Genomic DNA, 60,352 nt, shown 5'->3' with positions numbered 1-60,352 from the left:
AGGGTCTACTCTCTAGTTGAGGTGCACTTGAGGTGCCTGGGCTTTTCATTGCAATGGCTTCTCTTGTTGCAGAGCCCAGGCTCTAGGTGCACAGCTTCAGTAGTTGTGGCACACGGGCTTAGTTGCCCAGTGGCATGTGGAAGCTTCCTGGACCAAGTATCGACCTTATGTTCCCTACATTGCTTGGCGAATTCCCATCCACTGCGCCACCAGGGAAGTGAAAGTGAAAGTCCTCAGTTGTGTCTCAGTCCCCTTTGCAAACTCACGGACTGTAGCCCATCAAGCTCCTCTGTCTACGGAATTCTCCAGGCAAGAATACTGGAGTGGGTTGCCATTCCCTTCTCCAGGGGATCTTCCCAACCCAGGGATCCAACCTGGGTCTCTTGCACTGCAGGCAGATTCTTTACTGCCTGAGTCACCAGGGAAGTCCCACTTAAGCTTTTTAAAAACAGACACTCTAAGAGGTAAATTGACTTGCCCAATTTACATGCAAATTAGAAGGGTCTGACCAGTCCATTCTAAAGGAGATCAATCCTGGGTGTTCATTGGAAGGACTGATGCTAAAGCTGAAACTGCAATACTTTGGCCACCTCATGCGAAGAGTTGACTCACTGGAAAAGACTCTGATGCTGGGAGGGCTTGGGGGCCGGAGGAGACGGGGACGACAGAGAATGAGATGGCTGGATGGCATCACCGACTCGATGGACATGAGTTTGAGTGAACTCCGGGAGTTGGTGATGGACAGGGAGGCCTGGCGTGCTGTGATTCATGGGGTCACGCAGAGTTGGACATGACTGAGCGACTGAACTGACTGACTGACTAGGTCCTAATAGCATTAGTTCAATAACATTTACTGTAAACCTAATATTGATAATACAGTTGAACCCTTATATGCCAGGCACTAAAAGTGCTTTACATGCATTATGCCATTTAATGCTCAAAACAACCTGACGAGGGTTATTACTATCATTCCCATTTTATAGATGATGACACCAAGCCTTGGCGAGGTTGGATAAGTGAACAAGGTCACACCACCAGCAAGTAGCAGCAAGTGATTTGGACGGAGACACAGATCATGCTCTTGAAAACCACCCACAGCCAACTCCTGTGCCAGGTTTTGGGGATACAAAGCTGGATGAGACTGTCCCTTCCCTGAAGGTGCTCTCAGTTGAGCAGGAGAAACAGATCAGCTGCGCAGCTTGGTTCCCAAAGAAGCCATGGCCCCAGTTAGTGAGATATCTCACCAGTGTTAGAGGAGTTCAATAACATTTATTTATTGAATTGTCAGAAAGGAGGGGAGGAAGGGGAGGAAGGAAGGAAAGAAGGAATGCAGGCATTAATCTGTTTGGGGGGGCCGAACTAATGTGAATCATATTTTATGTAGAAGGTAATTTGATGGCACAATGGTAAAGAATTCGCCTACCAATGCAGGAGACACAAGAGATGCTAGTTTGATTCCTGGGTCAGGAAGATCCCGTGTAGTAGGAAAGGGCAACTCGCTCCCATATTCTTGCCTGGGAAATCCCATGTAGAGAAGAGCCTGGCGGGCTCTGTCCAAAAGAGATGGATGTGACTGAGCACAACTCTTTCTAGCAGAAAATACTTTCTACTTTATAGAAGTAGAAGGAATTCCTTAAACCAAAAACTACCTGCCTCTACCCATCCTGGTCAGTTTGCATAATTGTGCTGGGCAACACACTGAAAACTATCAAATATAAAGAAAAGGGACTGAAACATCATGGAAATAACAGGACCAAAAAGTAGTAGGAGCTGGCCATCCAGAAAGAACAGCAAATCCTTCCCGCCTGGCTCTATGGAATAGCCAGACTCAGCCACAACTGCAGCCCAGGGAAGGCTTTGCTTTCCAAGTAACTTTGACTTGACTGTTCCAAAACTCCCACCGTCTCACAAGACCTCCAACACCAAGCCTGCCTCTGCTTGTGCACAGAGTCTCACCTACAGGTAAGGTTTCCTGCAGGGCAGAGACTCCAAGAGACATTGTGGGGGACCCTCTCCTCTTTGTACAGTATCCTTTCTCCTCTCCCATCCCCTAGCTATCCCCTCTTTTACATACTCCTCTTCCTGTTTTCCCTCTGCGCTATTCTATGACCATAGGGAATTATTCATTCCCAGAGAGAAGAAACGGGAATCCAAGTTAACACTGGTTGAGCGTAGACTGGGCAACAACTTCTGTTCTAAGCGTTTTATTTTATAATGTTTACATTTCAACAACCTTATGAGTTATTATTACATAATCCTTTTCCCTCCAGACACACACACACACACACACACACACACCTTGGTTCACACACACACACAGACACCCCTTGGTTCAAGCCCACCATCTCTCACCTGGTTCACTCTAGTCACCTTCTTCAATGGCTGCCCAGGCTCCAGTTCTCAACCACTTGAAATCCATTGTTCATCCTGCCCTCAGGATGGTTTTGATAAAACACAAATTGTCTGACCATGGTTTTCCCTTAATTAAAGTCTTTCGGTGGCTCTCCCTGACCTTTAAGAGTAGGCACACATCCCATGGCAGACATTGGGACTGTCATGATCTTGTCGCCGTCTCCCGACCCATGCTCCCGTCTCCCCTCGAACTCTTCCTGCAATCACACCCTCTCTGTGGGGAGTCAGAGAGCCCTCATCTGAGGTCTCTGAACTTCCTAACATACTCTGTGTGCCCCTGGTGGTAGTGGTGATTTAGTCACTAAGTCATGTCTGACTCTTGCGACCCCATGGACTGTAGTCCACCAGGCTCCACTGTCCATGGGATTTCCAAGGTAAGAATACTGGAGTGGGTTGCCACTTCCTTCTCAAGGAGATCATCCCCAACCCAGGGATCAAACCCTGGTCTCCTGCATTGCAGGCAGATTCTTTACTGACTGAGCTAACAGGGAAGCTCTGTGTGCCTCTACTGTGCTGCAGAAACTTCGTATTCAGTGCTCACTTATTTCCTAGTCCATCTCCCCCTCTAATCTGGTAACAGAGGGTAAAATCGTGTCTTAATCATCTCTAGATCCTTATTGCCTGGCAGAATAGTGTTCCTATATAGCAGTACATTTCCAGTAAGTATTTGCACAATAGAATGGAAAGAAGAGAATGAAATGGTCATTGGCCAAATTCTCTAACTTTTGAAGTGAATTCATGTAAAGCCCATGAGCCCCAGATCCTTAGCTATAACCAATGAGTGCTGGAACCAACATCTTCTGTCCAATACATCCTGATAAAAAAAACCTGGCAAAAAGTGTTCTAGGACCCACTTTTTAAAATACTGGTTGGGAGAATGTTGGGAGAGCAACTTGGGGGGTCCACAGAACTTAGGAGCCTCCTCTTACAGATCAAAACACAGAAAAACCCCCAGCTGAGCCGATGAGGAACAACTTCATCAAGAACAGACAACTATTTAGCCCCACAAAAGAAAATCTTCCTACCGGTAGTAAGGCCATTAACATGTCAGCAGCTTTTCCATTATGAATCTGACATTTCTTTCTTCTTCAAAGCTCCATTTGAGTGCTTTTTTAAATGAAATAATAAAGCCATCAACACACAATAAAAGCTCTAAAGTATTTATAATCAGGTGTCTCTAGAGTATCCTATATGTTGAAGAAAAGATTGAGTTACGAGGCCTTCCCTTTCAAATCCCTTAAAACCTCAGCTTTAGAATGAGTGACTCAAACTCTTCTTTTAATTTTTATGTGGCTTCTTATTACTTTTTTAATCCCCTCTAAAACTCTTAAATCTCCTCAACACAGCTTTGGCTCCTTCCATGGCTGAACTGGCAGCCAGCTGATCTTTTTATTGGTGGGTAATGGATTTAGTTTGATTGCTGACACGGGAACAATGAGAGGATAAACAATTCCATTTGTGGCCATGAAACTCCCCATCTGTTGAGTGCGTTCAGGCCTAGAGAGTGGTGGGCAGAGACAGAGCTATGCCTGATGTTAACAGCCTCTGTCACACAGGCTGAACATGTGGCTTCATAAATCAAGAGCTAACAGCAACTCTAGCTGCCCTTGTCATTAACTCTCTGGCCATTTAAATACCCAAGAATTTACCATCAGGGTGAGCCTAAAGACCTGATTTGCAATTCTGATCTCATCAAGAGACTGGAGGTAGCAAAGGAAGCCAGAAATCATTTTCCTAAGTTTAAAAAAAAAGTTTCAGATGCACATTCAAATATTTACAAATGAAATAGATGATATTGGAATGGGTTTCAAAATAAAATGGGTTAGGGGAGTGGGGCAAGGTATAAGTGAAAAAACACTGGCCGTGAGCTGACCATTAGTAAAGCTGACTGATGGGAACCTGAGGGTTCGTTATACTATATTCTTCACTTTTATATTTGTTTAAGATTATTCATAATTTAAATCATTCAAAAGTTAAGGTTAGAAAAACACTTGAAGATAACAGGAATACGGAAGTTTTCGTTGTTTAGCATAAGCATTTTGGCCTAATTCTATCTTTTCTTAAAAAGGAAAAAAATTGTGCTCACACAATGTTTCAAGCATCTAACAAGGCAAACCAGCCATGACCACCAAACAGGAAGGGAACACAGCCCAGAGGGAGACAACACCTCTGGGTTGTCAGGCAACACCTACTGTGGCTTTTCAGCAACCAACACCTCCTACTGCCCAAGCACTACGGCTTCCACTGGGGAGGACCTCCTGGCCCAAGATCGCACCCCTTCCCCAGGCAGCCTCCATCCACTGCTAGTTGAGTAGGAGGCCTGACCAAGCACCCTGCCCCAGTCTGAATAACTCTGGAGGACCCTTCATGGGCTGGCTGAGTTCCCTGTCAGGACTACTTGGCAGATTAGCACTCCCCCTGCCCTGTCTCACCTCCTTCACTTCTACCCCAGGGGCTGATCCTGTGAGCACTGCAGTCAACTAGTTGTTTAGTCTGATTCTTTGCAATCCTGTGGAATGTACCATGCCAGGCCTCCTGCATGCAAACTTCAGCTGAACCAGCTTCCTGGAAACTTGACCTGCCACAGGGCCCCCTTTCCCCCACAAATATCTTCCTCTTTCACTCTTCCCCAGTGCCATCGTTAACTCCTCTCTTTATCTCACACCCACAGCCTATTGGTCAGAAATCCTATTAGAAAGTGAAAGTGAAAGTCACTCAGTCATGTCTGACTCTTTTCTGCCCCATGAACTGTATAGCCCATGGAATTCTCTAAGCCAGAGCATTAGAGTGGGTAGCCTTTCCCTTCTCCAGGGGATCTTCCCCACCCAGGGATCAAACCCAGCTCTCCCGTATTGCAGGTAGATTATCAGCTGAGCCACAAGAAATCCTATTGGTTTTACCTTAAATTACACCCAGAATTTGACCAGTTCTCACCGCCCCTTCTACCGCTGCCCTCATCCAAGCTCCTGTTATCTCTCACCTGTGGTCCTTCAATGCCTTCCTGACTCCATTCCTGCTCCTGCCCTGGCCACCCTTCAGCGCCTCTCAACAGAATGAAGCTCTCAAGTCAGGCCATGGGGCAGCTCTGCTCCAAACCCACTGGTGACTTCCCATCCCACTCAGAGGAAAAGCTAAATCCGTGCTGTGACTCAGCATGCCTAGGACAATCCTAGTTTATACCTACTGTCCCAGCTTTTCACTTTCAAAAGTAGCCTAGTCTGGATCATCAATTACATTGAACCCACCTACCAGGCCCTCCATGAAGGAGCTTCCTGTTACCTCTGGGACCTTATGTCCTACTACCCACCACTTGTTCACTGTTTTGGGACTCTATAATATTCTGCAAACAAGCAGACAAACTCCTACTGCAGAGTATTTCCACTTGCTGTTCCCTGGCCCGCGACTTTTTTTTTTAACTTTATTTGTCTGCACTGGGTCTTAGTTGCAGCATGTGGGATCTAGTTCCCTGAAAAGGGATTGAACCCCAGGCCCGGTGGATTGGGAGCGTGGGTCTTGGCCACTGGACCACCAGGAAAGTCCCTGGCCACCCCATTTAAAATTTCAAATCTCTAACCCAACCCTTCCTGTCATTCTTCCTTATTACATATTTTTCTCCTTTTTAATCTTACCACTATCTAATATGTTATGTATTTTACTTATGCTGGTGTCTTAATCCATTCAGGCTGCTACATACCACACACCGAGGAGCTTGTAAACATTAGAATTTTACCTCTCTCAGTTCTGGAGATGGGAAAGGCTGAGATCAAGGTACCAGCATGGCCATGTTCCGGCGAAAGCCCCCTTCCTGCTCTGTAGCTGGGGCCTTCCTCCTGTGTCCTCCCTTGGTGGAATGGGCTAAGGAGTTCTGTAGGGGTCTCTTTTACAAAGGCAGTATTTCAAATAATTTTTAAAATATTTATTTGGCTGTGCCAGGTCTCAGTTGCAGCACAAGGGATCTTCGATCTTCCCTGCAGCATGTGCGATTTTTAGTCACAGCACATAGGCACTAGTTCCCTGACCAGGGATTGAACCCAGGCCCCTGCACTGGGAATGGAGTCTTAGTTACTGGATCACCAGGGAAGTCCCTCAAGTAGTTTTTAATTTCAATAAAAACAAATAATATAAGTATGCCCCATGCAATATTTGGGACATACTTATACTAGAAAAACTATTTGCTATTTCTCTTCAATTAAAACAACAAGATAACCTGTATTTTATCTGACTACCTATACCCACAAGCACGTGCCCTCCAATAAGGAGAGTCTTCACACATGAAGGGCCTCACTTTGCATAAGTTAGAGATTGAAACCACCTCTCTCTCTCTCTCTGAGGAACTGAAAGGAGAATTTCTACACCTGCTAAAATTACAAATATATCCCCAATTTCACAAAACAAGCCACTGAAGAGGAAACAGAGGTTTCTCAGAGGCCCAGAGCCTGGCGTACCCCTCCCCACCCATCTGCAAAGATTGACCTGGGCATGGTAATTGAGAGCCCAGGTTTTGGAGTCCTGACTGACCCCCAGTTAGAGACTCTCTTCTGTAAAACAGCAGGAGGCCCACCTTGCCGGGCTGTAGGAAGACTAACGTATAAAATGCCTGGTACACAACAGGTGACCAACAGTGATGTCATTTGCATGGTGTCTGGCTCATGCTAGGGTTTGGTAAATGTGAATGAATGAACTCTGTAGGGAGTGAGCCAGGAGGCCACAGGCCATCACTCATTTTGAGGGGCTGCCCCTGCCCTGTTCAGCCACTAAATCTGCAAACCTCAGGTGTTTTTAAAGCCACATACTCACAGGCAACTCTCCAGACCTCTGGAAGAAGAAAGAATGGATGTGTAGCTCGGGCATGAAGGTGTTTATCAAACTGCTTAGGCAAGTCTGGGTTATCAACAGCCAGGATTAAAAACCATGGATCCAAGTCTCAGAGGAGTGCTCAGTCAAGAACCCTCATCTTTTTTCTCTTCATCAGAGATTCTCAGACTTTATCACAACCAGAAGCCCTGGAAGAGCTTGTACAACATAGACTGCTGTGCTGCAGCCCAGAGTTTCTGACTTAGCAGGCAGGAGGGACATGAGAATTTGCATGTCTAACAAGGGTGATGCTACAGTCTGGGGACAACTTGAGAGCCACCTTGCTCCATCCAAACCCCAGCTGCATGGCATCATCAGCAGGGGGTGTTTATTGTACCTATGTCTGGGCCCTAGAGGATCGTGTTTAAACAGTCTGTGGGTTGAGGTGGGGCAGGAGGGAGAAACCTGAGCTCCTCTTAATTCTAATGCCTCCTGGTCAGGAACATCCACTCTCCTTGAGCGAACTCTCTGCTCAAATCCCAAAGTGTACCCTAAAACCAGCGAGGAGGGCCTCTCAGGAGTGCCTCAGAAAGCCTGTCACTCAGGCCACATCCTCAATACACTGGAATCAGAATCTGCATTTTAACAAGAATCCCTGGCAAACACATCATAGTATAGTCTGAGAAGCACTGCTTAGGCTCCAGCCTAAATGGCACATCTCAGAGAGGGCCTCTTCTAGCACCTCTGCCAGGGCAGGTCTCCAGAGCCCTCATGATGGAGACAGAAATACAGAGGTAACACCACTCAGTTCCTTCCATTAGCCAGTCAAGAGGGTAGCCAAGTAAGAAAGTTTCACTCACATTGACTGATTGCCAGCTGAGTCAGTGCCCGGGCAACATTTGAAAACAGATGTGAGCATCTACATCTGTGTGTCTATTTATGTTTTGCAAATTGGTTCATCTGTACCGTTTTTCTAGACTCTACATATATGTGTTGATACATTTGTTTTTCTCTCTCTGACTTAACTTCACTCTGTATGACAGACTAGGTTCATCCACATCTCAGCAAGTGGCACAATTTTATTCCTTGTTATGGCTGGGTAATAGTTCATTGTATATATGTGCCACATCTTTTTTCTCCACTCCTTTGCTGATAGACGTTTAGGCTGCTTCTGTGTCCTGGCTATTGTAAATAGTGCTGCTATGAACATTGGGGTGCATGTATCTTTTGGCAGAAATAGAGGCACAGATGTAGAGAACAAACTTATGGATACCAAGGTGGGAAAAGAGGGTGTGGGATGAATTGGGAGATTGGGATTGAAATATACACACTATTGATATTATGTGTAAAATAGATAACTAATGAGAACCTACTTTACAGCACAGGGAACTCTACTCAGTGCTCTGCGGTGACCTAATTGGGAAGGAAATCCAAAAAGGATGGGATATATATACATATGACTGATCCACTTTGCTGTACAGCAGGAAATTATACAACACTGTAGAGCAACTATATTCCAATGAAAATTTAAAAAGAAAAAACAAAGAAGGAAGTGAGCAGCCCATGCCAACAGTGTATAACTCTCCCCGGTGACTTCCCTCTATTTGGGAGAAGAGAAGCCCTAGGGCAGGAGAGACTCTGCCTAACTTCGAGTTAGCATAGTCCTGGGGTGGCGAGCAGTACTCAGAGGTGTGGGATAGACTTATTATCATGCACAGATTATAAACTTTGTATTCCAACACGAGGACTCAGCCATCCACCCCTCCACCTAAGCTAGAAGGACTCTATTAATTACAATCAATATTCTGGACTCAGAGCACAAAAGCCAAACAGGATCATTTTGGCAGAAAAATTAATGTCAAGTTTCGCCAAGGGTGTAGCAAATAAGCTCCTCATAGCCTATTAGTGAAAGTGTCAATGGATGAAGAATTTTTGGAAGGCAAAAATCCCTCAAAAGTTTAAATATGCATATGCTATGACCTGCACTCCACAAACTAGAATTATAGCCTGCAAAAATATTAGAAGACATATGTAAAGACACAAATATGGGGATTCCCTCTGCAGCATTGTTTCTAATTTTAAAAAAATGGAAAGAAGCTACGGGTCTGTCAAGAAAAAAGTGGATAAATTCTTACAGTGCAGTAGTCCCCTGCACATTTAATCACGGGGAACTATATATGTACCCACAAGAACAAGTCTGTGCATACATGCATGTGTAGTATAGTTCTATTTATACTTTTAAACAATTATATATATATACAGACATGAAAAAAATATGCAAATACACCCACCAATCTGTAAACAATGATTGCTTTCAGGAAGTGAGACTTAAATGCAGGAAGTAGATTTCACTTCTTCTGTATACATATCTACAATTTTAAATTTGTTATAGTAAGCAGGTATTATTATACAAAATACATTTCAAACAGGTGAAAATGATTTCTTAAGAACTGTTTTTTTCTGGATGTGTTTCCTTACATAAGCTCATTTAGTTACACTGCTGCTGCTGCTAAGTTGCTTCAGTCATGTCCGACTCTGTGCAACCCCATAGACAGCGGCTATGGAGCACCAGGCTCCTATGTCCCCAGGATTCTCCAGGTAAGAACACTGGAGTGGGTTGCTATTTCCTTCTCCACTGCATGAAAGCAAAAAGTGAAAGTGAAGTCGCTCAGTCATGTCCGACCCTTCTCGACCCCACAGACTGTAGCCTCCCAGGCTCCTCCGTCCATGGGATTTTCGAGGCAAGAGTACTGGAGTGGGGTGCCTTCCTTACACATCTCAGTCTTAGTCATTAGACACAGTACAATATCCTTGAATTAAATTCAGGCTTTCTTTGATAATAGTGAGAGCTGCACAATAAAAAAGGTTGACCACCAAAGAATTGATGCCTTTGAACTGCGCTGGAGAAGACTCCTGAGAGTCCCTTGGACAGCAAAGAAATCAACCCAGAATATTCACTGGAAGGACTGATGATGAACCTGAAGCTCCGATACTTTGGCCACCTGATGTGAAGAGCTGACTCATTAAAAAAAGACCTAATGCTGGGAAAGATTGAAGGCAGGAGGAGAAGGGGATGACAGAGGATGAAATGGTTGGATGGCATCACCGACTCAATGGACATGAGTTTGAGCAGACTCTGGGAGATAGTGAAGGACAGGGAAGCCTGGTGTGCTTCAGTCCATGGGGTCTCAAAGAGTCAGATACGAATGAGCAACTGAACAACAAAAAAGCAGGAACCCCTTAAGATTAAATCCAGGTAATCTTGATTGGCTTCTTGGTGTCCAGAGGGTTTTTTTTTTTTCAATTTAGTATCTGGTCCTTGAAACTACATTCATAATCTTTTAGCCCCTGCCTTTCAATATTACCTCTAATTAAGAATGTGTTCACAAAAATCTAGGATATCTTTTTCATAAATTGCTGCTAAACAAGTCACCCCAATTCTGTATTTAATTTTTTGTAATGTAAAGGCAGATGTTTTCATTTAGTTAAGTTTCAGCTTGTAATTTTTATTACCTAGTAAGAGTCTGTTACATAATTTCTGTCTTCAACATAATTTGGGATCTTGCTTTTTATTGTACTAGATACTCCTCTAAATGTTATATGATCTAAAAGTTTAATTACTATGGAGGTTACAAAATTTATAGCCATATCTTTTAGAGACTACTCTTTTTAGCTGAGAATGACCAAAACCTATGTAAACTCAAGCACAAAGGAATCTATCACACGGAGATGGAGGTGTCTTATTGACCACGAGACAGGAAGAGACACAAGGCAGAAACTGAGAAACTGTCAAGCCAGAGCAACACTCCCTCCCTCCCCTCTGTCTTTTTCAATCTCTCCACACCCTCCCCTCACTCTCCCCACACTCCCCTCACCCTCTACCCTCATCCTTCCCACTGGCCCTTACTGAGTGCAAACAGAACCAGAACAGACCCATAGAGAGTAGGCCAGGGTGAAAGGACCTGCTACTCTCTGCCAGTTAAAGTCTTTTAAATATTTTTTTAATTAATTAATTAATTTGGCTGTGCCAGGTCTTAGTTGCAGCACTCAGGATCTTCAGTCTTCATTGCAGCACGTGGAATCTTTAGTTGTAGCATGCGAACTCTTAGTTGTGGCATGTGGAATCTAGTTCCTCTACCAAAAATCAAACCCAGGTCCCCTGCATTGGGAGTGTGGCATCTTAGCCACTGGACCACCAGAAAAGTCCCTGAAACTCTTTACCTGGGCTTTGCATCCAGGCCTCAGGCCCCTTCTAGAGTAATGGTTCCATTTATGTCCTCTGGCTTCCCCTTAAGTCCACCCCCACTGACCCTGAAAGACACTACAGATGTTAAAAGTCAGCACCTTCCTTCTGGCCCCAGACTAAGGCCCAACTTCTGTTTCCAGGAGGCAGCAGTTTGGGTTATATGTTCATCCTGCTTCAATCAAAGGGAACAGATTCAGGTAGAACAAACATGGCTTCCTAGAGCCATCCTCTGTGGCCAGGTGCAATTCTCAGAGACAGAGGTGTAATGTTGACAACCACCTGATGAGTAAACACTCCAGCTTTGTTTAACAGAAATATCAATGGTCACCAAATCCAAGCCTAAGCTCAGGTCCCCCCCAGGTTCAAAGTAGGGGGATGGATTTGAAGGTGAAGAATGGACTACAATTTTAGTGGTTCAGTACATTGGCTTTGGAATCAAGTTGTGGCTCAGATAGTAAAGAATCTGCCTGCAATGCGGGAGACCTGGGTTGGGAAGATCCCCTTGAGAAGGGAAAGGCTAGCCACTCCAGTATTCTGGCCTGGAGAATTCCATGGACTATAATCCATGGGGTCACAAAGAGTCAGACACGACTGGGTGACCTTCACTTTCACTAAGTATTAAAATATATTCTGATTCTGCCATGAACTAGGTATTTTAATCTTGGGCAAACTACTCAATCTCTTTTGGCCTCAGTTTCCTAGTCTCATTGACTAGTTGCAGACATTAAATGAGATTATATAGCAGGCTTCCTAGCTCTTAGCAAGCATCTAACAAAAGCCAACTATCATTGTTAATATTACATCATCATCTGGCCAATGGGCACACAGGAAGATGCTCAACATCACTAATTATTAGAGAGACACTAAGCAAAATGACAATGAGATATCACCTCACACTGGTTATAATAGCCACCACTAAAAATTCTACAAATAAATGCTGGAGAGGATATAGAGAAAAGAGAACCTTCTGACACTGTTGATGGGAATATAAATTGGTGTAGCCACTATGGAAAACAATATGGAAGTTCCTCAAAAAACTAAAATTAAAGTTGCCATATGATCCAGCAATCCCACTCCTGGGCTCATATCTGGAGAAAACTGTAATTCAGAAAGATATATGCACCCCTATGTTCATAGCAGTACTATTCACAATAACTAAGAAGTAGAAACAACCTAAATGTCCATCAATAGATGAATGGATAAAGAAGATGTGGTATACATACAGTTGAACACTACTCAGCCATAAAAAAGCATGAAATAATGCTATCTGCAGCAACACAGGAAGACTTACAGATTACCATACGAAGTGAAGTAAATCAGAAAGAGAAAGACAAATACCATACGATATCAATTATATGTTTAATCTAAAATATGACACAAATGAATTTATCTATAAAACAGACTCATAGATATGGAGAACAAACTTGCAGTTGTCAATGGAAAGGGGAGGTGGGGGAGGAATGGATTAATTGGGATTAGCAGATGCAAACCATTCTATATAGAACAGATAAATAACAAGGTCCTACTGCATAGCACAGGGAACTATATTCAGTACCCCGTGATAAGCTACAAGGGAAAAGAATATGAAGCAGAATATATGTATAACTGAATTGCTTTGCTGTGCAGTAGAAATCAACTATACTTCAATAAAATAAAATTTTAAAATATTACATCACCATCACTATTGGTATGAAGAAATCTGTAACTGTGAAATGAAAGCCAATGGGTTTGACATAATACACCTATTGTGTATGTGTGTGTATATATATATATATATAGGATAAAATACAAGATATATAGGATATATAGAGAACAATAGGATATTTAGGATAATGAAAATATAACCTCTCTCTAGTCAGGTATCTCTAGTGTTAGACGCTGCTTGTTACCACATCCTTGCAAGCACTTGCAGGTTTCTACAAGGAGATGCATAAAACACACAGCTCTCTAGAAATGTCAGCCTTGTCATGTACTGGCATGAGGCAAGAACGCTCTGGAAGAACAGCCCTTTTGTTTAAAATAGAAACTTTGAAGGATGCCAAATTAACACATGACAAATTACTGAATAGCCAGTTCTTCTGGAGAGGGGAGGGGAAAAAAAACCTCTTCATTTCTGAAATGAAAAGGGGAACTGCTGGTACCAAAAATCACGTTTCCTTTTCAGTATCATCCTCCAGCCACGCTTGGCGCTAACCGAGTAGGCGATTTCACTTCATCACCACTTCACAAAAGACTTCCAAATCCACTGCAGCAGGCACGGCAAAATAAAGATGTTAAATACATCCTGGCTGGGAGGGGACTGAAGCGCTAGGCTCCATCAAAGGTTTGCAATAATAGGATTCATAAAAAAAAAAAGAAAAGACAGATGGGATTAGAAAATGTTGCAGTGAAGACTCTGGAACGAAATGAGATCATAGCACCAGCCTGTCTTTTGTGAACCGGCACAATGATCCCTGAGCCAGATCGGATTAGGAGACCTCGCGACTAGGGGTTCAGAGAGAGGCCTCCCATCCCCGGACACTTTTGGGGAGAGAAGGCTGAAACGATGCATCAGATTTACAGCTGCAGTGATGAAAATATAGAAGTTTTCACCACCGTGATTCCTTCCAAGGGTGAGTAAAATTGCCCTTGACTGTTTTCTTAACGTGGCTGTTTCGGTCAGAGGGTAAAAGACAGTCACGTGCTGTTTTACTACGTTTACCCTCAGGCCTCTGAGGTCGGATGGCCTCTGTTGTGATGGTGTTTGTGGTTGTTTCTGAAAAGGGGAGGGGGCATGGATGAACATCAGTCATTGAGAAACAATCCATCAAGGGGGAAAGGAGGGCAGTTAAACACTGAATCCGATACTGGAAAACCCAATATGCTGAGTAAAACTGACAGCGATCCATTGTGTTAGGCAACAGGGACGAAAACAAAATTCCCAGGGCAGCTGGAGAGAGACTCTTCTCCAGGGAACAAGAGGGCTCCCAAACGAGAAGCAGCTGGCTCTAAAGTATGATTTCTCACTGTGCCGTGAAATGGGAGGAGGGAGCCTGCTGGCAGTGGTCCGATGAAGTGGTCCAAGAATGCCCTGACCCAGGCTGGCCTCCGCACAGACCCCAGGGCCGCGCTTCTAAACTTAACCTGGAACTGGCACTGCCAGAGGGTGTGACTTTGTAAAAGCCCTGCTGCTCGGAGGGGAACGGTGTCCAGTCTCAGGCAGGGTTCTGTGGCCCTGGATGTTTCCCTCACCCCACCTGCAGGACTCGGCTCTCTGTCCTGCTGCCCCTGAGCTCTCCCTGCAGCCCCTGAGCTCTCCCTGCAGCCCCTGTCTTGCTGGGTGAGCCCGGGACTCCAGCTTAGCCCCGGGTCCCCGACTTAGCGCCGGGTCTCTGTCAGACTGAATGAAAAGGGCAGAATGTCTGCTGGTGCAGTGACCCCTCTGTTCAAACAACTCCTTTTTTCTTCCCATGTCAGGCATCAACAGGGCCACTGCTGGGAGGCAGGGAGGGACCCAGCCTGGCCACAGAGAGACAGCCAGCAGAACATAAATTCAGCTTTAGACATTTATTGCCAGTTAGAGGGGGAAGAAAAAGAACTGGGGAGTCTGCCCACGTGCTGAAGTTGGGACTCTCTGGAGATTTTGGAAGGTGCCTGAAAAGTCAAAGGCGACCCTCTGACCCAGCAGTTCCAGTCCTGTAAATAAATACACATAGATGCTCACAGGGCAAAACTGAAAACAGCCTACATGTTCTTGAAGAGGGGAAGGGGTTAAAGGTGGTGTCATCAGACTCTGGAAGACCCCACAGCAGTCAACAGGGATGAAATGGGTCTATGTGTGTGCACACAGGTCCACACTTGACCTCTCTGGACCTGAGTTTCCAATCTCGTACAAAAGGAAAAACTAGAACTCATCTTCCAAGGTTATTATGGGGGAAAATTGAGATATAGACAAAACGTATAAAGCATCTAGAATAGTACCCGGCAGGTAGGAAGCACCATTAAATACATCACTTACAGAGTGATTTCTATTTTTATTCTATATTTACAGCAATGAATAACTTGAAAGCATAACATTGAAAGGGAAATAAAGCAGGCTAAAGATTGTTAAATTTGGAAATATGAAACAGTACTATATATTGTTTATACACACATATCTAGAGAAAAGCATTAAAAAAACCGCAGGCCAGAAAGACACCAAGTTAGTGAGACTAGTAGCTCTGGAGAGGGAGGAAAGTAGAATTAGAGGTGGGTAAAAGGGGACCAAACCTGCCCTCTCGTTTGCTATTTCTTTTATGTGAGAAGAAAACAAATTGAAAGCAAATATGAAAATGCTAAAATGTCTATTTTCTATAAATGTTTTCCATTTAAAAAAATTTAAGGGAGAAAATCCTCAAAGCTGAATGGCCCTTTTAAATCAAATACTTATACAATTCAGGAGGAAAGTCATACTTCACCTGAAGAGAATCATTCAAAACAGGGCCTTTGAATCCATTTGCTTAGCAGGCTCATCAAGAGACCCATCACCACTTGTGTGCTGTGTGACCTTGGATAGGAACTCAACCTCTCTGGGCCCGAGTTTCCAATCTTATAAAAAAGGAAGAACTAGAACTTATCTCCTGAGGTTATTGGGGGGGGCAGGGGGAACTGAGATATAGAAGACATGTAAAGCATCTAGAACAGTACCTGGCAGGCAGTAAGCACCATTAAATATTGGGTTGGCCAGAAAGTTCATTCAGGGAATTTTTCCATATGATGCTATGGAAAAACCCAAACAAACTTTTTGGCCAACCCAATGCATCACTTACAATGTAGTTTCTATCTTTATTCCAGATTTATAGCAATGAATATGCTTGCTGCTGCTGCTGCTGCTAAATCACTTCAGTCGTGTCCGACTCTGTGTGACCCCATAGACAGAAGCCCACCAGGCTCCCCCATCCCTGGGATTCTCCAGGCAAGAACACTGGAGTGGGTTGCCATTTCCTTCTCCAATGTGTGAAAATGAAAATTGAGAGTGAAGTCGCTCAGTCGTGTCCGACCCTTAGCGACCCCACGGACTGCAGCCTACCAGGCTCCTCCATCCATGGGATTTTCTAGGCAAGAGTACTGGAGTGGCTTGCCATTGCCTTCTCCGAATAAATATGCTTAGTCAAAGATAAATACTCAAACTTGAATTTCTTTCTTACCATTTTTATTCACGGCCACCTCCGGGTATTAAACCAGTCATCAGTATTCATGGTCATGTCACTGCTCAGGAAGCTGTTCTCTGGAAAAGGGATATTTACAGTTTTATATTAGATTGCCAGTGGAAGAAGCCTGCCTCTTCCTACATCTTGTTTTGCCTCATCTCACCTTCTCCAGAGCCTCAGGCTCTCAGTGGGAGAAGACGGTGCCTGGCAGGTCTTCCTAAGTCACTGCTTATCAGATAGATCTGTAACTCTTCAACCCATTCCCACCTTCCCTGCCTGCAGAAATATAAGTTGGTTTGATTTTCTCTAACAAGGGTTATAGTTCTCCCTGGTGTGTCCTTTCCCAAATGCTCCTGTATATTGTATTCAATGTGCAATGAATGAAACATTTACGGAGCAAAAGTTCAGAGACAGAGGCTGTGTTCCACCACCCCAGCTGTTTAACCCTAACCCTCAGCATCTACCTAATAAACAGAGTTAATGAAAAGACCCAACCCCACAGAGTTGCTATGAGAAGTGAATAAGGGAAGGAAAGAAGCCATCCATCATCTACTAAAGGCCACTGTGAGCCACTATCACACCTATGATTGTATTATATCCCTCTTTCACACACACACACACACACACACTGGGTTCAACCTAAATCTATGCACTTTTTTAGCTGAGCCATCCTAATTTGTCACAAAAATATGGCAACAGCAAGTGTTACGGTGTTTAAGTAGTTAAAAGGCACAATACAGAGACCAAGTCTTAACTGAGGACAAGAGTGTATTTTCACTTCCCAGAGAGCAGGGGAGCCCTTTAAGGGAAAGATTTCACAGGCATGATTCACAGTAAACACAAAAGATAAAAATCTGTGGTTTTACCAAGAAGTTATACCAGAACTTATTTCCTGAAGCACACCAGTGGGTTTAATTCTAGGGTGAACGGCCGTCAAAATAATTCTCTTGGGAATAAACAACAGTGGAGCGGAGTTGGCAAGGTGAACTGGGGAACTGCAGGAGGAAATGGAGAAAACTCCAGAAAGAGAACTCCTGATGGATGCTACAGTCTCTAGAAGTGATCACCTATTCCTTCCGTCTGCCCTTACCTGGCAGAGAAAGAGAATCTTAATAACCACCGCTGAAGCCTGGGAACTCTTTGCCAGGCACCAGGCTAAAGACTTGATAAAGATTAGTCCATTTAAGCCTCACTGCAGCCCTTGGGGGCGCTTCCCAGGTGGCTCGGGGATAAAGAATTCCCCTGCCAATGCAGAAGGTTCAGTCCCTGGGAAATAGCAACCCACTCCAGTATTCTTGCCTGGAGAATTCCCTGGACAGGGGAGCCTTTAGGACTATAGTCCATGGGGTCTTAAAGAGTTAGACAGGACTGAGCATGCACGCACACAGCCCTCAGAGGTGGTTGTGAGTTCCACACCCATCGTCCAGATGAGGGCAGGGAGTGAGGATGTGTCACTGACCCCTGGTCACAGAACTGGCAAGTGGTCAAGTTGGGATTCACACCAAAGTGAAAGGAGTGGAGACCCCTGGCTCAACCAGTGCCCTGCTCTCCTGGCTTCAGGGCTGCCCTCACTCTTCAGAAAACATCAACAGAGCTCTCACCTGAGCTCTTACCTGACCTCTGACAAGAAGTCATTTCCATTCCAGACAGGGTAATGACATGGCAGGATTTCACTTCTAAGTCACTCAACATCAATGTGCAAAAGAGATGCCTGGGTGTTTCCACTTTCAACCAGATACACACCTTTTCCCAACCAAGTAACTTTTTATGGCTAATTGACTCTGAGTTTTTTTCATTGTGGTAAAATGTACATAATAAAAACTTTATCATTTAACCATTTTTAAGAGTTCAGTTCTGTGGCATTAAGTACATTCACATTGTTGTCCAAACATCACCACTGTCTGTTTCCTGAATTTTTTCATCTTCTCACACTGATGCTCTGTAGTCATGAATTAATAACCCTCCATTCTTTCCTTCCTCCAGCCCAAGGTTCATCCCTGTTAGAGCAAGTTTCAGAATTTCATTCTATTTTTTTTAAGGCTGAATGATAGATAGTTCACTGTATGTCTATGCCACGTTGAGTTTATCCATTCATTTGTTAATGACTCACCTTTGGGCTATCATGACTAGTACTGCTTTGAACTTTGGTGCATTTGATCAAGGAACATTTAAAATTGCAGTTGCATCCTTCTCTTCTTCCCACCCCCCTCCCCTGTGCCCTGTCCCACTCCAGGTACAAACCCTCTCAGTATTGCTACTGCAGCTGCTTCAGCCTCAGGAAATGAAAGTTGCTCAGGTGTGTCCGACTCTTTGCAACCCCATGGGCTATACAGTCCATGGAATTCTCCAGGCCAAAATACTGGAATGAGTTGCCATTCCCTTCTTCAAAGGGTCTTCCCAACCCAGGGATCAAACCCAGGTCTCCCTCATTGCAGGCAGATTCTTTACTAGCTGAGCCACCAAGGGAGCTCTCAGCCTCATAGGTGTTCTCTAAAACAATTCCTTTCTCTCTCTTTGCAGTGACCAGTCCAGCCAGAAGAAGAGTCAAAAGCTCTCAACATCTCTTAACCAAGAATGTAAGAAAACTTCAGTTTTGATCCTTTCTGTTGACTTTCATTTAAAAAGCAGCGTCTAGCTTCTTCACTTGCCCCACTCTATCCATGCGCTTAACAACAGAAAGGTTTTCTGTAGCCCAGGTTGCTGCTGCGTTGTCCACTGTCCACTTAATCAAAACAACTGACAAATGTCAACCAGACAACAAACAGCACTGAACGGGACCCACTTTTGCATCAGATAGTTTTTGTTTTACATATACATTTTCTTTTCTTAAACAGAATCCATGATATGGGTACAGCATCCCTGATCTAGGTGTTCCCCTATTGTTGACATTTGTAATATTCCATTTTTTCACTATTATAAATAGCAGTGCAATAAATTTATTTGTACAAAATACTATTGGGGATTAATTCTGTGGTGCAATAGGCCTCAAAGTAGAATTAACAAGTAAAAGATGAGTTTCACCCATCCATCATTGGCATACCTCAGTTCAGTTCAGTTCAGTCGCTCAGTCGTGTCCGACTCTCTGTGACCCCATGAATCACAGCACGCCAGACCTCCCTGTCCATCACCAACTCCCCTACTACTGTGCTAAAGTGGACAATATAACAGGGACTTTTAAAAGATGCTTTCTGCTTACAGTTTTGTCCCATATTACCAGGAATTCTGAACAACTGCCAGGCTTCCAACAATGCTTTTCCATTTACCTCCAACCTCACCAACATTTGGCTTTCATGTTTTTGTATTATTTTTTGCTACTTTAATAAGTACATGCATTACCTTAAAATTAGTTTACACGTCTTTAGACCTGTGAATTTCTCATTTTACCTACAGATTTCTTTACAAAAGCTTTCAATACATCTTTGTACTTTAAAAGATTTATTTTCAGGGCTAATTGTTCCCTCTTGGTTATACTGGAGTTTCTATCACAATTTTTTTGTAGAACACCTTTTGATTTTCTAAGGATCTCAATTTTTAAAATCCTATTCTCCATTTAAAAAAAAAACAAACTTTCTAAGTGTCCTGGAAATGAGATTAGGTTTCAGTCATTGTTTTATATACATTTATTACTTTTTAAATTTCTAAAGCAGTATGTTCCCATTACAAAATTTCAAACACTAAAAAGATGTAAAATATAGTATCAGAAAAATCCTGAGAAGCTGAAGAACATAGTGGTTAGGTATGTAGATTAGAGTCAAACTACCTGGTTCTAATCCATTTCCTAGTTTTAAATCTCAGTTCTATCCATTTCTAGCTTTATGACCTTGGGCAAACAGCCCCACCATTCTGGGACTCGACTTTGTTAATGTTAAAATGGGGATAATGGGAGAATATGTCCCAAGAACCATTGGAAGGAACAAATGATTTAATAGACATGAAGTCCTCAGGCTTTCCTGGTGACTCAGACAGTAAAGAATCTGCCTGCAATACAGGAGACTGGGGTTCTATCCCTGGGTTGGGGAGATATCCTGGAGAAAAGAATGGCAACTCTTTCCAGTATTCTTGCTTGGAGAATCCCATGGACAGAGTTACAGTTCAGAGGGTCACAAAGAGTTGGGCACACCTAAGTGACTAACACTTTCACTTTCTTTTCCAAGTTCTTAGTCCAAATCTGATATATACTGAGCATTCAATAAACACTAGTATTTTTAAGTGAAAATTTCTTATATAACAATACACCGTTATCATGCTTTATTGCTCAATAATATGTTATTTTGCAATTTACTTTTTTCACTAAATAAATTTTAAAATCTTTACATGCCAATTAATACATGCAGACCTTCCCCATTCTTTTTAGAGGCTGTATGACATTGTATGAATGTACTATAATTTTTCACTCAATCCTAATCTGAAGTTTTCTAGATTATTTAACCAAATCATCAATAAATGGGGTTTCCCCATTTTTCCACTAAAATAGTGCCACAAGAAATATTCTTGAATGTATTTTTTTGTTCTTATGCAAATGTTTTTGAGGGTAAATTCATAGATATGAAAATGCTGGGTCATCAAACCAACACCTTATACTTAAATTTACACAATGCTGTATGTCAATTTTAAAAAAGAAAGAAAATGCTCAAAGGATATAAACACTGAAAAAATTTTATAGCCATTGCCAAATTCTTAGCAACTGTTCTAAAGTACATTTACCAGAACAGCTAAACCAATACTATATGGCATCAATGTTGTTATTCTTTTACAATCTGATAGGTCAAACTATTTTAATTTGCATTTCTTTAATTATTAATATCATTTTTCATTTTTCATAGATTTTTATATTTTCTCCCATGAGTTAAAAGACATGTCTTTTGCTCATTTTTCTGTCACTTGTATGTCCCTTTTTAAAATGACCTTTGAGAATATTTTTATATATTAAGAAAGAAAGGGCTTTTAATGGCTTTTTGTTGTTGTAAGCACAAGCTGGAATCAAGATTGCTGGGAGAAATATCAATAACCTCAGATATGCAGATGACACTACCTTTATGGCAGAAAGTGAAGAGGAACTCAAAAGCCTCTTGATGAAAGTGAAAGAAGAGAGTGAAAAGGTTGGCTTGAAGCTCAACATTCAGAAAACAAAGATCATGGCATCTGGTCCCATCACTTCATGGGAAAAGATGGAAAAACAGTGGAAACAGTGTCAGACTTTATTTTTGGGGGCTCCAAAATCACTGCAGATGCTGATTGCAGCCATGAAATTAAAAGACACTTACTCCTTGGAAGGAAAGTTATGACCAACCTAGATAGTATATTAAAAAGCAGAGACATTACTTTGCCAACAAAGGTCCGTCTAGTCAAGGCTATGGTTTTTCCCGTGGTCATGTATGGATGTGAGAGTTGGACTGTGAAGAAAGCTGACTGCCATAGAATTGATGCTTTTGAACTGTGGTGCTGGAGAAGACTCTTGAGAGTCCCTTGTACTGCAAGGAGATCCAACCAGTCCATTCTAGAGGAGATCAATCCTGGGTGTTCATTGGAAGGACTGATGCTAAAGCTGAAACTGCAATACTTTGGCCACCTCATGCGACGAGTTGACTCACTGGAAAAGACTCTGATGCTGGGAAAGGTTGGGGGCGGGAGGAGAAGGGGACGACAGAGAATGAGATGGCTGGATGGCATCACCAACTCTGTGGACATGAGTTTGAGTGTACTCCGGGAGTTGGTGATGGACAGGGAGGCCTGGCGTGCTGTGATTCATGGGGTCGCAAAGAGTTGGACACAACTGAGTGACTGAACTGAACTGAACTGTTGTTGTAAGACAAGAATCCTTATTTCTCATGATCCCTAAAAACTTAAGCCCACAATCTAGAAAGGAAAGTGCTCTTTTTTTAAAAACATTATTTATGTATTTTTGGTTACACTGGGTCTTCAGTGCTGCACATGGGCTTTCTCTACTTGCAGCGAGCAGAGGCTACTCTCTAGTTGAGGTGCACAGGCTTCTCATTGCAGTGGCTTCTCTTCTTGCAGAGCATGGGCTCTAGGCCCTCAGGCCTCAGTAGTTGTGGTACACAGGCTTGGTTGCCCCACGGCATGTGGAATCTTCCTGGACCAGGGATCAAACCCATGTCCCCTGCATTGGCAGGTAGATTCTTAACCCCTGGACTACCAGGGAAGTCCAGAGTTCCTGAGTTTCAAGAAGCAACAGGTGTCCCCAATAATGGAAAAGAGAGGGGTTGTCTGTAGGCAATTTCAACTTTAAGAACAGATTCAAGTTGGCAGTACAGATGGTCCCCAACGTATGATGTCTTGACTTGCATGACTGTTGTCTTTACTATGGTGCCCAAATGAAATGTATTCAGAAACCATACTTGAAATTTTGAATTTTAATTGTTTCCTAGGCTAGCGATACATGGTACAAAATACTTTCTTTGACACTGGGCAGTGTAGCAAGCCACAGCCTTCCACCAGCCACACAATCACAAGGATAAACAGGATATACTTACAGCCATTCTGCATCCAGACAACCATTCTGTTTCTCACTTCCAGTACAGTATTCAACCAATAACATGAGACATTCAATACTTAATTATAAAATAGACTGTGCGAGATGATTTTGTGGAGGTTGATGTAAGTATTCTAAGCACATTTAAGGCAGGCTCAGCTGTAATGTCTGGCAGTTTAGTTGTATAAAATGCATTTTCGACTTACGATATTTTGGGGTTTTTTTAATCAGAATGTAACTCCATTGTAAATTAAGAAATATCTGGACTCTGGATTTGAAGGACCAAAAATCATTCATGACTCAGGGAAGATCCTTTGGGAATTAAGAATGTTTGGTTCTCAACCAAGTTCTTGCTTTGAATTCCTAACTGTAAACAATGTTTGTGTCTGAATCACCATTTATACCAATGTCTACTAGCTTTATAAGGACAGAACTGTGATGATAAAATGGAAACTAAAATCATACTTTCTAGGAGGTAAATAGGATCCTAGGGAAGAAATTTCTCAAGAGATTCAGAACCTTAACAAAGGAGACAACTCTCCATGGTAAAGGTGAAGCCACACGGGCAAGAGGTACAGGAAGCCCCCAAAACATGGAGCACTGCCTCCTGGAACATCCAGTTGACTTCAACCAGGCTCTATAGACAATGGACATGAATCTGAGCAAACTCCAAGTGACAATGCAGGACAGGGGAGCCTGGTGTGCTGCAGTCCATGGGGTCACAAGAGTTGGACATGACTTAGCAACTAAACAACAACAACAAAACTCTATAGAACCAAGCTCTCAGCTTTCCTGGGAATGGAAATTTCTGAGAAAGACTGCTATGTTTATAGTTTATGATTCTCCTTCTCTAAAATATTTTTACTTAGAAAAAAATGACTCAAGTATATGAATACATATAAAAAATTGCTTTTGATTAAAAAAAAAACAAAACAGAAGTTAGGATCTTGTCTTCAAATATGCAATCTTCCTACAGGTAAGATAGCTTAATAACACTCTTTGGCCTTTGAACTCTCCTCTGAATTTCTGATTTCCCCTAACTGCCTGACTCATCCTCTCCTCGTAAAATTCACACTCAACCATACATTCAAATTAGAAAAGATAGGAAAGGTCTTTTGCAACTGCTCTTACATACCAGTATTTACGACTTTTCCCTGAAATCCTTATTTGCATCTAGTCTCACCCCTTGGGCTATACCATACCAGCTCAGTTTTCTTCCTTTACAAATTATCTCTTTCCTCTCTGACTCATTCTTAGTGCCGCATTTTCTCCCTCTGTGGACCCCTCGTAATTCACATCTTCTACAGTCACACACTCTCCCTTCTCTAGACAGTTTTACTAGCTTTATCCCCCACACCCCCTGATTCTTAGGCAATGTTATTGACCCTGATGCTGGGAAAGATTGACGGCAAAAGGAGAAGGGGGTGGCAGAGGATGAGATGGTTGGATAGCATCACCAAATCAATGGACATGAGTTTCAGCAAACTCTGAGAGATGATGAAGGACAGGGAAGCCTGGCAAGCTGCAGTCCACGGGGTCACAAAAAGTTGGACATGACTAAGCGAATGAACAACAATTGACATTCTGATCATCTTGATGCTACAGACAACATAAGAGTAGCTTAAAGGAATAGATTTACACTAAAGCGTGGGTCAGTCAGGCCTCTCGGTTCAATGGAGCCACTGGCACCAAGATTCACAGCCTCTTCATAATAAGCAGTGGCACCACCACAGGAAAGATGGAAGAATAAGACTTGCAAATGTCACTTTCGCCCCAGATTTCAATCTTGTGGAGAAGGGCTGATCTGATTTTTCTTTCTGGTGATCTGATTTTTTCAAAATGTACCATGCAAACAATTTGCACTTGAAAATTCTTACCTGGATATCAGCACTCCCTTGCTGCTGCTGCTGCTGCTGCTAAGTCACTTCAGTCGTGTCCAACTCTGTGCGACCCCATAGACGTTAGCCCACCAGGCTCCCCCGTCCCTGGGATTCTCCAGGCAAGAACACTGGAATGGGTTGCCATTTCCTTCTCCAATGCAGGAAAGTGAAAGTGAAGTCGCTCAGTCGTGTCCAACTCTTCGTGACCCCATAGACTGCAGCCCACCAGGCTCCTCCGTCCATGGGATTTTCCAGGCAAGAGTACTGGAGTGGGGTGCCACTGCCTTCAGCACTCCCTTAGGACTCCCTTAGGACTCATGAAACCATGGTCTGAACCTTGAAGACACAGGAGTCCCCTTGGCCTCAGTCTCCCTGTGTATAAAATTAGAAAGTTGAGCTAGAACTTTGCTGTGGATCCTGTCAGCCCCTAGTGATGATGATCCTCCATCATCTAGGTCCCCCCTGTCTTTATGACTCCCTACCTGCCCCCAAGGTGTCTGACATGAGCCCATCCAAGGAGCATCAGCTTATCAGAATATAGCTGTTACACGAGTTCGTTGTCTACTTTCAGCAGGCGATTCGCTGACCTCAGAAAGGAAAACCCAACATTAAACACTGGTCTCCTCTTCGCCCCTTCCCCAGTCTCACCCCTGTGCTCAAGGAGCTAAAGAGCCTGTTCTCAGATCGGTTTGTTCTAAAACTAGCAGCAGCAAGGAACTTAGATTGGGTCCTTTAGACCAGAGAATAAGCCAGACTGTTGGGAGCCTTCAGAACCAGCTGTCCATTCCCTGGCATGGGCCTAACACACTGTCCCGAGGCCTCTTGGAGCCTCCCCAACTGTGCGGCATGAGACACAAGCACAAGACCAGCTGAGAAAGGGAAATCTCCCGAGGTGAGGCCTCTCTTCTTTCCTTGGCTGCGTTGGCATCCTTCAGGGCCAAAAAGAAAACCTGCTGAGGGCCAGGGCCCTAGGTCATGACCTGGGAAGAACCCAGCCTCATCCCCACCCCAGGGAACTTGCATGCAGCGGGGCTCCCTCCCCAGTAGCTGAAGCCTCTGCACTCTCTCCCTCCCCCTTTATTCTCCCCCTCTCCCCTCCACAGTGCAGAGAAGGGACTGCAAAGGGGGCCTTTCTTGTTCTTCAAAAGGAACTTTTTTAAAATTAATTAATTTATTTTGGGCTTCCCTGGTAGCTCAGCTGGTCAAGAATCCACCTGCAATGCAGAAGACCCTGGTTCAATTCCTGGGTCGGGAAGATCAACTGGAGAAGGTATAGGCTAGCCACTTCAGTATTCTTGGGCTTCCCTGCTGGCTCAGATGGTAAAGAATCCAATTAAAGCATTTTAATTGGAGGATAATTACTCTACAATATTATGACAATTTTTGCCATACATCAACATGAATCAGCCCCGGGAATCCTTTTCTGAAGAGGAAATGCTAGGCTGCCCGCCTGGACTTCACAGGCTTTCATGTCCTTACTTCCTCCTTCTACAAATGGGTTGGAAAACACACCATTTCTCACTCCTCATTAGAAGAATGCTGAGAGCAGGAAAATAAAATCTAAAATACCTGTGACGAGAGGTTGACAGTCAAAGGTCTTAAATCCAGTAATGGGGCTCACATTTCTCCTGTTTGACCTGGAACTCCACATTCGGGGGGAACCCATTGCTGCTGTAGGGTCCGTGAGTGCTGCCCCAGGCTTGCTGGAAATCCAGCTTGCTAGAAAAGGCTTGCTAGAAATCCAGCAGAAACACCTCCCTTCTAATCATTTAGCAGTGTATAAACATGTAACTCAACATACTGTACCCCTCAAACGTATGCAACTATATGTGTCAATTATGCCTTGAGAAACCTGTATGCAAGTCAGGAAGCAACAGTTAGAACTGGACATGGAACAACAGACTGGTTCCAAATAGGAAAAGGAATACGTCAAGGTTGTATATTGTCACCCTGCTTCTTTAACTTATATGCAGAGTACATCATGAGGCACGCTGGGCTGGAAGAAGCACAAGCTGGAATCAAGATTGCCGGGAGAAATATCAATAACCTCAGATATGCAGATGACACTACCCTTATGGCAGAAAGTGAAGAGGAACTCAAAAGCCTCTTGATGAAAGTGAAAGAAGAGAGTGAAAAGGTTGGCTTGAAGCTCAACATTCAGAAAACAAAGATCATGGCATCTGGTCCCATCACTTCATGGGAAATAGATGGGGAAACAGTGGAAACAGTGTCAGACTTTATTTTTTGGGGCTCCAAAATCACTGCGGATGCTGATTGCAGCCATGAAATTAAAAGACACTTACTCCTTGGAAGGAAAGTTATGACCAACCTAGATAGCATATTAAAAAGCAGAGACAGTACTTTGCCAACAAAAGTCCGTCTAGTCAAGGCTATGGTTTTTCCAGTGGTCATGTATGGATATGAGAGTTGGACTGTGAAGAAAACTGATCGCCGAAGAATTGATGCTTTTGAACTGTGGTGTTGCAGAAGACTCTTGAGAGTCCCTTGGACTGCAAGGAGATCCAACCAGTTCATTCTAAAGGAGATCAATCCTGGGTGTTCACTGGAAGGACTGATGCTAAAGCTGAAACTGCAATACTTTGGCCACCTCATGCAAAGAGTTGACTCACTCGAAAAGACTCTGATGCTGGGAGGGATTGGGGGCAGGAGGAGAAGGGGACAACAAAGAATGAGATGGCTGGATGGCATCACCGACTCGATGGACATGAGTTTGAGTGAACTCCAGGAGTTGGTGATGGACAGGGAGGCCTGGCGTGCTGTGATTCATGGGGTCACAAAGAGTCGGACACGACTGAACAACTGAACTAAACTGAAAGCCAAGGTGGAAAAGAATATTTTAAATTATTAGGGAAAAACCCCACCTCCAGCAGTGCCTAGAGGAGAAAGGGACCTAATATTAAATGGTCCTGAATTATCATCAGCTTTCTCCAAAGGCAAAAAATAAATGAGTCCAGTTCCCAAAATGGGCCTGAGAAGATTTAATTTCCTAAGCCAGATATGACTAAATTGGGGATAAATTAATTTTCTAAGCAAGGACTATTTGTGATAAACAGAAGCAAAGAGTGATAGCTCCCCTTCCTCTGTTGGAGACATGATCAGTCACTGGTAAGGAAACGGACAACATGAGGGAAGAGCCTGCTGTGTTCTTGAAATCTCTGTGAACGACCAGCAGTGACTGTGCCCCAACCAGCAAGGATGGTCCAGAAAATGACCCCATTCCATGTAGTCTCAAAGTACAGACCTGGGGTCTGAACTCCTGTTTGCATGACCTCAAATGGAGATTCATCTTGTTCATCATTAACAATCTGATAGGAGAAAAGACAACTTTGTTTTAATTTACACTTAATTATGGTTGTCCAGCACCTTTCATATTTACTGGCCACTGGTATGTCTATTGTCAATTGCCAGCTGGTTTCTGGCCCCATTTTTCTATTGTTTTTTTCTTCTTTATTGATTGGCAAGAGTTTTATGTACACAGGGATAATTCCCTATTATCTGTAACAAATGCTATACTGGGCCATACTCTTGTGTTAGTTTTTTGGTTTTTTCAACATTCATCTTTGACCTGTCTGATGCTCATTTTGGTATGAGAAGTGTGGTCATGAATCCACTTCCCCTAGTGGCCTGATATTTATTAAAGGTCCAAATTTTCTCCACTAAGATAAAATATCACCTTATTATAATATTTAAAATTCAGTCTTATTTGCTTCAGCTTCAACCACAATTGTTTTTTGCAGACAACAAAGGGGAATTCGTCAAAGACTGGACTGTAAGGGCTGAGATAGGTTGACCTCGTCTGATACACCCCGTGCCAGGATCTAACAGAAACGTACCCTCGCAGTATGTCTGTGTAAGGAAGGAGCAAGTGAGCAAGAGAATGAATGAATCCAAACCTCAGAGAAGCTGCTGTGTAATGCTGGAGGTTCTAACCTGCTTCACGGGACTGAATAAGCCCACTGTCATTTGCAGCTATACATAAAAAATAGGCAGGATAAGACCCAAAAGCTGTCGAGATTCCCTTTGTCACCTCACCCCCAAATTAAAATATAGAACTAGTTGTCTCAAAGTTTTACATTTAAATTATTTCAACAATTTAAATATTTTATTTTAATTTTAAAGGCCCATCTCGGTGAACCCTGACAAAAGTGGTATTCTTCTTAATGTACTTTCCCTCAAACAACTATTCAGCAGGTGATCATTAGTGAAAATACTTTAGCATGTAGCATTCTATTCTAGCTTGCCAGAATTTCCACTTATCAGCCACAAGTCACGGAAATTCATGTCACAGCTCCACCTGACACAGGCATTCTGCAAAGCGGAGGAAGCGTGAGTATCCAGGAACCATGCCTGCTCCACTTGCCAACAGCTTCTTTCTTTTTACAACCAGGGTATCAGGTGAGGCCCAAGTCCTCTCCCTAGGTCTCTCTGATGGAGCATCCAAAAAGCCATGGTCTACATGAACAAGGGCTCCCACTGAGCTGCAGAGGTTGCAAGACCCCAATTTCCAGAGCCATCCCCATTTCAAATTGTTGTTTTTGTTGTTCAGTCCCTCAGTCGCGTTCGACTCTTTGCAGCCCTGTGGACTGCAGCATGCCAGGCTTCCCTGTCCTTCCCCATCTCCTGGAATTTGCTCAGACTCATGTCCACTGAGTTGGTGATGCCATCTAACCTTCTCATCCTCTGCCGCCCCCTTCTTGTCCTGCCCTCAATCTTTCCCACAGGGTCTTTTCCAATGAGTCAGCTCTTTCCATCAGGTGGCCAAAATATTCCTGTCCTGTTGTCAAACCATAATAGGCTCTGAGGCAGGAAGCCAGCCTCCACTGGGGGCCTGATGGCCCAGGTTTCTGACTCTTTGAAGGGACAGCTGGTGGGGAACCCTCAAAAGCCTCATCTTCCCGCACCGTGGTACCCCTTGCCTTGCTGGAGTTCAATACAACGGTTCACTGTCTTGGGCCCGTCTCCCCCAGGTTTTCTCACTGCTCCCTACGACAGCTCCAGCAGTTCCATGTTGGCACAAGGTCCCAAGCCGGGGCCTCTGCTGTGGGTTCTGAGTTTCGAGGAGAGGAACAAGGTGACTCAGGTCCTTCCTCCTGCCCGCAGGTGGTGATCGAGTCGGACCTCTACGCGCCACGGCCCCTGGAGCTGCTCCCGCACCGCACCGACCGCCGCGACGGTGAGGGCCGCAGGTCGGGCCGCTTCCAGAACCCGCGGCTGCAGGGTCCCCATCCCGCCAAGACTCCCTCCAGGCCTGGTAGGTGCATCCCGGCTCTGCGGTCCCTGGGACCTCCCTGAGGGGCCGTGACCCACTTAGAGCGGAGGCCTCAGTGCCTGCGTCCTGGCTGGGCGTTGCTCCCACCACGTCGCCGTCCTCCCTGGGGTCCTCCATCAGGCCAGGTGAGCGGTGCGCCTGTGGCTGGAGTGGGGCCGCCGCCTTCCGCAGTGCATGCTGGTCCCGCTCTGAATGCACCTGCCTCAGCCCCGCCCACCGCCACCCCACAAAACCCCTTCTGCCTTAAACCACTGGCTTCTGGGTCTGCCTGATGAGCAAAGATGCTCTCATCCTCCACCTAGCTCCAGAGGCAGTCCTGCGGGATTCAGAAGGAGATAAAAATCACTCTATTCTGGGGGAGAGAAAACCGGTGTAGACACGACTCATGAAGTAAAAGAAGCTTACATTATGCTGTATGTGTGTGTGTGAAACTATACAGACTCATCAACTGCCATCTTAATATCCCACTGTTTTAAATTTGAATGGCTTAAACTATTTCAACAGGTTATAAAAAGAATTTAGAGACAAATTTGTTTTGAAAGTTGGAAACAGAGTCTTACCTTCCACACTATTTTTAAAAAATGGCTCCCACTCCAGCAGTTAAATAGGAATCTGTGTCTAGCTTGCTGAAGTCTTGATGGTGTTTTGCCTTTAATTCCTGGTTTAGTTTATTTCTGTTATGCTCATAGCCTATAGTTATTCATATTTTTAACTCTAGAAATACACAAAAAGTCTTGGATGTCCTTTTCAAAGTTTTGGAGTGTCAACTATTTTGTATTTTACAAGAACTGAAATTAAACTCCACTGAGTATGGCTCTTCATCCAACCATCTTCTCTCTTTCCTCCTTCATAGATCTTAGACTAGATCTCTAAAGTTTCTTTGGTCACAAACACACGGATCCTGTTTTTACGAGCCTAAGTAAAAGAACCCATAAATCAAGCTATATTCTCTAGTTAAGTGATTACATATATATCTTTTTTACAGAAAATGAAAGCATGAGGGAAACCACAATCTGCCTTGCAAATTAAGAGGAGATAATTTTTTTTCTCTGTCTATATATAGGTGGGTGGGTGGATGGGTGCCTGTGTGTAGAAAAAAAGAATACCTTCTCCATAAAATCATAAAATGAATTTAGAGCCATGTTGTTCAAACTTTAATGTACCAGAGAATCACCTGGGAATCTTGTTTTTATGCAGAGTCTAATTCAGGACTGAGCAGGGCCGCAGATTTTGTTTCTGATAAGCTTCCAGATGATGCTGACAATGTTGACCCAAGACAACATATAGATGACCAAGGACTTAGAGACAATCCGATGGGTGGTTCTCAAAGGGGTGTCCCAGGAACAGCAGAATCACCCAGGAACTTGCTTGAAATGCAAATTTTAGGTCCCACCCAAGACCTGTTTAGTCAAACTCTGGGGTGGGTTCAGCCATCTGTCTTAACACGCCTGCTCCCCAGTAATTCTATTGGACCCTGAAGGTGGAGGCCCACAGATCTCTGCAAGCGCCCCCTGTGGATCTTCAGGAGAGGAAATGGAAACCATGGAAACCAGCTGACCTGCGTAGGTCACACCGCTCATTAGCAACAGAACTGAGATTAAATCTCAGGTCTCCTGGTTTCCCAGCTAATTGCCTCTTCCCCTCCAGAGAATAATGTCTTCCAACTGTCTAGTTTCAGGGGCTCCTTTCCTCCCTAAGCAGCCTGTGGAAGCCTGGACTGGAGGAGAGAACACTAAGTTATGAAATGAGGAGACTCTGCCCAACATGTGACAGTCAGCTCATGCAGGGAATGTGCGAGTCAGGTTAAAAAAAAAGATTGAGCTGGGCATGGATTCAACTCCCTCAGCTCCCACAGTTTGACAGATTCCAGGGGAGAGTGAGAGGGAGGGAGGATGTCTGAGTCAAAGCCAGGCCCCAGTGCTCTCCCCCGGAAAGGCTGGGCACCAGCCTTGGGCACAAGTCTGCCATCCTCCTGTGAGAAGGACATGTGCCTCGGGGATCTGACATCTGGAGACCCAGTTCTCTCCTGAGCTACAGGAGAAGGCTCCTGGGTTTGCAGCCTTCTCATGTGGCAGAAATATGCCCTGAGAAAGCTTAGACATAGCAGGACTCTGAAGGCAGAGGCCCAGCTGAGAAACCCTCTCAGCCTGCAGCCTTGAGCAGGTGAACCTTAGGTGCCCAGGAAAGGGGACACCCCACCTCCTGGGTTGGTGGAACCTCTGCACCAAGGTGGCCTTGGACGTCTCAGAATCAACTTGTTCCAGAGTGATTGTCTTCCACCTTTAAACCTCTCTTCCTTTCTCAGCTGGGATCATTATCCGTCTTTCCAGCAAATCGCTGGGATATTGATCCCAACCTCCCACCTTGTCCTCCCCCACCCCTCTCCACATACCAACCACTGACAATGTCAGCTCCTACACAGGTCTTGTCTCTTCTTAGTACCAACCTCAGGCTACCTGAGTGAGACTTCCTTCATCCCTGATGTGTAGCAGCCAACCTTGGTCCTCAGCTACCAGGCCCTCTCCCTCCACAAGGCTGCTGGAGGGTCCTTCTACAGCAGAATCTGTTATCCCTCTGCATTAAACACTGTCCTCCCACCCCCAGCCGCCCTCCAGACCACACCCAAGGCCCTGCAGGACCCATTCCTCTGCTGCCTCTCCAGGGCCACCTCCTGTGACATTCCTGTCCCCGCCAATCCATACAGAGAACAGCCCTGAGCTGTGACCACTCATTATAGTCTGTTATATCCTGGACCTTCCCTGACACTGTTCTTTCTGTGGATTGCCCTCCCTGAGTCTCTCTGCCTGAAAAACTCCTCCCAGAATGGGTTAGGGGTTCCCTTGGTCACGTTCCCCTAGCCCTGCAAGACAACCAAAGAGGTCAGCTTGCCATTCCCTAAGTCATCCTCACCCAGTTTCATTGTAATTGCTGTGCATCTTTAAAGACTGCATTTCCTCACCTATTATTATGTCTACCTGTAAGGACTTCCCCAATAGCTTAGTGGTAAAGAATCTACCTGCAGTGCAGGAGAGGCAGGAGATGAGGGTTCAATTCCTGGAGGAGGAAATGGCAACCCACTCCAGTATTCTTGCCTGGAGAATCTCATGGACAGAGGAGCCTGGCGAGCTACAGTCTAACAGTCCATGGAGTCACAAAGAGTCAGACATGATGGAGCACAGCACATTGGAGGAGGAGTGAGGATTGTAGTGAGGATTAAACGAGATGATGTTCAAGTGTCCTACACTCAGCACAGCACCTGACACAGTAAATACTAAAAAAATACAAGCTACTGTCATCACTTATGCCAGAGCATGACACATCATGGTCTGATCTTGGTAGCCTATGACTTCATTTTATTGCCATTAAGATGTTTTCCTTGGGGTGATGGGCGTGTTCTCTATGCTATAGTATGATAGGATGGGGCTCTGCCAGGAACATCTGCCCCAGGAGGAACTCCGTCAAAGGCCAGCTCCCCACCCACCCATCACTAGCTACTCAGCTCAACACCTGGATTCCCAGAAGCACAGGCCTCAGAAATAAAGGCACAGAAAGAAGGCTCTCACTTACATCTCAGGCCAGTGTCTCAGGACACGGATAACCTCCGATCCTCCCACATTATGAGGAAGGCTCATTTTCACAGAGGTGTGTTCAAGAGCGCAGATTAAATAATTGATCCCAGCTGTAAAGACTTAATTCCTGATAATGTCATGTGATGTGGCTCCTTAGGAAGGAAGGAGGAGCTAAGGGTACATCCTCTGGGCACATACTACAGATAGACCCTGTACTGAACACCTTCACACATGTGATCTTATTAAATCTCAGTTCTAGCCCGCTGAAGAGTGCCAATAAATATTTTTGAATATTTACTGTGTCAGGCGATGTGCTGAGTATAAGACACATAAACATTGTCTCACTTAATGCAGGTGACCCACTTGACAGTTGCTCCAGTCCTGACCCTAGTTCGTGATTTTGCCACTCAGTAAAAAGGCCCTTAGAAATTCTGACATTTGTGATTCGATTAGCTAACAATATAGATGCAGAACCAGGGGAGATAGAACACAGAGTACCACTTAGTAACATCCCCTCCGTTCAACTTTGCAGTGGGGACGTCAGAACCCAAATCAGCAAATCTGTGTGGGAATCGAACATATGGCAAAGCTTTGGTAAGTAATCTAGCCTGGTTAGCTGTATCTTCCAGGCTTTAAACATCTTGCCCTATCTGTGCCAAGAAGGGAGAATAAGCGTCCTTTGTCCCAGGCCTGGGGATTATTAGAAAAGTGCAGCTGAGGGTTCTTTGCTCCTAAAGCCTGTCAACTAGCGGTACACCACTGGCTGCTGCTCTCTTTCTTGCCAGATATTCAGCTCTTAGGCAAACAGAAAGTATATCTAGCAGACATCTCACACAGGGGGAGGGAGGCAGTTTCTGTGGTAAGCCCCTGCTGGGTGGAGATGCCTGGCTAATTCCTAGAGGCAGCTATAGGGGTAAAGAGTTGCAAGGTCTTGAGTTCTGTGAAAGCACAAAACACCATCATCTCAGAGGGAACCCTGAACCGCCTCCACTGGGAGCACTGAGGCAAGTGTCGTCCACTGGGATTGCCCGAGATGGATCCAACTGACCAAGGTTTTATATTTTCCCGTGGCTCTGTCATGGTATGCGGGCTGCCCAGGAGAGGGTGATATTGGGCGAGGTGGCTCTTGGCGGCCAAGGATACCTGAAGAAGCCAAAAGCCACCTGCAGTCCACCCGTCCCCTGGTTGGATGGCTTGTCCTTCCCTGAAGGGGGATCACAGAGTGCGTGCCTGGGTCTAGCTCAGCGTCACCCTGTGAAAACACATCTCCCTCGTCATCTTCCGGGCAGGAACGTGGGTACCCTCAGGGTCAGCAGAGGAGGGGTGAAGTGGTGGCTGAAGGAGAGGGCAGCTTGGGCGTCCTGGACTCTGTGGGCATCAGATCTCAAGACTCGTGGATCATGAGAACTAGAGCAGACTGGAGAGGATGTCTCAGCCATCTGCTCGTCTTTATGGAACAAACTGGGCAGAGATGTGAGTGCTTCGCTCCTGGTCTGGGCAGGAAATCTAATTCAATTATTTCATTTAGGTCATCCCTGTATTAGGAAAATCGCCCAAAGGGCAGCGATGGGACAATCAAGAGCTCCCTGCCTCAACCCGGTACCCAGGGGCAACCCAGGGTGGTTTGGCTGTTGCCACAAAGTGAAGGTTGTCAGGCTTGACAGCTTGAACCGCTGCCCTCAGCGAGCCCTGGCTAAGGGCAAGAGGGCAGTCCATCACCTTGAATGAACTTGCCCCCACCCCTGGAGAGGTAGCTGCAGCCGGGAAGTGAGAGAGAGAGGGGATGGGACAGGCTGATGATGGAGATGTAATCACAACAGAGGGGCAGCAAGAGGGCAAAGCGGTATGACTGACCCTTTCCTCTGGGCCTGAGACCTTGGCGCTGGGGTCCTGCAGCTCTTTGGAGGCCCACTCTCCCAGGGTGGGGAGAGCAATTCAGAGCTCACACAGTCAGATTTGACTGGACGCTAATATGCGTTGGAGGAAACAGGATGGAGGACAGTGGGGGAAGAAGCGATTTTCTGGCCACTGGCACGACCGGAGGGACAGCTCCCGAGAGGCCACAAGGTGGCACAGTGGCTCTGCCCACAACCCTGGGCCAGCGCGGGAGAGCAGGGGAAGGTGGATCCTGGTGTCCTTGACCTGGAATTTTCCAGTAATTCCAGGAATGTAGTGACCTTAAGCCTTCCCTGGGGCTTGGGATGGAGGAGCAAAGGGGAGATCCACTGACTGAACAAACTCTGGACCTGGCCCTGCTCAGGCCCCCAGTTCCTTCTAAACTCAGTACATGTTTCTTAAGCACTCACCACCTCCTTTAAGAGGAAAGCCAGCAAAGGGTTAAGTCCCAGACCCTGATCCAAGCCAAGCTATTCCTGGGGAGACTGCACAAGCAGAGGAAACAGAAGCGTAAAGACACGGAATTGGTGGGTTGACAAAACATGACACACAGTGCCGTGAGGACAAGAGACGGAGATAAATCAACTTGGGCACCAGCCTAAGGGAAGACTTCCTGTAGGAAGTGGCCTTGAAGGGCAGGCAGAGATGAGGCTCAATCTAGAGAGTGAAGGAAAGGTTGGGAGAGGATGCGGAATTGTGGGTGAGCATCAGAAAAGGCAGGACCAGCCCCGCTGGGACATGTCAGGGAAACAGAGGCAGATAAGGGGGAGTCCTGTTTTGAGGAGCCTTAAAGAGCAGCAGGTAAAAAATCTGCCTGCAATGCAGGAGACTCAGGTTCTATCCCTCAGTCAGGAAGATCCCCTGCAGAAGGAAATGGCAACTCACTCCAGTATTTTTGCTTGAAAAATCCCATGTACAGAGGAGCCTGGCGGGTTGCAGTCCATGGGATGACAAGAGAGTCAGACATGAATGAGCTGCTGAGCACACATGCATAAAGCAGGGGACAGAGCTGATCTTGGTCCACCCTCAGTGGGGATACCCTACGAATCTAGGAGGGGCCTGGGGTGTGGGGCAGGTCTGGTGGGAAACAAGGAGATCCTGTCCTGGGGTGACTGGCCCTGAGGCTCAGTGGAAGAGAATGTCACTGCACTTGGCCGCATTTCCAAGGGAGAACCTGCAGGATTTGACAACAAAGTGGACACAGATCGTGGGGGTACTAGGGGGACAGAGGCCTCGGGCTAGAATAAGTTGCTCACTTTGAAGTTTCTTTAGGTGAGCGGTTCCCAAAGTGGGGTCTGGGAACCAGCAGCAGTTGAGAAATTGTTAGAAAGGCGGCTTCTCAGGCCAACATCAGACCTACAGAGTCAGAAGCAAAGGTGGGCCCAGTGCTGTGTTGACATGCCCCGCTCGGGGAGCCTAGGGCCCAAGGTGGAGTGAGGTCCATTGCCCTAGGTTGTTGCCGGTTCAGCAGCTTAGCCAATGCCCTTTCCAGTGGCTCCAGCCAGTGCGGGAAATGGGGACAGGGCAACAACCTCACTCTCCCTTCTCACAACCCAGATGCCTCCAGTGGCCCGGATCTCCGTGAAAGCCCCCACGGTCCTGGAGGCGGCAGCCCCGGGCTCAGAGAACGTAGCTGTGCTGACCAGAGGGTAAGTGCTGTGCCTCCAGCAAGCTCCCAAGGGTTCCCCACCTGCTCCCATCCTGCGCCTGCGCAGAAGAGTAACAGGTGGCCTGGCTGACAGATCCCGGAGAGATGGTAAAACAAAATCCCTGCCAGCCATAAACGAGCTTCTAATGAGGGCTATAATCCTGGGTCTCTGTAGCACCTCATTGACTGTTTCACTAGTTTTTGCTCAAGTGTTTTTGATGGTTTCTACTTCATTACCGCCACTCTTTAGACCTGGAGAAGTGTCATTTGGGAGGAATTTTGGTTAATTAGATAAATTAATCACAAGGCATGGAGAAGGAACTGGCAACTCATGCCAGTATTTTTGCCTGGAGAATCCCATGGACAAAGGAGCCTGGTGGGCCACAGTCCGTTGGGTCTCAAAGAGTCCAACACAACTGAGCGATTAACACCCATACACACACACATATACACACAATCACAGGCCATACACAGAGCCTCCTGAAATGCCTCACACGTTAGGTTCAGGGCCCCTGCCCAGGTAAAAAGTACATAAGATACAAAGGTTTCAAACCAAATCTATGACCTGCATGTTACTATTAAGGCTTCCCTGGTGACTGAGTGGTAAAGAATCCGCTGGCCAATGCAGGAGACAAGGGTTCAATATCTGGATTAGAAAGATCCCCTGGAGAAGGAAGTGGCAACCTACTCCAGTATTCTTGCCTGGGCAGGCCCATGGAGAGAGGAGCCTGGCGGGCTGTAGTCCATGGGGTCACAAGAGTGGACAAGACTGAGTGACAAAGCTACAACAACATTACTATCAACTCTGCTCTAGAACCAGCAGCTAGAATAGCTGGAGCAATACCCACACCCCCAAGGACCACCCCACTGCCTTCAATGGAACACTAAGAAGATGGCCACACCCCCACCACAATCCTCTAGACTCAGAGGGAGCAGGAAAGTGGCTTCAGGGATGACGAAGAGTGTGGGCTCTTGACTCAGTTCTGCCTGTGTGGTTGGCACTGCCGCTGACTTGCTGTGACTTCAGACCAGTTATTCAGACCTCTGCGTCCTCATTTCTTTAAAAACAAAACCAAAAAATGGGGATGATTATAACCTCTCTAGGGGTTATTGTGAGAACTGGATGAGATAATGTGTGGAGACCTTGCACTAATGATTGCATCATTTTTCAAAAGCTTTATAATATGCGAATGGGAAAGACACATGCCTGGGGACATGTGACAAGCTCACAGATGAGGGACCATGGGCTATCATATCAGCCCAAGGGGTGCATACCTTAAAAGCTGAGGGAGTTAAAGGAGGACCAGGATGAAAGAATGCAGTCTAGAACAAACAATAAAAACCAAGCCATCGACCTATTGGGATGTGATGAGAGAAAAGTATGATTTCTTTCTCTTTTTTTGCCACACCTCGAGGCATGTGGGAGTTCAGTTCCCCAACCAGGGATAGAACCCACAGCCCCTGCATCGGAAGCACAGGGTCTTAGCCACTGGACCACCAGAGAAGTCCCAAAAGTATCATTTCAATTGCCTTAAGTTCTGGTAGCAAGTTGTTCTGAGCAGGTAAGGCTGCTGCTGATGGCTGCAGTAACCAGCAAACACGAACCCCCTCAAGAAATGAGCCATTTGCATCTACTGCAAAGGGTTCTTCTAAATGGCCCCTTTGTCCCTAAGTGTAGATATTCTCATGTCATTTTTTTCCTGGACCCTGGCTAAAGAAAAGAAAACAAAGGCCGCTTCTTTCACTAAAGGAGAGCAAGTAAGGAGGAAAATGAACCTTTATTGAGGTCAACAATGTGCCGGATGCTTTATATAGTCTTATTTCCCTCCTCACAAAACCCCCAAGAGTTAGATAAAATTATCTCCATTCTATACACGAGGAAACTGAAGGTAGCCAAGGTCAAGTCACTGAGGTCATAGAGTAAGTGGGAGCCAGATTCACTTTCAAGAGCTGATGCTTGATGACATCTGACCTTTCTAGCAAAATCGCTCAGGTTGAGGGGCAGGGCAGGGGTGGGAGAGTAGAGCTTGGAACAAGAACAGAACTTGAGATCCATGCACCAGGTCCACATCCTTCCCTTCTGCATGCAAGGACCCCCCTGGGGTGGGGTGAGGGGTGTCATTCCTGCATGAGGCCCAACAGTGACCTTCCACATGGTCACAGGTCATAAGGGCCCAGGAGGAGCAGGGGCTCCAGCTACACTTGTCGAGGGCAACAGTTGACAGTTAGGCTCAGCAGAGTGACTACTCTCCCCACCCACCTCGGCTTTTCTGTAGATCCAGACACCTCAAGAAGATGACTGAAGAATTTCCAACCCTCCCCCAGGGAGCAGAAGCCTCCCTCCCGCTAACAGGAAGTGCTCCCTGCGGCATGCCCAGCATCCTCCGGAAAATGTGGACCAGGCACAAGAAAAAGTCAGAGTATGTGGGAGCTACCAACAGCGCCTTCGAGGCTGACTAAAGATGACCCCCCGGCCCCAGTGCCCTGCGCTGGCCCCAGTTCACTACACAAGGGGAGGAAACTTCCGAATCGGAACTGAGCCACATATTCACCTCTGCTAGTAGCTGGTCCATGTACCATCACCCTCCAATACTAACTAATCACCCTGGCTGAGGACATGGGACAGGAACCTCCCTCAAAGGCAAAAGGAAACTGTTCCCTTCTTCAAATCGATAAAGCCGTTGGTCTCAAAGTGACTCTGGGAGGTCATCAAGTTTATATCCCTATGTTTAAGCAAAATGGCAACAAAATCAAACCCACTTTCCCAACCCATTTTAAAGACCTCCAAGGAATCAAGCAGACAATTCCTCAGTCTTTCTTGGGAGTTGTTCTAATTTCTGGTATAAATGTAAGAGTTTGATATTTGAGGCACTTGTAAACACACTGGTTCTCACCGTTCCTGTTACTGTATTAATTTCATCTTGATGAGGTATGATTTTTAGTGACAAAGTGCTTTATGTATTTACTTAGTAGTTCTAATATCCACTTGAGGGTATCGTCAAGATCAGTTTTGATGATCATTTGGCATGATTGCATGAATTCTCTTTTGTGATTTTTCTATAGAAAAATATGATTTAAAATTCTGAATGCTAATCTTTTCTGAAGTTGCACAGTCTAGTGGAATTAACAATACCTTGCTTGGGTATGATTATTTTAGCTTTTAAAAGTGTTCTCCCATCCATCACTTCTTACATTCACAAAATTCCTGTTAAAGAAAGCACAAGTATTCTCAGTCTACAGATGGGAAAGATGAGGCGTTAAGAGGGTATGGAACTAGATACCAGATACTAAATACAGGTCCTCATCCTCTGTACTAGACTGCTTGCTTTGCTTATTCTAGCAGCTGATTTAAGAATATGTCTCTGGGGGCAGTCTTTGAAGGAAGCAATCTGACAAAGTTAGAACAAATACATGATATAAATGAAATGCATTATTATGTGTAACGCTGAACTAGAAGAAATTCTTGTTTTTGTAGGTTGAAAATAATTATCAATTTCATAGAGTTCAACCTAATATATAATATTATGCTTTCCTTCTTTTAATGGAAATGTCATCATCAATTCTATCATCAATGTCAACAGCCTTAAAATAATAACATGATTATGACAGCTACCATTTATTATATGCCTACTGTGTGCCAGGTGCGATTCTGAGCACTTCACATACATTATCCCAATCTTCCTATCAACTCTGAGTAGGTGGCCTTCCCCATGTAGTAGACACAGCTGTAAAGCAGTTAAATGCCAAGTCTGAAGGCACCCAACCCATAGCTGGCATCATGGGTTCAATGCCTATGTTATATCTACTCCTTTCTACAGAATATTCAGAACATAGAGAAGATCCAAGGCCAGTAAATAAACTTCATTTCAAATGCTAAATAAACATAAATGATTGGCACAGGCTGCGTGGAGTGCTGTGTGGGGCTGGAATCTGAGATAAAGGAATGCAGTGATCAATTGGTAATGTCTGCCTGTGGAGCTGATTAATGAGACGTGCCTTGTATATTTGCCATCTGTGGCCTCAAGTCTGCTTCCAGAAGATTTGTTTTCTAATTCAGAAGCTTAAACTAACCCGACTCATTTAACAAAACCAGCGACTTCATGGTGAAATTTAGCCTGAGACCAGGTTGGAAATTGCCATTTCTTAGTACAAAGGATACTTTTGCCAACATAACCGGTCTCAGACACAACAGTTATTCACATGCTGCTGCTTCATGGGCACGTGTTGCTTTTTGCTCTGGGAATTACCTGCTTCCACATCTCCAGGTGAAATGTAAGACAACATCAGGGGTAAGAGGCCTGGGCTTTCACCTTGCTGACCTCTGCTCTTCAGCTGTTGTTTTAGACTGAACACCCAGTCCTCCCAACAGAACATAACTTGGAGATGTGGACATCAAGGGCTCTTTCAATAAGGGCCACAGTGGACTGTGTAATATTCTTACAATGAACAGATGAAGGGGCCTGGAACAAAGATAGGGAGGGAACAGGTGATTTACACTGGACCTATCAGACTATCCTACAACTATTTATTTTAACTTATTTACTTTACAACTGATATCCTCTATTTGTATGTGGCAGCTGGAGATGTATGTAGGATGGAGCTTATTTATTTTTCATTTAAAATTTTCATGATGAAGTGTTTGCCTCGTGTAGAACATTTTCATTGGCCAATTCAAATAAAAATAAAGTATGCTTTGTTTGTGACATTAATAAATGCCCACAAGAGTATGCCTGGGTTTTCTTCACTGGATGGGAGTGGGCTTTCACAAAAGGAAAGAATTATGTATCTGGACCTCATTTCTCCTTTACCTAAATGAAAAGGATGGCAAGAAAGGACCTAGTATGCTCTTTCCATCCAGAGATAATGTCTGGTTTTGATATTACAGCCCTGCCCAGCAGTCAGCACCAGGCTCGTTTCTGCCCAGCCCTGGCCTGGCCCAACCTGGGCTCTCAGGGTTCACTCACCTCACTGAAATGCTGCCCCCCAGCCCCCACCACAAACCCCAGGGGGCCCAGTGGCCATCGCTCTGTGCCCACCTCCTGGGCAGCCTTCCTGGCGACCGCCCCCGTGACTCATGTCACTGCCACTTGCCAGAGAACGCCCAGCCTGGCTGCAGATGGCTGTCCGGGAATGCTGGAGCCTGGAGACCTCTGGAGCCAGAGGCAACAGGGATTCCAAGACATTTAGGGTAATAAAATCGCCTGTGTTAGGACCAAGTCCAGTCACATACTTCGGTTCTTACTTGCGTGCTGTCTGTGGCAGCCCCTCCCCCACCCGGCCCCTAGAGCAGGCAGATGGGCAGTGGGTAGGAAACGCAGCCACAGCCAGAGTCTGATTGGAAAAGGAATCATGAGACATGCTGTCTCTAAGTTGGCAGAGACCTCGGACACGCAAGGAAAAGCACAGATGAAAAGATGACTCTCCTAGGGATTAGGATCGCATTTTAGTTTTCTCTTTCTTTTAAGAACGTCAGCCTCTTAAAAGAGAAGTTTGTGGTGAAGGCATGGCCACAGTGAAGGGGGAGAGAGAGTTCATACTGCAGACCAGGCCACGTGCCTGGAAAAATACAGTAGAGGGGGAGGTCGCTTTAATGTGGAACAAGACTCACATCTACGTGTGGAGCCCTCGGCCAAGATCACAGGTATACGGCCTAGTACCAAGGCCACAGATGCAGGGCCCCGCACCACGGTCATCTCCAGAACTGACTAAGCCCCATAGCAACTGTTGCCATGATCCCCCCTGACCTAAACCGGCCAGCTCCCTGACCCCATATTAGGTAAAAATACCCATCACCTAATGCCACCCTTCCAGCAGGAATTTTCTTTGTCTTGAGGCTATAAAAATTGGCTACTAGCCCTTGCTTCCCAGGTGACACTAGTGGTAAAGAACCTGCCTGCCAATGCAGGAGACATAAGAGATGCGGGTTTGATCCCTAGGTTGGGAAGATCCCCTGGATGACGGCATGGCAACCCACTCCAGTATTCTTGCCTGGAGAATCCCATGGACAGAGGAGCCTGGCTGGCTACAGTCCATGGGGTCGCAAAGAGTTGGACACAACTGAAGTGACTTAGTAGTAGCAGCAGCCCTTGAAATGCGTGGACTTTTCTTGAGCAGGCCCGCTGTTCTACTAGCGTCTCTGTGCTCTACCAAAACTCTGTTCTCCTCTCATTCTGCCCTCACATCTGGAAATGCTTTTCCAACCCACACGACACTAGGAATGTCCTTTGTTGAGAGGGAGCATGTAGGTTGGGAGGGGCGTGTGCTGCCGCGGGAGGGGAACTGACTTGAAGAAGGACTGACGTGGGACTCCATCACTGACAGGGCAGCTGGGCCTATGCCCACCTGGTCCAAGCCCTTGTTGGGTCTGCATGGAGACAAGTATGGAGGCTCTGACCACCTCACCCCTAGGCCCTCCCTCTGTTCTCTGGGAAACCTCGTAAGTCCCGAGCCCTGGGCCAGCCCCTAGGAATACAGGTTGCCATGAGGCTAAACTCCCTTCTCCCGAGGCAAACAGCCAGGGTTTTGTCTTCAGGCCTAAGTGGCAATCCAGCCCTCAGGAGGGAAGGCTACCTGGAATTCTGGGCAATTCGCACGTTTCGGACTCCAGCTACAGAAGAGCAGGTTGAATTTCCTACTCTCTGACCATCCGAGCCCCAGAGGTCTTGAGGGAGAGCCCCCACTCAACACCGGCCAGCTTTGGCTCACAGACACCACAGAGCTCGGGATGGATTGGGAGCCCCTGATGAACAAGACAGAGCTATTTCTGAAATCAAGGACCGCAGCCAGCGCTCCAAGGGATCACATTCTCTGGGCGACCACGTTCAGATAGAGGGCAAGAGGCAAAGCAAACAATGGGAATGGTTGCTGTGTTTCCATCAGGACTAGTTCTGACCACAGTAAAACTGTGGTGACAGCAGCTTGTTCTCGGTTTCTCAGTGTCCACCCACCCCACCCCGGCCATCTTCCCAACCTGCACAAATGCACGCACACCCTTTGTCTTTCTTTCCCCATTTCCCTCCCCCTGCTCCTTGCCCTCTAGTGAAGCCTGAGCCCTCCCAGTGCCCTCTGTCCACCCAGGGCTCCAAGCTCCTTTATCCCAGGAAAGGCCTGTCATCTCAGGTACTCCAATGCCCAGGGTATCTCCAAATGCCAGAAACGCTCACTGGCTGTGAAAGCTTGAGAAGCTGTTGGACCTCAGGGAGATTCAGTTTCCACAGGAGTTAAAGAGAAAACGTGATATCTTCCTCCAAACGTCCTGGAAAAGATGCAATGAAATGTGGGCGTGAATATGCAGCCAATATGCAGCAGTATGGCAGTGCGCGTGGGACATCGTGGCAGTGCTCCCACACATGGTAAAGATCAATGCCCAGAGCTCCCCGAAGCACCCACCCACCCAGACCTGGTTACTCAGCCCCTTCCTGGGCCCCTGGCAGACCACCCCCTGGACCAGCCACTGGAGGTAACGCCCAGCACTAGGGTGCATGGGCTACAGGGCCAACTCAGCACAGGGCCAGCATTGATTCTCTCATGGGTCCTTCGTCCAGGCAATGCCAGACATTAAAAACGTGTGCCTGTGTCTTCTTCCTAGAAACTATGTGTTTGGATGTGGCTGTCTTGTAAGCTGAGGCATAGATCACATAATTGTCAGGTGGGCTAAGGTCTGGAGGAAGAACAGCCACTTGCGCCTACAGTATGTGAATAAAGGAACAGAAAAGAGTGTTTCTTGGGGGTCAGGAGATAAGAAGAAGGTGAGATGCTGAGAAAAGAAGAGAAGAAAGGGGCCCAGAAAGAGGAAGCAAATTCAGGCTACTCTCTCTACTTTGTCTAGAGTTCTGCTTATCACCACCAGTGTTTTAAATCCCTTGGATTCAAAGTGCAATATGCCAGAAAAGCAAACATCCTCCATGAAGAGGAAAGGAAGCGGCTACCACAGGTGGTCCCGCAGGGCCCCACGTGCCCATGTCTGGTATGCCACGGTCACCTAGGGGTGGGGATGAGTGCCAGGCTCCCAGCAGGAAGTCTGATTCTAGACCCAGCCCCATGCTGATTTGCAGTGCGTCAGCCTGTATGTGTATATTGTGTGTTGTGGGTGTTATGTGTGCCCAGTTGGTCAAGCTGCTTACATTCTCTGAGCCTCCATTATCCCTCATCTGGGACACGTGGATTTAATTACCTGCCCAGTGGCCCTCACAGACCAATGAAAGTTCAGAAAAGAGCTGGTGCATAAAAGGACTTTATGAATTGGGAACTGCTTTTCTACCATATGGTATGGTGATAATCCACTCCATTGAGAAAGAAGCAGAGCTGGGAGTGGGGAGAAGTGACTCAGGAAGCTCAAGACAAGAGGGAGGGCTGGGGAGCTTGTCAGAGGCCCAGAATAGAAGCGTTTTCAGAGCCTGGAGCCAGACTCCAGGGCCAGGCCCGTCAGCAGCTGGCAGATTCCAGGTTGGCGGGGGCCCCAGGCTACCTGCTCCCTCCCCTACACCCTGACCCCCACCCTGCCTCGGGTGGGGCCGGTGTCTACAGCCCGAGGTGGCCGCTTGTCTGGCCAGGCTAGTGCCGGCCAACGGCCGTGGCTCCCAGGCAGGAAGTGGAGGCACTGACCACTCCTTTGACTTCACTGAGAATTCAAACGGCTCTGCCCGCTCACTGCCAAATGCTGCCCTGGTCTCCTGCCAATATTCCCTACCAACAAAATGACCCCTCAGATGGAACCCACAAAGCATATGGGCCCAGGAACCCACAGGCCCCGAGGAGATATGCTGACCCCTGCCCCAGCTGCCTCCTCTGGGCTGCAGCCCTTTTGCTCCAAGGCAGGAAACAGACATGGGTCCCTAGAACTCAAGACTGCAGAGATATGAAGGATCGGGGTCCGGAGGCAAGCTGGCCCCTGGCCAGCTTGGGCGTAACTAGGCAGGGATTCGATGTTTCACAAACAAACATGGTTCCAAGGCATTCCTGCCGCTCACTCAGGCCAAGTACAGCAAGGTAATAACTCAAGGAACAGTGACCTCATCAGACAAGCAGGCTCCCCAGCCTCTCACACAAACCCCACATCCCCAAAGATCCAGGGACTCGACTTGTCATGAAAAAGCCCACAGAGACCCTGTAGACCAAGCAGGTGGACAGTCTAGAAGCCGGCTGGAAAGCAGGATGGAGTTTTCCCCTGGCGTCTGGAGAACCCACCCTTCCAGGGGAGGGGTTCCAACTTCAGGGTCCTGCCCCCATTGTCACACATAAAGAAACCAAGACAAAGCCAAAGTTGTGTGTCGTCTCGTCTCTTCTGGGACCTTGGCAGCTGTTGGGAGCTGGGTGCTGCTGTGAAGGCGCTGAGCCGAGTCCTGTTTCATTCCCCACATCTGTTCCTTTCTTCCTCCTCGGGATGTGGGGAGAGGTGGCGATGGAGGAGGAAGCAGGAGGAGAAGGGATGATACCCAGCTGCTCTGACTGGGTATTCCTGGCTCCTTCAGCCAGAAGAGGAGAGGGGCAGAAAGCCATGCCTGGCCTTTGAAAAGGGGAAAAACACAGTCCCGGATGCCTAGGACTGTGTGCAAGGGGGCTACCTGAAGCCACACGCTAAACCCACACAGCTTCCTGGGCCCTCCAGCTGAGGTGTGGTGGACTTCTTTACATTAAGATAAAAGCTGTATTAACCAGAGCCAACCTTCGACGGTGTTTACCATGTACCAAGTACTGTGCTAAGTGATTAAGGTGCCTTGGCTCTCCCACCACTCAGAACGCTGTGAGTAGTTCTTTCTGTTGTTATTTGATCGCTTAGCCTGACTCTTTGCGATCAAGTATTTCAGTTAAATCCTGAAGCTCTCTTTGGAGGGGGAGTACAAAAACAGCAATAAATTGTACAGATAGATATAAATATATGTATATATATATATTTAGTTGTTCAGTCAGTAGGTCATGTCTGACTCTTTGAGACCCCATGGACTGCAGCACGCCAGGCTTCCCTGTCCTTCATGATCTCTCGGAGTTTGCTCAGACTCATGTCCACTGAGCTGGTAAGGCCATCCAACCATCTCATCCTCTGTCGTACCCTTCTCCTCCTGCCTTCACTCTTTCCCAGCATCAGGGTCTTTTCCAATTAGTTGGCCCTTCACGTCAGGTGGCCAAAGTATTGGAAGCATCAGTCCTTCTGATAGGACTGAACAGTCTGATCTCCTTGCTGTTCTAGGAGATATATGTATATAATACATATACACACATACATTTCTTCTTTCCTTCCCTACCTTTTTCTTCTTAACCAACTTAGTCTCAAAGTAGTCTGAGCTGACAAAGCAACACAGGCATCCCTGCAGGATAAGAGGGCAGAGACACAATGACCCAGGGGGAGGAGGGCTAGATCCTTTGAGATAAAGATACTCCTGGGACAACTGGAGAGACTTGAGTGGAATGAACAGATAGATGGCAGTCATGTGTCCATCTTAGTTTCCTGATTGGATGATTCCGTTGAGGGTGTTATAGGGGAACTCTATGTGGGAGGGCATCATGCCAGCAACCTACTCTTAAAATTTTTATTGTTATTTTTACCTTTCCATTTACTTTGAAAATAAACCAGAAATGCACGTGTTTATTCTCATGGTAAAAAGCATCAAACAATACAGAAATTGTAATAGGAAAGAACCTTTGTAGTATATTACAAGTTAATCACTAAATGGATGTTGCCTATAAGCTTAAATTATACATAATAGTGCATCTCTGGGAACCCTGCCTCCCAGGCAATGAATGTTAAGCTAAAGTACCTTTGTTTAGCACACAGGAAACACCCTGATCAGGCCCACCTGTGAAGGACTGCAGGAAGGAAGAAATTAACACATTCTCTCCAGAGGCTGACAGGATGACTTTACTTCCTCCCCTTTTAGTATAAAAGAAGCCTGAATTCTGACTTAGGCAAGATGCTGTTTGGTATACAAACTCACCTTCTTCTTGGTCTGCTGGCATTCTGCATAAACTCACCAGCTATTACTTGCCCCAACAACTCACTTTTCAGTTTATTGACCTGTCTTGTGGTGAACTGTATAAGCTTGGACTCAGTAGCAAATCTATTCCTTTAAAAATATAATTGTCCCCCCACTTCCCTTCAATCTCAGTCCCTTTTTCAGAAGTCAACACTATTATTGAGGTGGTATTTTCACAGAATAAAGTACATAGGTAAGAGAACAGATCTAGAAAGCTCTTGTCACAGGAAAAAAAATTGTAACCAGTTGAGATGATAGAGGTTAAACTTTGGTCATTTCATAATATCTAGCAAATCACCGTGTTGTACAACTTAAATAATACAATGTTCTATGTCCATTATATCTCAATAAAATTGAAAAAATGAAATTAAAATTTCCAAGAAAAATAATATAAAAACTTTTTTGGGTACTCACCATCCAAAACAGAAATACTGTTGTTAAAATTTCATTACATTGGTTGTCAAAGTCAAAAAAGATTAGTAAGATATAGGTTACTCTGGGGAAAAAATACATAAGCAACTGACTTTTAAATAATTCAGAAGGAAAAAAAACGTGTTCATTGCACTGTGCTTTTTAAATTCTGAATTAGAGATTGCTAAAAATAAATTTTAATGAAATAGAAAACAGACACACACAAAACGCGAGCCTTGACAGAACACTGGTTCTTTGGTTGGAGACCCCCATGGCACATCTTCATGGGTCTTCCGCTAATAGAGGCACTAAAGTAAAAATGTCTGGGGAGTCTGACCCCACCCAAAACAAGCCATAGGTGCTCTGAGCTGCCCACCACCAGGAGTGGAGGGTTCCCTCCTGGGGGATGCATGCTGCCATGTCTGCTTACACTCTCTGGCCTCCACCTGGGAGTTCCAGCCAAGAAGATGGCATAGGAACCAAGCTGTGACCTGCGGGTTCTCCACTGCCTAGAAGATCCCTGCTTCCACCCACCCCCGGAGCAAAGACACCTTACAAGTTTCCTCTTACCGATCACTCTACAGAAGAAATGGTACTTGTACTCCGGGGTCCCTCTCCACAGGCACTGGTTAATACTGATGGAGAAACACTGTAAGAGGCAAGTCGTGTTTGAAAGGGCCAACCTGACTGATGGCGGTGTCCACAGCCTGGGGATATCCCCACACAACCTCTGCAGCATGAAGAGCATGCCGACCTGCTCCTCTGGGCTCGGGGCAGAGGCAGTATCGCCCCCATTTCCAATGAACTAACTGTTTTGATGGATAGTCTTTCATTCTATGGGCCCAGAGAAGGATAGAAATTCCCTCATGGTCCTTTTGTTTTTAAATTTATTTTTAATTAGAGGATAATTGCTTCACAATAGAAAGTTAAAGGTGGTGCTAGTGGTAAAGAACCTGCCTGCCAGTGCAGGAGACAGAAGAGACTCAGGTTCAATCCCTGGAGAATCTCATAGACAGAGGAACCTGGTGGCCTACAGTCCATGGGGTCGCAAAGAGTCAGTCACAACTGAAGCAGCTTAGCACATTGTGTTGGCTTCTGCCATACATCAACATGAATCAGCCATCGGTATACACATGTCCTCTCTCTCTTGAACCTCCCTCCCAGCCCACCCCCATCCCTCTCCTCTAGGTTGTCACAAAGCACCAGGCTGAGCTCCCTGTACTAACATTGTAATGTATATATTTCAAGGCTACTCTCTCAATTGCTCCCACCCTCTCCTTCCCCTGCTGTGTCCACGAGTCTCCCCTCTATGTTCCTTCAGTGATCCTGACCAGCACCATGGCTGACTGGCAGAGGGAGGAAATGCTGCCTGGGGCTCCCAGAACAAGGAGGAACAAGTCAGGCCCTCAGCCAGCCCATTGCTCAGCAGGTGAGTTGGTTGTGAAAGAAGTGGTTGTCTCCCAGTGTCCAGGGTAACAGCACAAACAGTGTGGACGCATGCAGGTCAGTGTGCCGAGCTCCCTCACATAAAACCCCTACACCATACGTGCTGGGAGGGGGCGGGGCCCAGAAAAAAATAAACAACCTGATTAGCTTCTTGATGTGAGAATATTTCTCCAGCCTCAGGACATTTCTAAGCTGCTTGCATGTGTGCCTGCTCAGTCACTTCAGTCGTGTCTCCTTGAGACTCTATGGACTGTATTCCCCCAGGCCCATCTGTCCATGGGATTCTCCAGACAAGAATACTGGAGTGGGTTGCCATTTCCTTCCAGGGGCTCTTCCTGACCCAGGGATCGAACCTGCGTCTCATGTCTACTGCATTGGCAAAGGGGTTCTTTACCACTGAGCTACCTGGGAAGCCCAAGAACAATGGGCCTAACTCCTAAGTAATTCATGCAGTGCTGGGGGAATGGAAGTGCTCCAGAATGGAAGTCCCTCCCCTCTCCAGGAAACCTGGATTTGTGGCAGAGACTTCAGAAGCACACCCTTCTCCACAAAAATGAATACTGTGTCTTGAAATGTAACTCCTGCCTTCCCTGTAAAACAACAGAAAGCAAAAATTAGCCTAAGGAAACATTTAACAGTGCCAAAGCTGGGATTATGGGGCAAGCAAGAGGGAAAAGGGGCTTCCTAGGTGGCTCAGTGATAAAGAATTTGCCTGCCAATTCAGGAGCCACAGGAGATGTGGGTTCAGTCCCTGGGTCAGGAAGATCCCCTGGAGAAGAAAATGGCATCCACTCCAGTATTCTTGCCTGGAGAATCCTATGGACACAGGAGCCTAGTGGGCTACAATCCATAGGGTCGCAGAAGAATCACACACAACTTAGTGACTAAACACCACACAACAACAGGAGGAAGAGGTTAAGATAAGAAACACAAGCCAGCAAAAATAAGCTGAGAATTAGATGTGAGAGTGCCACGGGAGTCAGAAAGAAAAAGAGAAAAGAGAAGGAGCCTAAAGAAGCTTAGCATCAGAAAGCAGGCTGATTTCAGACAGGATAAACGAATCATTCAGCAAACTGTGCCAGACACTGAGAATGAGTGGTATTTGCTGGTTGGAGAAAGTTAAACCCCGAGTGCAATCATGAAGCTGGCAGGTCATCAATGATTCTCAAATAAATCAACAGAGATAAAAATCCATGTGACTAACAAAGAGGTCAACAGGCAGCCAATGCCCCAGGACTTACAGAAAATTAGAAACACTGTAACCAAACTAACCATTTATCTCCCAAATCTACATACTTTTGAAAGTGAAAACAGACACAAAAATAAATTTAAATTATATAAACTTTCCAATATGTATTCTTAGTGGACAAATTGAATTTATAGTATTGGTAAACTTATAAAATAGTTCTATTCCAAAGATACCTTCAAAAGTAAAATTCTTTAAAAGTAGCCAGTATGCATGTATATGAAAGAAAAAGAGGGAAAAAATGTATTCACGTGGATTATCCAAAGAGTAAAAATAAAAACATTCTTGGTATATGTTTGTGTACATTAACTTGTTACTTGGTCATATTTTTCTTACTGAAATATGTTGAAGAATGTATTTTTATTATACTCTTAAAGGTTTTAATTATTTCATGAAGTTGCCTGCAATTTTCTGCAAAGTTGTATATATGATTAATAAATTTTAAATTGTTTACATCTTAAAATGATTTCTGTATAGAACACATTATTTTTAGTTGGGAAAATACTCTATCAATGTTAAAATAGTTGGTAAACTGAGAACAAATTCTGCTAAATAGAAGGCATTCACAATTCTAATTTTTTTTCTATATTGAAAGGTGTCAGTAACTCAGATCCGGTATATTTATAGGTACTATCTCTTTTCTTAGGTCAAAGTACATTTCTTTTTTTCTTTTTTTAAATTGAGATAAAATTGACATATAACATTGTTAGTTTCAAGTGTACAATATAATGATTGAATATTTGTATATATTGTGGAAAGATCACAATAAATCTAAACAGTCATCAACACAGTTACACATTTTTTGTGTGATGATCTATGCTCAGCAACTTTTAAATATACAATTCATCATTACTAACTAAAGTCACCATGCTATACATTATATCCCCATGACTTATTTTATAATCAGAAATTTGTAACTTTTGACCCATTTTGCCCACCTCTGACCCCAAAGTACATTTCTTTAACAAATGTTGGTATAAAATAAATCTAATCAAATTAAGTTGTATCTATTTGTGATTCTTTTTAATATTTTGCCAGATCTAGATGCTTCAGATTGTAAGCCTTCTAGATACTATTCCACTCCACTTCAGAATCTAAATTTATTCAGTTAAAAGTTGGAGTTTTGCCAACAGAGCCCCACAAATCAAGATTCTGTAAAGCACAAACATGAGTACAGATTTTTTAAATTAAATCTTGTACAACATTGGAGCCCTTGATTTTTAACTGTTCAATTTTTCCTTTCCCTTTTTAGGGATAGATTTCTCTGTCTTCCTACTTGTAATTTGGTTTTGAAGACTATGGTTTGTTAAAAGCTTCCAACACTAAAGTTTTTGGCCCTTCCTTCACTGACTACATCAATTAAACATTTAAAATTGATTTTAATCTAAAAGCAACCAGATGACTTATTTACAAAAAAAAAAAACCCAACAGTTTCTTCTGCTACCAGTGAAGCCACCACGTTAATATCAATTGCTTCTCTTGTATATATACAAGAAAAGTTGGAATTGAAAATGAGTGTGAAATTAATCTAGAAGAAAAAGTATTTGACCTAAACGAAAAGTCACGCTTCACTGAGTAATATGTAGATATATCTTCTGCAGCTGAGTAAAACTTTTAAGTAGCTGCTGATACGTCCTCAGCAGATGTGTGTCTTCTGCTTTTTCTGTGGTCAGTATATCACCATGGTTCCCCCACTGTGGACAATAAATGTTGACATATGCTTTGTTCACGTTGTTGCTGTTCAATCGCTAAGTCATGTCCGACTCTTTCCCACCCCATGGGGTGCAAAGCCTGCAGTACGCCAGGCTTCCCTGTCCTTCACTATTTCCCAGAGTTTGCTCAAACTCATGTCCATCCAGTTGGTGATGCCATCCATCTCATCCTCTGTCTCCCCCTTCTCCTCCTGCCCTCAATCTTTCCCAGCATCAGGGTGATGTTACAGGTTCATTATTGACTACTACTGTGAGACACAGAAATCTGAGTATCTAATTTTTCATTAAATATGAACTTTTCACTTTTTTAGCTGAAAAACTTTTTTGTTTTCATTAGATATTAACTTTTCTTTCTTTTTTTTTTTAGCTGTTGGCAGAAAGATTTATTGCTAAATAAAAGGAATTCTACATGGGCTAGTTTCCCATTGCTGCTATAAACAAATTACCACAAACTCAGAGACTATAAACAATATGAATGTGCTGTCTGTCTTACAGTTCTGGAGGGCAGAAGCCCAAAATCAGTCTCACCCACTTAAAGTCAAAATGTTGGTTAAGCTGGTTTCTGCCCGAGGCTCAGAGCGGAGAACCCGTTTCCTTGCCTGTTTCAATTTCTTTCATTCTCTTCTGTTCTTTCAGTCATGACCCCTTCCTCATCACTCCAAATTCTTGATTTGGTGGTGACATCTGCTACTGACTCAGCACCTGTATTCCCCATATAAGGACCCCTGAGTATATCAGGCTCATTTCAAGATCCATATTGACTGACATCTGCAAAATACCTTTTTACATATGAGATGTGATGTATTCACAGGCTCCAGGATTGGGACACGAACATCTTCAAGAGGAGAGGGGAATTATTCAGCTTACCACACTAAGCAATATATACACTAGATGAGGACTTCCCTGGTGGTCCAGTGGTTAAGAATTTGCATGCCAATTCAGGGGACACAGGTTGGATCCCTGGTCTGGGAAGATACCACAAGCGTGGGGCAACTAAGCCCATGTACAACTGAGTCCAAGCTCTAGAAACTACGAGTCGCAATTATTGAAGCCTGCACGCCTAGAGCCTGTGCTCTACCACCAGAGAAGCCACAGCAATGAAAAGCCCATGCACCGCAACTGGAAAGTAGCCCCCACTCACCGCAACTAGAGAAAAACCTGTGCAGCGTCCAAGACCCAGCACAGCTTAAAATAAATAAATAAACAAATATATAATTTTTTAAAATCCAGATGAGATTTACACAATACAATAAATGACACAACCAACATAGCAGCAGCTTTGAGATACTCCCTATAAGCCCAGGGGCACAACTGCTTAGCCTCTGTTTCCCGAATACATCTCAAGTATGCCTATATTGGGTTTCCCAGGTGACTCAGTGGGTAAAGAACCCACTTGCCAATGCAGGAGACCTAAGAGACTCAGGTTCGATCCCTGGGTCAGAAAGAGCCCTTGGAGAAGGGCATGGCATCCCACTCCAGTATTCTTGCCTGGGGAGTCCCATGGACAGAGGAGCCTGTCAGGCTACAGTCCACAAGGTCGAAAAGACTGAAGTGACTTAGGTCGTACACACACACATGACTCTATTATCCTGTAGTTTCTCATATTTCACATTGGCCCCATTGACTGCAGGCTGGCACCTTGAGGACACAGCATCACACAGTCCAAAGCGTGGGTCACAGCACAACTTGCTGGTACACCAAGTCGGCAACAGCAACCAGCACCAGGTCCAACAGCGTCAACCCCCAGCACCCAGGATGAGAGGGCGTGCGTTAACCCCTGGCTGTCCCTGTCCAGAGCACTTCATTTCATCCACAAACACTCTGCATGCTGTCTTTGAAAAGGAGTGTTGCTACATCTAGAAAGCTACAAGAAAAGAGTCAGGATGCTTAGCTGTGTTTCAGACTTGACCACATGTTGAAGGGAGAACTCTGGCTGCTCTCCTGCATCTCACATACTACTTGCCAAGAAGTAAAAGCTACCAAACCCACCCCTGCTTATCTCTACTAGTGGAAACAATATGCTGTGTGCTAAGTTGCTTCAGTTGTGTCTGACTCTTTGCAACACTGTGGACTGTAGCCCGCAAGGCTCCTCTGTCCATGGGATTCTCCAGGCAAGAATACTGGAGTGGGTTGCCATTTCCTCCTCCAAGGGATCTTCCCAACCCAGGGATCGAACCCTAGTCTTTTGCATCTCTTGCATTGGCAGGTGGGTTCTTTACCACTAGCGCCACCTGGGAAGTCCAGTGGAAACAATACCGCCTTTAGAAAGGAACATCTAGGACAAATGCTAAGCTGGATGGGATGCCAGAATGAGAGGCATAATCAGGAACTGTCTCAAGTAAACTTAAACCTGTGGTTTGATTCTAATAAGTGTGATTTCATTAAATTAGAAAAATTCCTTTAAATTGGGGGTGGGGGGATTCAAGATTTAGTTAGCTAAGGAAAGATTAATCAAAATACTTGAGCTTCATGTCAATGGAATTTAACCTATATTGAGTTACTCTAAATTATGTAGCACATTCTTTATAAGCAGACATTGATGACAGCTTATTTTACAAAGGAGATATCTGTTTTAGAGGACACTTTTATTGTAGAGGAAAATGTTGAGACTGGTCTCTCAGTTAGTTTAACTAATCAAATGCCTGCCAGTGCAGGAGATGTAATCACGGATTCAATCCCTGAGTTAGGAAGATCCCCTGGAGGAGGGCATGGCAACCCACTCCAGTATCCTTCCCTGGAAAATCCCATGGACAGAGGAGCTTGGCAGGCTACAGTCCATGGAGTTGCAGAGTTGGACACAACTGAAGCAATTTAGCACACACACACAATCAAACCTAAGCAGGGCAGTTTGTACTGGCAACTGTGTAAACTGCAATACCTACACCTGTCAATTCAGAATCTAGCAAGCGATGACACATAGTAACTCTCCTCAGGTCAAAACTGACCCTAACTGATCCCACACTGGCTTCTGCACAGAACCCTCAAGATCACATTCCTGCATTCCCTTTCTTCAAATTCTGCTTCCTAGGCTTCTGACAACCGAGTGCTCCAGGGTTCCCTTAACTCCTTGACTTTCTGTCTCCTCACCCCTTGGCTGCTTTCTCTTCCTGCTCCCACATCCCAGCTGTAGGTGTCCCCCCTAAACTGAGGTCTCAGTCATTTGCTCCCCCTGCTTCACAAGCATCATCTTGGAGCACTAGCTTCCATCCAGCTCATGAGTAACATCTCCTTTCTTGATTCCCACCAAATGCCAGGATCAGTGCTTATGCTTAAAATTTCAGCTGCAGTCTGTCTCACTAATTCCTATCTGTGAATAGCAAATGCTATTTTCGATACACAAGTGGATAAATCAAATATCCTTGACTTGAGGGAGCTTATATTTTAGTTGAGTGAGGTGGGGAGGTGGGGGTGGGGAACCAAGGAGAGACAGTGAACAATAAACTAATAAAGTAAATTGTATACAGTACATTAGTGAGTTGTAAGAACTCAACTCACAAGGCTTGTAGCTATCGTATTGGACAGCATAGCTCTAATGTCTTCATTCCCTGGGTTTCATTTCATTTAATCTGGAAGAATGTCAGAAACAAATCAAGCTGCCATATTGGCATTCGTTTTCTCAGAATGGAAGTAGCCCCCTGCATCCAGGTTTTCCCCACCACAATGCAAGTGGGGTCAGGTTGGGGGGAGGGACATTGATGTGTTTGCTTTTCTGTAACACAAAAAGCAAACACAAACACAAGCACACTGGCAAATTCAGGTGCATAGGCAGCTCTGCTGTTTGCCCTGGGCTCACACCCTCTAGGGCTCACTCAGATGATTCCCTTTCTTGATATAAGAAATGCAGCAAAACAAACTGTCCCGCAGACTCTGAAGGGCAATTACAAAGGAGAGTTTCCAAAAACATTCAGAGATGATGTCACTGGAATGAACGGACTGCTTGCCAAGGTCTTGAAGAGAACAAGCCTTATTAGATTATACAGGCTTCACATTACTGTCTAATCAGAGACAGAACAGACTGTTTTGACCCTGTTTTGGGGGGGCAGCTATTTTGGCAGAGCTGTCCCAGGACCACCTCATCAAACACCCTCTGCACTCTGGTATCTCCAAGCCCACTGCGCACCCCTGACCTTGTGCCAACCCCACCACAACAATTTATGGGGTTTTTTTTGTTGCCAATTCCATTGTTTTCTGCTCTGTATTAGTCTTATATTTTATTTCTTTTAAATGAAAATTATATAATATGCAATATTTGTATTAAAAAGATGGGAGATCATAAATACATGTGCTTGTGCTTAAAAAGAATGGACTTCCCTAGTGTCTTGGACTGTAAAGAATCTGCTTGGATTGCAGGAGATCTGGGTTCAATCCTTGGGTCAGGAAGATCCCCTAGAGAAGGAAACGGCAATCCACTCCAGTATTCTTACCTGGAGAATCCGATGGACAGAGGAGCCTGGCGGGCTACAGTCCACGGAGTCGCAAAGAGTCAGACATGACTGAGCGAATAACACTTGAAGAGAACATATCTGGAAGGTTTTTTAATTTTTATTTATTTTAAAATATATATTTATTTATTTGGCTGTGCCAGGTCTTAGTTGTGGCATGCGGGATTTTTGCTGTGGCATGTGTGATCTAGTTTCCTGACCAGGGATCACATCCAGGCCTCTTGCATTGAGAGTGCAGAGTCTTAGCCACCGGACCACCCGGGAAATCCCTGGAAGGATATTTTCTAAACTGGGAAAACATCACTGTCTCCAGGGTGAAGAGTAGAGGACTAGGGATCAGGAATGGCGAGATCTCCCTCCCCATAAGATACATTTTTAACGCTGTATATATATGTTTTTATCATATGTATCTTTTATTTTCTAAAACATTTTTTAAATTTAATTTTACATATTTATTTGGCTGGGCCAGATCTTTGTTACAGCATGCATGACCTTTCGTTGTAACATGAAGGATATTTTTTTCATTATTAATACTTGCAGCATATGGGATCTAGTTCTCCTATAGTGAGTGAAAGTTGCTTAGTTATGTCCAGCTCTTTTCGACCCCATGGACTGTAGCCCACCAGGCTCCAAATCAAACCCAGGTCGCCTATACTGTGGAGTCTTAGCCACTGCCACCAGGGAAATCCCTCTAGAAGATTTTTTTAAAATTTATCTTTGAACAGTTTCAGGTTTACAGAAAAAAATGGGCAGAAAGTACAGAATTTCCATAAATTCCCTCAGCTCCCACACCCCATCACTAATGTCATGCACTTGTGTGGTGCACCCTTCTTACAATTGATGAGCCATATTGGTAAGTGGTGATGAAAGTTCACAGTTCACATTAGGGTTCACTTGATGTTGACTGTTCTGTGGATTTTGACAAGTATAATAATGTGTATTTGCCCTATCATATCACACAAAACAATCTCACTGCCTTCCACATCCCCTCTCCCCCATCCATTGATCCCTTCTTCCCTCTAGGCTGGAGCAACCACTGATCATTCTACCATTTTCATAGTTTTGCCTTTGATTTTTTTTTTTTTGCCGTGTGTATCTTTTGTGGGGGCGGGGGGCAATGTCACACAGCGTAAGAGATCTTTGTTCCCTAGTTCAGTTCAGTCCCTCAGTCACCTCTGTCTCTTTGCGACCCCATGGACTGCAGCATGCCAGGCTTCCTTGTCCATCACCAACTCCCAGAGCCTACTCAAACTCATGTCCATTGAGCCAGTGATGCCATCCAACCATCTCATCCTCTGTCACCCTCTTCTTCTCCTGCCTTCAGTTTTTCCCACCATCAGAGTCTTTTTCAAAGAGTCAGTTCCTTACATCAGATGGCCAAAGTATTAGAGTTTCAGCTTCAACATCAGTCCTTCCAATGAATATTCTGGGTTGACTTCCTTTAGGATGGACTGATTGGATCTCCTTGCAGTCCAAGGGACTCTCAAGAGTCTTCTCCAACACCACAGTTCAAAAGCATCAATTCTTCGGTGCTCTGCTTTCTTTATGGTCCAACTCTCCACATCCATACATGACTAATGGAAAAACCATAGCTTTGACTAGACAGAGCTTTGTTGGTAAAGTAATGTCTTTGCTTTTTAATATGCTGTCTAGGTTGATTATAACTTTTCTTCCAAGGAGCAAGCATTTTAAAATTTTATGGCTGCAGTCACCATCTGCAGTGATTTTGGAGCCCAAGAAAATAAAAATCTGTCACTGTTTCCATTGTTTCCCCATCTATTTGCCATGAAGTGATGGGACCAGATATCATGATCTTAGTTTTCTGAAAGTTGAGTTTTAAGCCAGCTTCTTCACTCGCCTCTTTCACTTTCATCAAGAGGCTCTTTAGTCCTCCTTTGCTTTCTGCCATAAGGGTGGGGTCATCTGCGTATCTGAGGTTATTGATATTCCCCGCCCCCCCCCAGCAATCTTGATTCCAGCTTGTGCTTCATCCAGCCCAGCATTTCTCATGATGTACTCTGCATATAAGTTAAATAAGCAAGGTGACAATATAAAGCCTTGACATACTCCTTCCCCGACTTGGAACCAGTCCATTGTTCTATGTCTGGTGCTAATTTTTGCTTCTTGACCTGCATATAGATTTCTCAGGAGGCAGGTCAGGTGGTCTGGTATTCCCATCTCTTGAAGAATTTTCCACAGTTTGTTGTGATCCACACAGTCAAAGTCTGTGTCCCCTAAACAGATATCAAACCCATTCCCCCCTGCATTGGAAGCTCACAGTCTTAACAACTCGACTACCAGGGAAGTCCCACCATGTGTATCTTTAATCATTTTTCAAAAACCACTTTTAAGACAGTAAAAATATTTTTTAAAAGTCTATTCAAACTGAGTCTCATAGGAGGGCCCACTCCAAACTGTCATCATACGGAAATTTAACAATATTGAACAAACCTATACAAATGTGTGTTGAGAAAGTTATTAAAAATATAAATGAACATTTTCTGGAGAGCCTGTTCCTAAGGGAAAAGGGCTATATTGTGTCCCAAAAAACTTCCTTTCCCTCCACCCCCTCTAATGTTTAAATAATAATTAAGTTGACATAATCAAGACACTTCACAAAGCACAGGTACTTGCCAATATATTATCAATTAAAAGTCATAAATATGGGTGTTGCACTTCAAAGAGCCAGTTAGAGGCCTGGAGACAAAGAACTCCCAGATTTTCAGAAT

At 45.0% G+C, this 60,352-nt stretch overlaps 1 protein-coding gene across 1 annotated transcript; it reads left to right on the top strand.

Annotated features, from left to right (window-relative positions):
• Positions 1 to 13,450: 13,450 nt before the first annotated feature.
• Positions 13,451 to 41,462, top strand: VXN (vexin). The gene is made up of 6 exons (XM_055431712.2): positions 13,451 to 14,064; positions 19,141 to 19,196; positions 30,115 to 30,265; positions 34,385 to 34,446; positions 37,306 to 37,397; positions 39,673 to 41,462. The coding sequence occupies exons 1-6, from the start codon at positions 13,998 to 14,000 to the stop codon at positions 39,854 to 39,856; spliced, it is 612 nt and encodes a 203-aa protein (XP_055287687.2). The 5' UTR covers positions 13,451 to 13,997; the 3' UTR covers positions 39,857 to 41,462.
• The last annotated feature ends 18,890 nt before the right edge of the window (positions 41,463 to 60,352 follow it).

This window comes from Moschus berezovskii, chromosome 16, assembly GCF_049115385.1.
Source record: "Moschus berezovskii isolate FMDL1 chromosome 16, NW_MosBer_1.0, whole genome shotgun sequence".
In the NCBI taxonomy this organism is placed as follows: domain Eukaryota; kingdom Metazoa; phylum Chordata; class Mammalia; order Artiodactyla; family Moschidae; genus Moschus; species Moschus berezovskii.
Note: the sequence above shows the minus strand (reverse complement) of the source record. Positions and strands in the feature narration are given on the sequence as shown.

What these genes read in the sequence shown, in the direction of transcription:
- VXN (XM_055431712.2), top strand. Translation starts at nt 13,998, where the DNA reads ATGCATCAGATTTACAGCTGCAGTGATGAAAATATAGAAGTTTTCACC. An exon ending in CAAGACTCCCTCCAGGCCTG is followed by an intron (nt 30,266 to 34,384) that starts GTAGGTGCATCC and finishes TCAACTTTGCAG; the next exon opens with TGGGGACGTCAGAACCCAAA. An exon ending in GTAGCTGTGCTGACCAGAGG is followed by an intron (nt 37,398 to 39,672) that starts GTAAGTGCTGTG and finishes GCTTTTCTGTAG; the next exon opens with ATCCAGACACCTCAAGAAGA.